This window comes from Xiphias gladius, chromosome 19 (assembly GCF_016859285.1).
Source record: "Xiphias gladius isolate SHS-SW01 ecotype Sanya breed wild chromosome 19, ASM1685928v1, whole genome shotgun sequence".
NCBI classification, from domain to species: domain Eukaryota; kingdom Metazoa; phylum Chordata; class Actinopteri; order Istiophoriformes; family Xiphiidae; genus Xiphias; species Xiphias gladius.
Window position 1 is genome coordinate 637,233 of NC_053418.1, and position 71,369 is coordinate 708,601.

General features: G+C 44.7%; 4 protein-coding genes across 10 annotated transcripts in view; 1 reads left to right on the plus strand and 3 right to left on the minus strand.

Moving 5' to 3' along the window:
- Positions 1–4,008: 4,008 nt before the first annotated feature.
- Positions 4,009–48,478, minus strand: adam9 (ADAM metallopeptidase domain 9). 2 transcript variants are annotated; one of them, XM_040155194.1, is made up of 24 exons: positions 47,941–48,478; positions 33,987–34,087; positions 29,995–30,053; positions 26,487–26,565; positions 23,368–23,444; positions 21,263–21,464; positions 21,106–21,171; positions 20,466–20,537; positions 18,539–18,708; positions 18,351–18,432; positions 18,098–18,231; positions 17,120–17,291; positions 16,485–16,577; positions 15,788–15,892; positions 15,409–15,499; positions 14,029–14,134; positions 13,747–13,930; positions 12,476–12,556; positions 12,277–12,382; positions 11,566–11,713; positions 10,005–10,107; positions 8,340–8,369; positions 6,903–6,961; positions 4,009–5,714 (listed from the first exon to the last, which is right to left on the minus strand). In XM_040155194.1, the coding sequence occupies exons 1-24, from the start codon at positions 48,011–48,013 to the stop codon at positions 5,645–5,647; spliced, it is 2,463 nt and encodes an 820-aa protein (XP_040011128.1). In that variant the 5' UTR covers positions 48,014–48,478; the 3' UTR covers positions 4,009–5,644. The 2 variants fall into 2 exon arrangements, with proteins under 2 accessions (XP_040011128.1, XP_040011129.1); XM_040155195.1 differs by lacking the exon at positions 8,340–8,369.
- Positions 48,479–52,169: 3,691 nt separating this feature from the next.
- On the minus strand, positions 52,170–59,550 carry ercc6l (excision repair cross-complementation group 6-like). 2 transcript variants are annotated; one of them, XM_040156203.1, is made up of 4 exons: positions 59,362–59,550; positions 58,050–58,094; positions 53,518–56,629; positions 52,170–53,457 (listed from the first exon to the last, which is right to left on the minus strand). In XM_040156203.1, the coding sequence occupies exons 1-4, from the start codon at positions 59,415–59,417 to the stop codon at positions 52,717–52,719; spliced, it is 3,954 nt and encodes a 1,317-aa protein (XP_040012137.1). In that variant the 5' UTR covers positions 59,418–59,550; the 3' UTR covers positions 52,170–52,716. The 2 variants fall into 2 exon arrangements, with proteins under 2 accessions (XP_040012137.1, XP_040012138.1); XM_040156204.1 differs by having other exon boundaries at positions 52,170–53,446; positions 53,507–56,629.
- A 3,375-nt stretch (positions 59,551–62,925) lies between these two features.
- Positions 62,926–66,948, minus strand: sdhaf1 (succinate dehydrogenase complex assembly factor 1). 4 transcript variants are annotated; one of them, XM_040155604.1, is made up of 3 exons: positions 64,473–64,694; positions 63,585–63,785; positions 62,926–63,443 (listed from the first exon to the last, which is right to left on the minus strand). In XM_040155604.1, exon 3 carries the CDS (start codon positions 63,406–63,408, stop codon positions 63,160–63,162), a length of 249 nt encoding a protein of 82 aa, XP_040011538.1. In that variant the 5' UTR covers positions 63,409–63,443; positions 63,585–63,785; positions 64,473–64,694; the 3' UTR covers positions 62,926–63,159. The 4 variants fall into 4 exon arrangements, with proteins under 4 accessions (XP_040011538.1, XP_040011540.1, XP_040011536.1 ...); XM_040155606.1 differs by lacking the exons at positions 63,585–63,785; positions 64,473–64,694 and adding an exon at positions 66,824–66,948; XM_040155602.1 differs by lacking the exon at positions 64,473–64,694 and adding an exon at positions 66,824–66,946 and having other exon boundaries at positions 62,926–63,785.
- The window catches only part of nudt18 (nudix (nucleoside diphosphate linked moiety X)-type motif 18), a 10,592-nt gene continuing 4,098 nt past the window's right edge, over positions 64,876–71,369 (plus strand). The window contains exons 1-5 of one of the 2 annotated variants that reach the window (XM_040155600.1): positions 64,876–65,028; positions 68,166–68,221; positions 68,334–68,506; positions 69,332–69,442; positions 70,894–70,996. In XM_040155600.1, the coding sequence (XP_040011534.1) occupies positions 68,336–68,506; positions 69,332–69,442; positions 70,894–70,996 (385 nt within the window). In that variant the 5' untranslated portion in view covers positions 64,876–65,028; positions 68,166–68,221; positions 68,334–68,335. The remainder of the gene's footprint in view (positions 65,029–68,165; positions 68,222–68,333; positions 68,507–69,331; positions 69,443–70,893; positions 70,997–71,369) is intronic. The other variant, XM_040155601.1, reaches the window with a different exon arrangement.

Here is a 71,369-nt window from a genome sequence, read left to right on the forward strand (position 1 = left end):
GACTCTTATAGCGTGAAAATAATGAAGCAAAACAAAGTAATGAAGTGGCTGCGGAACTGCAGCAGCATTTACCCAGAGGCTGTTTGAGCCCTGGGCCCCTTATTCTCGTCCATAAGACGCTGCAAAGTAAAATTATACTGGCATCCATCAGAGGTGGTGGAAGAGGTACTCTGATCCTTTACTTTGGTAAAAGTACCAGTACAACAATGTGCAAATATTCTGTTACAAGTAAAGGTCCTGCAATCACAATCCTCCTCAAGTAAAAGAACACAAGTACTTCCTATAGACCCAGCGTCACAGTAAAAGTACTTCCTGTAGCTACAGTATCAAAGTAAAAGTACTTCCTGTAGTCCCAGTGTCACAGTAAAAGTACCTCATTGTGCAGGGACCTGTCTCCTGTGACTGGTCAGATCATTGATCCTGAGTCACGGAGGCTTCGGCAGCGTTTTACTGCTGGAGCTGCTCCAGGTGGAGCTGCTTTTAGCTACGTCATAGACAGGGAGAGAGTTTAGTCCACTGGTTCCCAACTCGGGGGTCGGGCCCCTCCAGAGGGTCACCAGGTGAACCTGAGGGGTCGTCAGTTCTGATCCACTGATCTGGATTCAGTTTCTGGACTTTTCTTTCATCTTTGATTTTTTTGTGAAATATTGGCTCATTTTATCTGTTTGGACCTTGAAGAGTTACTGAAACGAATCCAATAGTGATGAACATGAAACCATGAGGGAAGTTTAGAGGGAAAATGTCTCTTTGCTGGAACCTGTAACAACTCAGAGACGTCTGGAACGTTACGAGGAGACACAGCTACACGCTGATGTTTTATACAGACTTACGGAACCACTGGTTTAATCTTTAACAATGTGTTGTGTAAACTTTTCTATGTAAAATCTCAATTTGAAAAGTAACTAGTAGCTGTCAGATAAATGTAATGCAGTAAAAAGAAGAATATTTCCCTTATGAGTAAATTACATACAAATTGTACTAAAGTACCGTACTTGAGTAAATGTACTTAGTTACTTCCCACCACTGTACATCAGAGTTGGTTCCACACGCATGAACGCTTGTCTTATTCACTCACGATTTACACACAATGTTTTTTGGCTTTGGTCATTTTATGGTTTTACCACGTGTTCCATGTCTCAGTGTCGTCGCTGTTTGTGACGGACCGAGGCTTTTGCTTTATGTGAGCTCACTGAAGGAACTGGAGCTACAGTGATTGGTCAATTAATCGATTGATGCAGATTCATTTTCTGGCAATCAACCAATCTCAATAATTTAAGGTCATTTTTAAAGCAAAAAAGCCAAAAATTGGCTCCAGGATTTTCTGCTTTTCCTTGTTTTACATCATTGTGAAGTGAGAACTTTTGGGTTTTGTGCTGCTGGTCGGACAAAATAAGAAAATTCCTATGAACTGTAAAGTAGTGTAGTGACTTTGTCGGGGACCAGCGGCAGATGAATCCAAATCTGGTGCTGTAGTGAGTGTTTGTGGCAGCAGGACGGTGTGTGTGTGGGACTGAGTCTAAATAAACCACAGTGTGTGTGATGAAGGAACAGGGATCAGATACATCAGGCTGTAGATACACACACACAGAGTTGTTGTTAGTAGGAGACGCTCAGTGCTGGTTCGAGTCTGCACGTGATTTGTTGATTCTAAGGAAAATGGAGAATAGAACCAGACCTATTCTACCTTTAAACTCAGTAGTGAGCAGCAGCAGAAGCAGTTTACTGCCTGTAATCTGATTCTCTCGCGACCTGCGGCTTCAGCTCTCGTGTTTGGTAACAACTACAGCCTGTTCTCCAGAGTTGTCTCTTTTCTAGGGAATAACATTCAGGAAGAAACACTGATTACTTTTAATTTTTTTGGCATGAAAACAATCAAATGGCACGAAATTAGCCCTGTGAGTGACTTATTTGAATCCTCTGTCGAGTCCTAGTGTTCACACCCATTCCAGTGCAAAAACACTCGAGACAGCAAATTAAAAATATACTAAAGCAGATAAAAACATCAACGCAATGTTCTCCTCACATAATACAGTGCATCCAGGTTCATTAATTGCAGTGTGTGGCTAACAACGCTTATAATGCTAACAGTCAGAGGAAGCCAGTCAGTCGGGAACAGAAACATTTGGTTTCCTGTTGGTGTAAAAATCCCTGGTTTGAATGAGAACAGTCAGCGGAGGAGGGTGTCGAGCGACTCTGATGTTGGCTGCCGTGCATTCACACCACAGGGAAACTAATGATCAGAATCGGTCAGCAGTCCGGAGCCCAGGGTCTGATGATGTATCCTTCAGTTTCTCATTCAGGTGATGTTGGTGTGAAAGACGGCAGGGACAGGAAGTCTGGACGCGGGGTAAAGGATCACCGTCAATGCAGGTGATCCTGTGGTGAACTACGAGTTTAACAGATAATTTCCACCTTCAAAACACCTCAACATTGTTACGCATCTTCAGTCTGGGATGTTGGATAGATTAAGCCATGCACACGCAGCCGCTTCACTTGGGATGGCATCACTCAAACTGTACATCAAAATTCATTTCTGTGTGAATTCTTTAAGGCCTGAAACGCACTCTGAAACATTTTCCTATAACCGGAATGCATAGCAACCAGAAAAGCCTTATATAACCACGACCGTGTCTCACTTTGTCTGATTCTCACATTCTGGTATTAAACTCCAAAGATTTAACTTTCAGAAGAGATCAGGGTCATGGCTGTCATCCTCAGGGTTCAAGACCAGGAACCACTTTGTACTGGGTAGGTCAAAAGGGAAGGTTTGTTACGGGGTTGAATTGAGCCTGAGCAGTTTCCCCAAATTCGAAAACTGCACTTGTGAGAACGAGATGCATTCTGCTGTTTTCAGAGAGTTTCTGTAAAAATCTGTGTCTGCACTAAAACTGCAGTAAAATGTTTAAATACGTAGCACAGCAAACAACAGACTAAAACACCATTGTCTAAAAGCTCTTCCACACTAAAACACGAACGCTGCGTTCTCAGACCTAAGCCCTGGTCGGACCAGAGAGTGGTCCAGTGAGGTTAAGCCATGTTTCTAAGCCTGGTGATGTTCTTACAGGGTTAGTCGGTGAGCTACCACCACGCTGGCCAACCAAAGCTAGTCCACCCGGTTAATTCAAAAGATGTATTTGTACCATCAAATCTTATTCCATAACCGTTCCATAAACTTGTGTTTCTTGTGGAGCAGTCCAGGAAAATCATATAAAACTGGATGGCAACACACAGTTAATAAGCTACGCTGGCTTCCTCCATTCCTCCACTCAAAGGTCAACTCTGTCAGGACAATTTGCGATTGGTCACCAGCGCAAACTTGCATGTTAAAGTTTGGCAAAGTTGAACCTGATGGGAATTATTTCTTTGTCCTGGGACAGATTCGCTAATTGCGGTGATTCCGTTGAAATTAACTGATTTTGCAGCAAAATTTTGATGTTAAATTCAGACATGACCTTAAGTTGTTGACTCTCAGTTTTTGTAAAGATATCTATTCAACTTTTGCCAGCTTAAATTTGGACCTAGGTTTAGTGATTGCCTACATTTCCCAGAATGCTTCTGTTTTTTGCTGGACCCCAACAGCGGGGTCAGTCCTATAAAAGCAAATGTCCATGACAGAATTACAGTGTTGGAGTGTCCCCATTGGTCGTTGCTCTTTCAAAATGAATTGGCACGAACAGTTTCTATTGCGTCATCAGGGGCGTGTACAGACGCTGTTGCCAACTTAGAGCCTTTGTCGCTGGATTTACCGACTTTTCAGACCCTTTCGTGACAAATCCAGCGACTTTCTGGACAAACTCATCTACTTCCTGTAGAACAGAGTGGCCAGTGTTGACCCACGAGCACGAGGTCTGGCTTTCCCTCCTCAGACACACCTCTCTATGGGTCTCATTCAACTGACCTCACGTCAGCTGACACAGACATGAATGGGCTTCTAACTTTCTCTCTGACCGACCATTTTACTGGTAAATACACCTGAAATCTCAGCTCAGCCGTCGTCTTTAACTCGTGTGTCTGGTGATTCTGTCAGACGACGTCACGGTTATAAAATAAGGATCTTAGCAGCAGAGCAGCAGCTTGAAGTGGCTGCTGGTTAACGTGGTATTAATGGGCCACGTTTCAGTCACTATTTCATACTTATTCCGTCGTCTGACAACAGAAACATAAAAACATGTAAATGAGAACAGATTCATTGGGAATTCGGCTGCATTAAATGACTGTAAATGTGAGCAGAGAGAGGAGAGAAGCCAACAGATGACGGACGGTCCAGCCATAGACTAGGTTTTGACCTGGTCTTGTTTAAAAAAAAAACAAACAAAAAACTGTTCATTGGGATATTTGGTGCATTATATAGTACAAAATGCATAAATACAATTACATTAAGGAGTACTGTAAAAAAACAGTCCACAACGGCCACAAGTCCGATGTACTGAAGAAAACCCAGAATGCGTTTTAATGAGCTCCATAGAAACAGTCGGATTCTTGTAGAACCCTGACAGATCGTCTGACCGACGTCAGGACACGACGACACATTCAGCAGATTTAACCAGTTTTCCACAGGAGATCCAGAACATCCCAGAGATCAGACTTAACAGTGTTGAAGTGTTTCAGGTGAGATTTCCTTTGCAATAAAACTAAACAAGGTGAGCGTACATTCCCTGTAGAAACTGGTTAGGGTTAGGGCGCCGGGCGGTGGAGACCGAGCGTACCTGCGCAGCACCAGCAGGGGTGCGTCCATTCCTATGACAGTGCTGAGCCGAGGGGCGGTGCAAACCAGTGCTTTCATTCACAGAGAGAAAGAAAGAAAGAAAGAAAGAAAGAAAGTCACCTCCAGTGACAATAATCTCTGTCTTCAAACCAGCCAATCAGAGTGACGCACTTAACATGTGTTAGCCGGATATGCATTTAGCATCATAACCTTTAAAACATCTTTTCACAGGGTTGTCGGTCTGAAGCGATAAGTTGGAAACATAAAAATATTTTGACCATCTTACGGAATTAATGTTAATTAGCTCGCTTTTCACCAAACAGCAGCTATTTCACCGGTAGACAATCGTCAGTTAAAAAAAAAAAAAAGAGAAGCAGCTTTCGTCAACTTCAATCAAGGATCCACTCTTTAAAACATCATACTAAATACATGCTAAAGGTACGCAAAATAACTAACAGAGGTCGGGGGACTGAATTACAGCAGCTTTTTACAACAGGAATATCAAATGTTGATGGAAATTAATACATTTTTGGCCGTGTCACGACACGATTACCTGGTATTTGGCTTGTTGACGTCACAGGTGACTGTTCTGGAAATGTGATTGGCTGGTTTGGTGACAGACAATGTTTCACTTCACAGAGCTGAGTTTTTAAACTTTAAAGAAAGAAACAGAGTAAAGACAAACTGTAGAGGACAGTATCTGCTTCCTGTCCATTCTGGTAAATTCCCAGTCCGGTCTGACTGGGCCCAGTTTCTTGTCTGGCCCCCAGCAGACTTCAGGGCTGGCCGGTTGCCGTCTCGGCTCCAGAATCATTTCCTGGCTGTTGCTAGGTAACCAGCTCTGAGGGGACAGGGACTGAGGTTGAAGAAGAAGAGGAGGAGGAGGAGAAGAAGAAGAGTGGTGTCATCCAGGTGTGGTAGGCGGGGCCCCCTCAATGGTTAAACAGGTGGAGCTGGGGCGGGTCTTTGAGGCACCAGAGGCTGTGATGCAGCAGAAGGTTTTGGTTTTCTGAGGAGGAAATAAAAATGGAGAAATCAACACCTCTGATGCTAAAACCACAATATCTTGCGCTTTGCATGTGTATGAACCTCCGCTGCTACATCTCCATCTCCATCCTAGGGGAAACGCTGACCATGAAAGTCGGTGTTTGAGCTGTTGGAAGGTGGATGTTATCTCTAATGGAGCCAGGCTTCCGCCCTCTTTACACGTAGCTTCTAGGACAAATTAGCTTAGAGTTGACATCTAGCTTCAACGTCTAAGTCCAGTTAGCTTAGAGTCAGTTTCTAGGTCCAGTTAGCTTAGCTTCAACGTCTAAGTCCAGTTAGCTTAGAGTCAGTTTCTAGGTCCAGTTATCCTAGCTTCAACGTCTAAGTCCAGTTAGCTTAGAGTCAGTTTCTAGGTCCAGTTAGCTTAGCTTCAACGTCTAAGTCCCGTTAGCTTAGAGTCAGTTTCTAGGTCCAGTTAGCTTACCTTAAACTTCTAGGTCTAGTTAGCTTTAAGTTACCTTTGACTTGTAGGTCCAGTTAGCTGACAGTTAGATTCTAGGTCCATTAATTTAGCTTTAACTTTTAGGTCCATTTAGCTCAGAGTTAGCTGCAACATCTAGGTCCAGTTAGCTTACAAATAACACAACTTGATCATAGTCATGACACTAATTTAACTTCCAACTTTTGGAAGTTTTGATGGAGCAAAGCTAATTGCTGGCTAATGGCAATGCTAACATTTACCGAATCATTATCGAGTATCCGTGAAATGCCACAACACAAGCTAACAATGCTAGGTCAGAGGCATTAATGTAGTGTATTACTTTAACGAGCTAGCTTCTGCTTTGACAGAGAGGATGCAGTTTGAGCTCTGAGCTGGACACACAGATGAAACTGATCGATCTGAAACATCTGACTCTGGGAAGAACAGAACAAGGAGGTTTATCAAACTTATCAATACTCTGGCTTTGAGCATGACGGATCATTCGAGGTCCACTTTCTGGCCCCTTACTGGGACTTTTAACTGTGTCTCACAGTCTTTAGCAGTTGATGGAGTTTGCTCAGGCGTCTTCAGGTCACATGCATCATGGATAAGACTGTGAGATTCAGTCGAATTCTCTAGAAAAAAAGATTTTTGTCGAACTGCTCAGCCTGTAGTAGTTTTTCCACAAGGTGACCAGTGAAATACACAGTATAGCGTTATTGTTCTTACAGAGGAGGAGGAGGAGGCCTCAGAGCGTAGGAGGGAGCTGTCCTGCTGGTCTCCACCACCTGATCTCACACACACACACACACACACACACACACACACACACACACACACACACACACACACACACACACACACACACACACACACACACACACACACACACACACAGGAAATGATAATTTTTCTGATTAGTTTAAATTTGTTGTTTCTCATTTTATTATTTCATCTGTGTTAACTGTTCAGTTATATTTTCAGTATTTTTTCCTTTATCTCGTTGTATGATGGACTAAGTGCTGTTTCTAAGCCAGGGCGTAGTTTTGGGGAGAAATAATAATTCTTTATTATACTGTATTTTTATTTTGCTTACTTTGCCTTAGAAAGTAAGAAGTCAAATTAAAACATATTTAGTCTAAAAATGTCTGAATCAGTGTTCTGTGTAATAGTCCATGGTCAACTTCTCAGGTTGTTAAAACCGTCATATTTCCTGAAACGGTAGTGATGACATGACCTCAATATCCTCAGACATGGATGGATTATGATGCCACAGGCCCCCGGGCACAGACATGTAAAAGCCCCCCACCCCTCCCACGTAAGAGCAAGAACCCCAGACAGGAAGAGACTGAAAACACACAGCACGTATTTCCTCTATGTAGATGTTTTGTGCCTCTTTCTGGTAATTTTGTGTCTCTTTGTAGTCGTCTTGCGTCTCTTTGTTGTTGCTTTTTTGTCTCTTATGGACATTGTGTGCATCTTTGTCGTCATTATGCGTCTCCTTCTAGTTTTTTTCATCTCTTTGCAGTTGTTTTGTGTTGCTTATGGACATGTCGGGTCTCACTGTGGTTGTTTTGAGTCTCTTTGTGGTCTTTTTGCATCTCTTCCCTTGGCATTTTGCAGGTGAAGCCCAGGGGCCCCCTGACATTTGGGCTCAGGGCCTGTGCCTGGTAGGCCCGTTCAGCGATCCCTCCATGTCCTCAGCAGTAGCTACAGCCATGATAACAACATCATTTTGCTCTCAGTTGCTTTAAGAAGCTTCAAGTCTACTGAGAGTGAAATCTAACAGATTTTCTTTATATTGTTTTTCTTGCATCGTCGGAGCATTTTGCCTTTACTTTGATGATGGATACCATAGAGGAGACAGGAAATAAGGGGAAGGAGAGAAGGGAGGACGTGGCCGGACTTCATCAATTTTCCTCCAAGAGCAACAGTTACAGCCAGAGAACACAGAGACACTGAATACCAGGTCAAACCAAAGATAGCGAATGCTAATATTAAAACCTACAGAGACAGAAAGAATGTAAATAACTCTTGGTTTGAGCAGCAAAGAATATTCACTAAAAGCGGCAGCAGCAACAGAGCAGAGGGTTCAGAGCACTACAGCAGTAGTATTACAGCAGAAGCAGCAGTATTGCAGTGTAAGTAGTGATCAGAGTATTTTACCTCCTGTGGTGGCAGTAGCTGTGCGTGGTGCTTCCATGGAGAGAGAGCAGAGGATGTTAGGACTCGTTAGTTCAAATTAGTTCTAATGACAGTAACAAACACACAACATCCGGAGTCTACAACATGTTACTCTCTGAACTTCACTAAAGTAGCTAATTGATGGGTCTATCGATTGACTATTGGTTACGACAGACAGGCAGTTTGTCATACGATGACATTATATTAAGCAGCTCTTCAACAGATCAGATCAAATATCCACTGGTTAGTTCACTCATCAGAAAACTAATTAGTATCTTAAATTGATCAAAGAGAGGATTAGACAAGCTTATTGGAAACTAATTATTAGTCCATAGAGGAAATGATTAAATAGGTTTGTGGGGAATCTTGTGCGGAGTAAAGGTGTGGTCGTCATAACAAACAGTGGAAATGAAACCGACCGAGACCTATGACACTGAGCTAAACCTGAGACTTACCGGGAGTGCATCACCTTCATCATTATCATCATCAGCCTCCTGATCAGCAGGGTCACAGGCAGGTTCACCACATTAACATGTTTCTAATGTCTGTTTATTGCAGCATTGTGTCTGTAGTTACTGTCTTCATAATGTCTACTGGTTCATCAGTAGACAACATGTAAACGCTCTGACAAGACAAATCCATCAAACGCTGAAGGAACTACACTACTTAACAGGAGGGTTGCTATGGTGATTAATTAAAAACATCACTAATCTGAGTTCAGACTGTTGGATGAGGCCATAACTTGTAAAAATGTAGCTGCACCTTCATCAGAAAGGTGAGAAGAAAACACTTCCAAAACATTGTTTTTGTTCTAAACCTTTTGCAAGGTGCTTTAAATGGAATCTAAGTCCTGCCATCATACGACAAACAGCTACACACACGCAGCGCTGGTTAACAACGTGTGAGTTTATGTTTCGGTTATTTCTCTATCACTGCCGTCACAGCGATATTCGGACTTGTTCCCTTAAACCTGCACAAATTGTTGTTTCTGTTTTCCGCAGAAACGGGCAGAGAACACATCACTGTTGAACTTGTTCTCAAATAGCTGCTTATTTCCTCATCCAGCAGCTACAGAGCAACATGATTCCATCATCTGGATCTGGTGTCTGTGTCATCTGATGAACCTAAGTCCAGTACTCCCTCTCTTTTATCTCTGGTTTTGGTCTCCACCAGCTCCTGAGGGAAACATCTGGCTCCTTAGCTGCTAAATGCTCCAGCGTGTCCACCAGCTGGTCTCTGACCGGGTCTGTCTGCCGGTTGCTGTCGAGCAGGTAGCGGACGGTGGCTTCTTACAGCTGTTCCTCTGAAAACATCTGCCCGCTGTATGAGAGCGGTGAGAGCGAACCGGAGCGGTAAACAGATGAACGCTGAGCTGAGACTCACTGTGAAGCTCCGTGAAGCCGCGGGGAGCTGATTCAGATTCACTTGATTATTCTCTGTAGGTTCATCACCACCAGAGACTCTTTTCACATTGTCATTTCATACACTGACAGTGTGAAATATCCGCTATAGTCACTTTAATAAATATAAGTTCCACTACTGAGACTGTTGTAAATGATTAGACACAAACTTTAAAACACACACACAGCTTCTATCATCCCTCAGACTCTATGCTACAGTCGGTCGGTCTGGGGGCGTTAAACTCACCCCGTCTCTGACGATGTTGTTGGCGTTGCCCCGGGCAACAGATGGAGGCTGTGCTCTTGGAGGTGGTCCTCTTCTGGGATTGGCTGAAGCTGCACGGTCGCCTCTGAGGACAGAAAGTGAGAAGAAGTTAATAAAAGCATCCTGTATGTGCATTTAAACTGAAAATCATTCCCGTGATTCATGATTCATGTATGATGTCAGTACAAATCCAGTGTTGCTCCAGTTTTAAACTGAATCTCTATAGACTTTTACACAGAGTTGTGTTTTTAGTTCCAGAGTACCATGCTTTGTAACACTGGGGGGGGTTTCTTGGTTTTTGGCAGTTTCATGATATGGACATGATAGTTTGAGCAAGACCAGAAAAGCTCATATTCACGAATTCTGTCCCTCCTTCTGTTTTTTTTTGGTTTGTTTTATTTCATATTTCTGTTTGCGATGAGCACGACTCGAGTGCTGGGGGTTAACCTGAAGCCTGTTTTTCGGCCTCATCTTTCTCTGCCTTTGGGTGAACCGTGCACCATAAAACGTATACGCCAAGTCAGCTATTAGAAGCAGGATCCCTGTGACGCAACATTAGAAGCTTTAAGAAGCATCTTTTCAATGATTTCTAAGCCTATTTCCGGACATTTATCCGAAACGGGCCTTAGAGATAGAACGTTAACTGGAAAGGCTAAGTGTCTGGGTTCAGACTGAGAAGAAGGAGTGTAACTTTGACACACTATGCACTGTTTGGGTGCAGGTGCAGATCGATTTCCTTCCTTCCAGAAAGCCACTGGTCAGTGTTCAGTTAGTTATAGTCATGTTACTGATGGTCTTGCAGCTTTTAGCAAGTTGGCCGCCTTCATGTTTAATTGTTGTTCATTCCCGCGGCCTTGGTTTTCCTCGCACCGCCCTCTTGGAGCAAAGTATCAGCAGTCTTTAGATGTCTTGAAAGCCCCCTGAGCAGCTGCTGGGGCCTTCTTTAACGCAGCACGGAGGAGCTGTCGGTCTGATCCGATTATTAATAGAAACAGCAGCTGCTGCCGACCGTACGCTCAGCTGAAACCTTCGGGATGGGACAGTGCGGCGACCGGAAGTGGTGTCAGCCGTCACCTGCGCTTCGCCTTTGCGGAGTCTGTTATTCAGCAGTTGGGAAAATGAATCTCAATTCTGTCTCTGTTCAGGCTTCACAGACGTTTTTTAGATTTTGCAACCAAGTCATGTTAAGTAGACGAGGTTGGTGTTGTACTGTCTGGAGGAAAAAATGATGAAAATATAAAAAATGATCAAAATATAAGTTAAAAATCTGTTAGTATCTTAATTATGAGGGGAAATTCATCACTGCATCCCCTTAATATAACTAAAATTTACAAATCCTAATTTTGGTCTATAAAGAATGATAATACAGAATTCAGAATTTAGATCTTTATCATGAAGTTTTCATCGATGTATTTGTTTTAACAGACATGGACTTCCACATTAATATGTAGCTGAAAAATATGAAAATCAGCTTCCTGTGGGGATTTGCTGCAATTGTCTGTGTGCGTCGTTTCACTAGCGTCCTGCACATGTTCAGACTCACTGGTATCCCTGCGACCTCTCCCTGCGTCTCAGCCCGAATCGTCGCAGCAGCTCGTTCCTGCGCAGGAAAACAAACGCACCCAGAGCGAGCAGTGGAAGGACGAGGAAGAAGAAGACCAACAGACCGTTTCTGAGAGACGTGTCTTTATCTGCGGGGGACAAACAGAGTTTATATTAACAATCAGTGCTACTCTACGGGACGGGCACTGCAGGAATTATACAGTTGCCCAAAACATGAATAAACTAAAACCAAGTAGTCTCTGTGGTGCTTTTAATGTGAAATGTCTGTGCAGGAAGTGGTGACAGCGGGGGGACGTTCAGTCTCAAAACAGTGTTTCATCATTTTGCTGCTGTTTCAGGTTTGAACAATGTCCATCGATGTCCATCACAAATAAAAGAAACGCTCCCTGTAACTGCAGAACTTCATTCAGAATCTTCCTGTTTTTAACTTTCCTCCAGTATCACAGGGACCCAGTGACACGCTGAGAACAACAAGCTGATCAGAGTGAATTCAGCGAACTTCACTTTTCAAAATGTAAACAAATATAAACCTCAAGAACGAGTCGAGCTGTAGCCCACAGTGGTTCTAGGCTCTGATTGGGCGACTTGATGTCAAACATGGCAGCACTGACAGTGACGCTCACAAATTTTACATGTGAGATAAAGAGCGCTGGTGTCAGGTGCTCCAGGTAAAGTTTAAAGGCGAGTCTACCGTTCCACGTGGGTCCGCTGTCCATGCTGCCGCCGTAACCTTTGACCTCGCAGAAAGGCGGAGCCCAGCCGTCCTCACAGTGACAGTTTCTGTTGCTGTTACACATCTGACGGGGACAGAGACAGAGACAGGTAAAGTGTGTGATAAGCTGATACACCTGACGGGCAGACAGGCAGGTAGACAGGCGGACATGTCTCACCCCGTGTCCGTGACATTTCTTCTCCACGTCACAGTCGTAGTTCAGGATGTCAGCGCTGCGACACTCAAAGTTCATACACACCTGGACACCACAGAAGAAGAAAACGAGTATTAACATCTCCTCCTCCTCTGTCCTCCTTCCTGTTTTGTCTCCTCTCCTCTCTCTGTCTCTCCTCTCCTTGCCTCCTCTCCTTCCCTCCCCCTTTCGTCTCCTCCTTCCCTTGTTTCCTTTCCTCTCCAAGTCTCCTTTCCTCTCCTCCTTGTCTCCTCTCCTCTCCTTCCCTCCCCCTCCTGTCGCCTCCTTCCCTTGTTTCCTTTCCTCTCCTCCTTGTCTCCTCTCTCCTCCTTTCCTTGTTTCCTCTCCTTCCCTCCCCCTCCCGTCTCCTCCTTCCCTTGTTTCCTTTCCTCTCCAAGTCTCCTTTCCTCTCCTCCTTGTCTCCTCCCTCCTCCTTTCTTTGTTTCCTCTCTGCTTCTCCTCTCCTTCCCTCCCCCTCCTCCTCTCGTCTCCTCCTTCCCTTGTTTCCTGTCTTCTCCTCCTTGTCTCCTCTCTCCTCCTTTCCTCGTTTCCTCTCCTTCCCTCCCCCTCCTGTCTCCTCTTTCCCTTGTTTCCTTTCCTCTCCTCCTTGTGTCCTCCCTCCTCCTTTCCTTGTTTCCTCTCCTTCCCTCCCCCTCCCGTCTCCTCCTTCCCTTGTTTCCTTTCCTATCCAAGTCTCCTTTCCTCTCCTCCTTGTTTCCTCCCTCCTCCTTTCCTTGTTTCCTCTCTTTCTTGTCTCCTCTCCTTCCCTCTCCCTCCTCCTCTCGTCTCCTCCTTCCCTTGTCTCCTCCTTCCCTTGTCTCCTCTCTCCTCCTTTCCTTGTTTCCTCTCCTTCCCTCCTCCTCTCGTATCCTCCTTCCCTTGTCTCCTTTCGTCTCCAAGTCTCCTTTTCCTCCCCCTCCTCCTCTCGTCTCCTCCTTCCCTTGTTTCCTGTCTTCTTCTCCTTGTCTCCTCTCTCCTCCTTTCCTTGTTTCCTCTCCTTCCCTCCCCCTCCTGTCTCCTCCTTCCCTTGTCTCTTTTCGTCTCCAAGTCTCCTTTCCTCTCCTCCTTGTCTCCTCTCCTCTCCTTCCCTCCCCCTCCTGTCGCCTCCTTCCCATGTTTCCTTTCCTCTCCTCCTTGTCTCCTGTCTGCTCCGTTCCTTGCCCCCCCCCCCCCGTCGCCTCCTTCCCATGTTTCCTTTCCTCTCCTCCTTGTCTCCTGTCTGCTCCGTTCCTTGCCCCCCACCCCGCCTCCCTCACCTTGTTCTCTCCACACTTGGTTCCTTCGTTCACCATGCCTGGGTCGGGGACGTCTGATCCCAGCTTGAAGTCGACTCCGTAGCATTTGGCTCCGGCGATCGGCGTGCTGATGATCGACGGTTCGATGCCGAAGACCGTCACCGCTTGAACATTAGAGCACTGCAGCTTCCCGCACAGAGCGTTTCTATGGAGACGGACACAAACGTCATGTAGATGTGAAGATGTCTCACTCTGACAGCACTATCAGCACTGTGTGTGTGTGTGTGTGTGTGTGTGTGTTACCTGCTCTCACACTTCTTGTACCCGTAGTTCTGGTAGCCACAGTTGCCGAAGCGATCGCCTTTACTGTTGACGTCTTTAAAACAGATTTCAGGAGCAGACTTCGCCTCTTAGGACGAGGAGGAGGAGGAGGAGGAGCAGGAGACGTGGAGAAAAGAAGTGCGTCTTTAACAGAAGTGATACTGAAATAGAATCTTTGTCACTGCATCAGAAATGCAGTGAACTGAAAGCGAATACGACAAACCAAACAGACATTTCAGTGGCAACAGTTTACTTTAAGTCCCCGTATTCATCCTGTATAATCAGGATTTTCTGACAGACTCAGATGCAGCTGTGACCAGATCCCAGTGTTTATCAATGTCTCTGTCACCGGCTCTAACTCCTCTTGTGGACACACGTCAGCAGAGGCTGCTGTAGGTAGGTAGCGTACTTTGTTAATCCCAAAGGGACATTGTGTTGCAGCGGCCACTTCACGTTAACCACTAAAACAATGAGGCCAGTCAGAATCAATATAATTAAAGGCTAAATTATATACTGGAACTAAATAGACTTAAAAAAGTATAAAAGTAAAAATAAATAGAAATAAAATAAATAAAAAAACATTTAAAAAGACTAAAGTAATGAATGACAATAAAGTAAAACAGCTTTGATACTATAAAATTTGCAAAACAATTACTGAACATTAATAAACACTTATATAAAATGTCCGTATATCTGCTTATAAATAGGAGCAATGCTAAATATAATTGCTTAAGAACTACTCAGTTACCTACTGAACACTCTGTACTGATGTTGACGGGGCACAATGTTTGGCTTCATTTGAAATATTTTGATGCTAAATACAAACAGAATTCCTGAAGACCAAACCAACACTTTTAAGACCTCAACAAAAAATGTTGTTTTTCTACAAAACCATTGTTTTAATTAGGAAAAGAAGTTTCAGTTGTCAAATGTTAAATTTTGTCTGAACACAAGCAGCCGAAGTTCTCGGTGAAATGCAGGCTGAAACTGGAGAAACCGTGATTTCACTCAGAGACTGTGCTTCAAAGAACAAGTCGGCAAGATTAGAAATGTGAGAAGGCATCAGTTTCTTTACAGAACAGAGGCTCGAAACTTATTTCTTCTTCTTCGTATATCTTTTTCTCGTGTCTTGTCTAGTCGACGTGTTTCCTCCGTCTGAATGTACGTTCTGGTAGATGCTGCTTGTAAACCTTTTTCCTGTGTCTACTTCTGCGTATTTTATGTCTCTACCTCTGTCTGTGTTTACGTATTGTCAGAAACAAAAACCCATCACACTCAAACATCCAGCGATTTCAGCTGACATCTTCATCACAGTTAGTGAGTTAGTTGACAGTATGAACAGGTACAGGTACAGGTACGTACTGGATCCAAATATGGCCTGACACTGTCCGTCGTAGTGCTGACACTTCCCGTTGTAACAGTAGGCCTGCTGGTTCCTGCAGGGCTGGCCGTTCTGACACACACACACACACACACACACACACACACACACACACACACACACACGAATAAAAAGTTTACTAAAAGAATGATATAAAGTTAAAGCTGCTGACCAGATGTGGACTGAGCCAGTCGCACAAGTCCACGGTGAGGTTTCTGTTAGAAAAATCAAACATATCTGTACAGTTGGTAAAAAAGGTATCTGTGAGTTGAACTGTAGCGCCCCCCCGAGGCAGCTCAGTCCACCTGCAGACAGACAGACAAGGATGGGAAGGTTCAGGTAAAATACTTCCTGTCTCACCTGGACGAAGACGTCGCTCTGACAGAAGGACGACGAGCCGTTACAGTACTCTGGTAGATCACAGTCATCTGTGCTGGAGCGACACACTGTTCCCCCTGGCAGGTACTAAACACACACACACACACACACACACATTTATATAGTAAAAGTCATACTCCTGAGATGAAATCAAAGCACTCATGTGTTTAAAAGAAAATAAATTGACTTTAAGAGAGTGAATCTAAAAAAAGTAAAAGAAACATGTACAATCGTGGATGAGATAAATATACAAATACGTAAATACAGGCAAGAAACAACATTAGAAAGCAGCAGAGGATAGAAGGGTGTTAAACCTGCTCTTACAGGCAGTCAGAGTTGAGGGCACACCCACACACACACACACACACACACACACGCATACACACACAGGTGTAACACTGTGTGAGTCAAATAATGTTTAAATGACGATTAATGGGGATATTTACTGAGGATGTGTGTGTGGCCCCTTTCTTTGGTGCTAAACAGTCAGAACTGACTGAGGCCACACTGACATTTGTGAGCAGTAAAATGACATGAAAGTGACAACACCATAAAGGGTTTGTGTTAATGCAAAATCACGGCATCACACACTTTCTGGCAGCCGTCGAATCAGGAGAACGACAACGTCAAAAACTGTCGAGCAGCTTTGATACGTCGCAGTGCAGCCGCCTGTGTTTACCTGACACTTGTAGCAGCATTCTCCATACGCACACTGAGCTCCAGACTTCAGTTTACAGGTCTTGTACTCACAGCAGGGGTCGTCCTCGCACTCCTAAACACACACACACACACACACACACACACACACACACACACACACACACACACACACACACAGATTTTTAGATTTCTGGTCTTGTGTGATTTTCCTGCATTTTAACCCTTTAATGGTCTTCAGGGTCTTCTCCACTCTCTGGTTCAGCACATTTTAGGTTGTGATATTTTATATCTGAACTTCTGTCAGCTGGTGTGAGCAGCTGTTAATGCAGTTTGTTTGCAGTTTCTTTTTGTAGTTTTTCAATGATTTATTAATATTTTATTAATTCTTTTCAGATTTTCTTTTCAGATATTATTAACTAATTCTTTTCAGAGATTTTTTCTGACATGTTATTAATATTATTATTATATATAATATATAATATTATTATAGTTTTTTCTTACACTTTCTAAATGATTTCAGACCACAGACGTGAAACATATTTTTAGATCCAGTGTGACCTCGGATGTGCGTTGAGAACAAACGTTTATAAATACACATAGAAATCAGAGGAAAAAGAGGCTGATTTCGGATTTAAAAAATAAATCCCCACAGACCTTCTGGGATCCGCAGTCACATTCCTCTCCCACATCCACCAGTCTGTTCCCACAGTAGGGGGCGCTGTAGGCCTCGTCAGGCCGAGGGACGTTCAGGAGACACGTCCCCCCCGTAAACAAGATCATCTTCTCAAAATCTTCAGCGCTGCAGCTGCTGAAGTTTTTGGATCCTCTGCAGAGAGGAGGATGAGGAGAGGAGGGGAGGGGGAGAAAAAGAAGAAGAGGAGGAGGAGAGGAGAGGTTGGAGAGAAGGACAAAAGGAGGAAGAGGTGTTAAATAGACTGAATGTGTATCTGTATGTCTGTGTGTCTGAGTGTATGTGTGTGTGTTTATACCATGACCACTCTAAATTCTGGATTCTGATTGGTTGGAAGGTGTTGACATGTGACATAGGTGTTTGTCTGCAGCAGGTAAAAGCAGACACGGCTAAAGAGCCTGGAGCAACCAGCACCACCAGCGGCAGCAGCAGCAGCAGCAGAAAAAAAGGATAAACAGCTTCTCAGAGAGAAACACAAAAATGAAATTTTAAATGTTTGAAACGTGTCTCATCTTCGTGTGGATATCAAAGTCCAGCTGACAGCCAACGGCAGGAGGAACGCATCGTTACTCTCTGCTCTTCCAATTAAGCGTGTTTCCATCCGAACGTGGAGCATATTTTGTGGAGCGAGACGAGGTCGTGAAAAGAGCTGCAGTCAAAGCTCAGACGCTGGAAAACCATGTGGAGAACGTGACGGAAACCAAGCCTGAAAAATAATCTTCCGAAATAAAAATGAGACTGTTCTGCGACACTCTGGATTCCAGTCTGAACCAGCTGTTTTCATTTTCGGACGTGAGGCATTGTGTCGATAAGTGGTCGTGGTACAATACCCCGCATCCATGGTCATGGAGCAAGCAAACTTGTGTGTGTGTGTGTGTGTGTGTGTGTGTGTGTGCGTGTGTGTGTGTGTGTGCGTGCGCTCGTGTGCATGCGTGTCCTACGTGGCTCCAGAGTTCATGATGCAGGCGGAGGCGGGGCAGCTGCAGGAGCGTCCGTCGTCGTGGTTCATCCCCAGGTTGTGACCGAGTTCATGAGCCACAATGGAGGCGAACGAGGGAACGTTGTTATTGGTGAACTGAGGCAGAGAGAGAGAGCGAGAGCTGAATTGACCAACTTTTCCAAATGACTTGAACACAGCATCTGTTACTGAAGACACAGACAGATGGGCGAGCCAATGGGAAGAGAGCAACGTACCGCGTTGATCCCGCCTCCGTGACTTCTGGAGCAGACGGTGGAGACGAAGGCCATTCCCGCCGTCTCTCCAAAACCCCTCTTCCTGCAGGAGACAGCAGCATCACCATCATCATCATCATCATATGTGCTCCAGTGTGTTTGACTGTGTGTGTTTCAGCGCGTGTGTGTCACTGCGTGTGTGTACTGACAGGATGAGCTGTGCGGAGTCGTGGCGGCGGCGGGGAACCAGCTCTCTCTCTCTCCACTGGGTGAAGCGACTCAACACTTCTCCGGCTCCTCCTTCGGTGCTGATCTTGTTCTGCAGATTCCAGATCTCCAGACCAACCAGGACCACCCGAACGTTCAGCTGCATGTAGATCTGAATGTGCGCACACACAAACGCTGATTTTAATCCCATTCAGAACGTGACATTCTTCATCCCCTACCACAGTCATCCTCACATAATTTTAGTGTATAATTCAACAATTTACACTAATACTAAAAGCAATACTAATAATTAATACCAATACTACAAACAAATGTCTTCTAAGATTGCAAATACAGTGATGCAGAGATCCCAGCTCAATGCATTCACACAGTCCTCTTTACTGCTATCGCAGTGGAAACGCGGTTGGTTGCCGACACCAACGTGGACCAGACGCTGACTGGACCCGTCGAGATTCTCAGCCTTGTTCCTAACGCAGAGAAATCTGTTTCTGTTGTGTCGACAGGTTCACTGTGTGACAATATGCAGAGAACGCAAAACATCTGGCTCAATATTCAGTATAAAATCACATGTGGAGGGACACACTCACTGAGCACTTTATTAGGAACAGCTGTACAGCTGCTTATTCATGCAGGTATCCAGTCAGACAATCATGAGGCAGCAGTTTAATGCATAACATCCTGTGGCTACAGACTTTGACCGTGACGTGACTGTTGGTCTGAGTGTTTGTGAAACTGCTGATCTCCTCTAGAGGAGCTGACTGAAAGGCTACGGTGACTCAGATAAACACTCTTTACAACTGTGGGGAGCAGAGAAGCTTCTCAGGATGAACAACACGTCCAACCTTGAGGGGGATGGACTACAACAGCAGAAGACCACGTCAGGTTCCAGTCCTGTCAGCCAAGAACAGACACCTGAGCCTGCAGTGGGCACAGGCTGCACCAACACTGGGCAGTTGAAGACTGGAAAAACGTAGCCTGGTCTGATGGATCTGGATTTCTGCTGAGGCAGCAGATGGTCGGGTCAGAATCTGGTGTCAACAGCATGAATCCATGGACCCAACCTGCCTCGTGTCAACAGTCCAGACTGGTGGTGGTGTAATGGTGTGGGGGAGGTTTTCTTGGCTCCACTTTGGGCTTTAACACCTACCAATCATGGCTTGAGTGCCACAGCCTGTCTGAGTGTTGTTGTTGACCATGTGCTTCCTCTTATGTCCACAGTTTACCATCTTCTAATGGCTACTTCCAGCAGGATAATCCACCAGGTCACAAAGTAAAGTCGTTTAAAAACCGGTTTCATGAACGTGACCTTGAGTTCAGTGGACTTCAGTGGCCCCTCCAGTCTCCAGATTTGGATCCAGGTGAACACCTCTGACATGTGGTAGAACAGGAGACTGGCAGCTTGAATGTGAAGCTGAAAATCAGCAGAAATGACGTGATGCAGTCGTGTCGACATGGACCAGAATCTCAGGGGAAAGTTTCCAACATCTCTTGGAATCCAGACCACGAAGACCTGAGCTTGTTCGAGATCAAAAGGAGGAACTACCCAGTGTTAGTGTGGTGTTCCTAATAAAGTGCTCGCCGAGTGTATATACCAGGTTGGACCCTTTCATGTACGAGGGAGTGAAATGTAAGGTGGGAAAATCTATGGGTGTGTGATGGTCTTACACAGGAAAACACCAAGTTCCTTCAATCTGCTTCAACCAGCTCAATAAAACTGTTCATCAGTGACAGAAAAACTCTCTGTAGTCAAGATAAAGCGACACTGAAGGCACCTTGAGGGTTTGACTTCATATTTGTTGCTGAGGATACTTGTACACAATTTACTGAAACATGGAAATGTTGCTGATGTGTGAGCACTGCTATAATAATACTGCACCTTTGTCAGTGTGTATTCGTGTGTGTACTTACGCTGTCTATGAGGTTGGCCAGATGAACCATCTCCTCCCTCACTGCTGTCTCATTTCTGCTCATATAATTATACTGAAGAGAGAGAACAACACAAAGAGAGAAAATCTCTAGACCAAACTATTAATTTGTTGTTATTATTGTGTTATTATTGTTCCTGTAGCCTATGGATGTGTTTAGATGCGCACAAGTATCCTGGAGTACTATAGAAAAAAGGATTCTGTGGCATGTAAACACCTGGTCCAGGTTTCTGATCATCCTCTTTAGCTACAGACCATAGTGGCTGAGATGCTGAGAAATCAAAACACAGTTGCTCACACATGATCAGAAACCTGGATACTGGTAGAGTCAGGTCCAAACCAGGATAAGACTCAAGACCAGGACACTAATGTGCATGTAAACGAACTCACTGAAGGGAGGATGAATAATAGAAACACCTAATGTACAACACAAACTACAGCCTCTAAAATCATCATAAAGGTGAATCAACGTCTCTTGAACACAAACTGAACCTCAGAACCTTCACGAAGGAGGATTTATCACAGCACTGTTGGATCAGACTGACTCAGCTTTAACCAGGTGTACCAAACAAACTGGCAACTGAAGGTCAGTGTGTGTGTGTGTGTGTGTGTGTGTGTCTCACCCTTTCGTTGTCGACCACCAGCAGCAGCTCCACATAGTGAGTCTGAATAAGAACAGCTCGCTTCACCTGGAACAAAAAGTTCCTCGGTGATTTTATGGCCAAATGCATCCAGAAAATAATAAACTATCACAGTGTGTGCGTGCGTGTGTGTACCCACTCTGCTGTGGTGGCCGTGGTGGATTTCCTCTGATTCGTACTGAGCGCGCTCCGTGGCGTTGCCGTGGGCGTGCTCACCGCTTGGCGTTCCACACCCCCGGGGCTGTGATGTCACATCCTGTAGGCGGTAAACCAGGTGTTGTTCGGGGTCGGAGTCTAACGGCTCGATACCGTAACTGTCGTCAGTGAGATGTAACACTCCTCTGAAGAAAGAGAGACAGAAAAGAAAAACCCCATCAGTTTTGTTTTTTTCAGTCCGAGTGAGACATCACGCGGTCGCTCAGGACGCAGTTTGTCCAGTCGCTTTATTTTCTGAGCACTCTGAGGATTTCTCATCCGTGTTGCCTTTAAAGTTGAGGATCGAAAGTTTCCATCTGCTGATGAAGATCATGTGGTATGACCGAAAGCTCCAAAGTCACCGGTGTCACCTTGTGGTGCCTTTGTTACCTCGGCCAAGGAGGTTCTGTTCTCACCCGTGTCTGTCTGTCCATTGGGTGGTTTGTCGGCAGGGTTACACAAAAACTACTCAAGTGATTTGCACCGAACTTGGTGGTGAGATGGGGCTTGGGTCGGAGGAGAACCCGTCACACACACACACACACACACACACACACACACACACACACACACCAAATTCCATTCTTCAGACAATAAAGTTAATTTGGATTTGATGCTATTTCCAGCTGACTGGATTATAAAACAGAGCCACTGCAACTCAAGAAAGGGCTTAAAAATCGCAGCATGTTGAATAATTTTTATCCAGATGTTAGAAGAGCATTTCAGGGTTGAGGAAATATTTCCAGAACAGCTGGAAATTGTTGTTAAAATCCGTTTGGGTTTTAAAGATCGTGACAGGTTTCTCTTTCAGAAAAACAGATGTTGAGCTGTGACTGGCTGTGAGGAAACTGAACTGGGGCGAAGGATGTGTGGAAACATGGATGTTTGTGTCATTTGGGTGAACTGACACTTTAATGTCTGACTTCAGCTAAAACCTTCAGTGGTTCTACACAGAGAGTAAAGAAGAGAGAGGGAGAGTGTGTTGTGTGTGTGTGTGTGTGTGTGTGTGTGTGTGTGTCTCACACACACACACACACACACACACACACACACACACACACACACACACACACACAACCATCTGTGAGGAGAATATAAAAAAATAACTGTCCTTGATAGAGGGGAGAGTGTACAGTGTGTTCAGTGTGTTCAGTGTGTTCAGTGTGATAAAAGTGTGTATAATATGCGTGTTTGTACTTTCCAACCCAAAGATAAAACAGAACAGACTTCTCTTCAAAGACGAGGTTGTGAATGGTTGTTTCTCCATCTCACACAACTCAAAACACAAAATGCTGAACTCACATTCAAAATTCAAAATGATCAGCACACAGAATACTGATCGGTCTTGCTCCAACGGCAGCCCTGGGACATAATTACTAATCCCTTCATGAGCGCTGACTCTCAGTGTGTTGAGGGTCTGTCAGGCTTAGATGTTGTGCAGCATATCAGCTGACTGTAGCTACAAGTTGTTAAAATAAGGTCTGCTGTCTTTAACAGAACCAAACTTTGTGCTTGATAAAGAACAGAAACAGTAAAGGAATCACAATCATCACTGTTGGAAACCTAGATTTACTGTAAATTCAGATTCTAGATTCCATGGTCAGTATTTACAGTTAAACCGATTTTTCAAAAGTCCTTCTCGCTCTGCATCATTTCAAATACCGACCTCTCTGCAAATTCTCTTCTCGCTGCTGTTTGAACAGTCATGAGAATGAATGTCTGTCTGGCAGCAGGATTTGATTATTTTAAATCCCAACACTGGCTAAAATCCACTGATTAACATATAAATATTGTTAATGTACCTATCGACTCATTTGTAATCACCCTCGTGCACAAAGTCAGCTCCGTAAAGAAAAGGTTTTCCTGGTTTGGTTTGGTAGAAGTTGACTGGTCTGCACAGAATCCTGAACCTGAATCCGGATCTCAACTTCATCCAACACTTTGGGGATCAGCAAGTCTATGATGTGTGTGTGTGTGTGTGTGTGTGTGTGTGTGTGTGTGTGTGTGTGTGTGTGTGTGTGTGTGTGTGTCTGTGTCTGTGTCTGTTACCTGAGGCCGTTGCAGATGCTCATAGCGACAGAGGAAGCGTCCATGTCTTGAACGAAGCCCCGATAGTGACAGTGGTTCTGTAAAAACACACAAACAGCAGGGTTAAAAACACTGAACCCAGGTTGTTACACACAGTGGATGCACATGAACAGTGCTTCCACATGACTGCACACTGCAGTGTCTGAGAGACACCAGCAGGGGGCAGACACCGGCAGGTGTGTTTCTATTTAGCAGAAGTGACTCTGACTGTAACTGAAAACTGAGGAAAGAGAATGAAAGGGGGAGAAAAGAGAAGGAAATGTTAAAGACTGAAAGGTTATAGGAGAAAAACGACGCCGTAACTACAGCGCAACTACACCGCTACTACACCGTAACTACACCCACTCCTCATGTTGTGAATGGTCTCTAAAGTAAATCTGATACTTCAAATGAAGAACTCTGTGCTTCCTTTGGATTTGGACGGAACGCAGCAGAAATTAAAAAGTGAGTTTATTAGTTAATACTATTTTAGGTGTATTATTTTTTTTCCTGGCAACTTGCTTGACGACAGTCACCTTGTGTGAGGACAGCTGAGAAGGTAACGGGGGGGGGGGTCTCTCCCACGCATCAACGACCTCTCAGACACACACTGCATCACGACCCTGTTCCCACCCCGCCCACGGTCTGTTCAAGGCTCAAGCTCTTTCACTGGCATTTCCGCAGATGTAGGCCTCAGTTCCATCCCTCCTGTGCACTTGTACGTAGATGGGCTGAGAACAAACTTCTCCTCAGTCTTGACTTCCTCTACCACTTGCTTTTATCTGCTGGAAATCTCACCTAGCTTCCCTTAATTAGTGTGAATCATTTATTTTATCCAAGTCTCACACAGCTAAAGCGGCCCAGTCCACATGGACTCATGGGACGCCACCAACACCCCCTTCAGAAGCAAGAGAAAACTCTTCATGGGGCTGAAAACATGTGTCAAACACATCATATCAGATGAAACAACCAGCGCTGTCAACACAGGCTGTGGGTAGACGGTACATTCATGTGTCTTTTCAGGAAAAGCTTCACTCGAACATCAGGACGGGAAGGAAGATTTCAAAAGGAGAAAATAATGTGGGAATAACTTGAGGACCTGACTGAAAACAGTCTACGGTGACTGTGAGTAATCAGCTGGCTGGAAACACACACACACACACACACACACACACACACACACACACACACACACACACACACACACACACACACACACACACACACACACACACACACACACACACACACACACACACACACACACACACACACACACACACACACACACACGCTCTTCCAGTAAAGCCCCCATAGGAGCTTATAAAACACTTCCTGTGTGTTTGTTTATTAAGTACATTGATATTTCCTGTCTGCTGACCTCCTGCTCCCTCTCTCTCTCTCTGTCTGTCTGTCTCTCTCTCTGTCTCTCTCTCTGTGTTCGCAGTGTTTGATAACCCATATTGATTGATTAATGATCTACAGCTGTGGTGCTAAACCGAGTCTGAGGAGCCACATGTTTTTTCGGGAGTCGCTGGAGACTAAACCAGAATAAAAACCGGACTTAAACTTATCAGGTGGATTCCCCGTTCTGGTGGTCTCGGTCTTTTAGACCCCGCTGTATTTCAGCTAACGTCTCAGTCGTGTGCTGTGAAACAGCTGTTTTACTGAGTTTTTAATGGAGTTTGGTGTCGACGGAGAGAAGTAATAGGAACCATCCGAGGAACATATCTGTAACCGAAATCATCGGGACATCCAAGCAGAGATGCATTTCCTCCGTGTGTCAGAAAAATACACAATAAGCAACATTTCCTAATGTTTAATGTTTCGCTGGAGTGCTACATAAATAAACTTTATTATTTTTACAATTATCTATAAAGTTGAAAGATTCGCAGAGGAAAAACTACAACTTTGAAGTTCCTGTCAGCATCATTTACTATTCATCTCACACACACACACACACACACACACACACACACACACACACACACACACACAGTCTCCCAGCGGGAACTCCCATAATGCCTCTCTTGGTGGGAAAAAATCTTGTTTCAATAAACCAAACAGCTTCAGTGAAGCTACACTGAGCATCTGTTGCAGTGGTTTTGGTTTCAGACGTTCAGGGACATTTTAGTTTCTCAAAAATAAAAAAAGAACAATATGTTCATGCTTTTAGTTGCATTTATATTTTTATTTTTACTAGTGCTTAAACAATTAGTTGGTAAATCATTTTTATATTTGAGTTTTGGGCTACCGGCTTGGCTTTCTGACATTTTATAGACTAAACAATTCATCCGTTATATAAAAGTAATCGTTGGAATAATCACGGCTGGATTACCAACCGGGGAAAGCGGGCAACTGTCCCAGGGTCCCAGACCTTCAGGGGCCCCAAACTTCCCCGCCTTATGGCAACTCTTAAGGGACACACAAGCTCAAATATCAAAACGCATAGTAAGCACAGCACAGTCTGACACAGTGAGTAAACGTGTCAGGTGTGGGATCGTTTCCAAAGGACGACCCCGAGAAGGTGACGTGCAAACTCTGCAGTTAAACATTGGCCTGTCCTCCTGTGCTCTAATACAGTAGCACAGTCTCCACAGTGATACTTATAACCTTCCTTCTCAGCCCTAGAACTCAAACCGATTCCCCCAAAAATAAATGTGAATAATTCAACTAACATCGGAAACGTGCGACGACTAGTCGACTGATGGCTTGACCTAACGACGACTAGTCGACCGGGTTAATCTTTGGTCGGGGGGCCGCCCTACATTAAATTAAACTAGTCGACGTGCTGCCTTTCCAAAACGACTGTCGCTGTGGTCCAGCTTAGTTTGACTCGGGGTCTCTGAGGAAAGAAGGTCAGGGAGGAGCTACACGTTGGGGCGTGTACGACATTTTCTTTAAGAGCGTGCAGGGGAGGTGACAGTCGGCTTTAAAGCCCAGAGTAGTGTCTAGAGGTACAGTGTATGGGGGAGGGGAGAGTCAAACAGCAGAGAAAGACAACGCCTGAGAGTGTGAGGCTGTCACACACACACACACACACACAGTCATCGTTCATCCGAGGCAGACAGCTGATGTGTGCGTGTGTGTGTGGGTGTTACCTGTACAGGCGGTCTGGTTGTGATCAGCGATCCGTTCTGACTGTAGGAGAACACGGTGAAGTCTGCAGGGAGCAGCAGCCTGTCAACAACAACAGCATCGTGCGTTAACCTTCACGTTGTGCTTCACTCTAACTGACTGACTCAGACTCAGACCGTCGGAGTCTGCCGAGACCTTCACACCTGTCAGTGTGTGGCTCGTTCTTTGGTTACGTCAGGTCCTGGTACCCGTTACCGTTCTCCTGCCGGCGGTCGGTCTCAGTCTAAATGAATCCATTAAACCTAGTACGTACAGTACCGTCCACGTGGTCCCGGCGACGAGATCGCTTCTGAAAACCACTGCATCTCTCTAACCCTCTGTCTGTGTTTTGCCTCGAGCACATGAGCGTCCAGGCTGTCTCCTCACCCCCCCCTCACTCAGGCTGTCTGTGCTGGACCATCGGCCGCCCCGGGGCCTCTCTCCCTCTCCTGGCTGTCGGCGCCTCATTCCAGATGTTTTGGATCTGGATCTCTGTTCCCCAGGAGTTCCGGCCTCTTCCTTGTCTCTCTGCCCCTCCTTGTGTTTGTGTCCTTCTCCTGGGCGATCAGGTTTTGCGTCTTGTGCGTTCGTGTGGTCTGTCCTCTCTCCAGGTCTTCATGGTGAAGATGAGCTTGTGTGGCTCAGATCCACCTGGAAGTTGCTCGACGTCCTTCCGGATCATTTTCTTTACTAATGTGTATAATCTATAATGTCGTCGTCCTGATCGTCTCCACTGTAAATCTACTGTTTTTCTATTCTGTAGACCCGTCATCTATTTCCTGTCTTTCCCTCCTCTGTTGCTCTTCCTCAGGTGTCTTCCATTTTTTCCCGTTGAAGGTTTTTCTGTGTCTGGTTCGATGGTCTGAGGACAGAGGCCGTCGTATGTTGTACGGATTGTTAAATCCCTTGAGGCGAATTTGTGGTTTGTGATATAAATTAAATTTGACTCGAATGAGCCTGAAATTAAAGTTGGTAAGAGCGAAGGACTCTGTTGCAATATGATGTCATTTAAGGAAAGAATCTGATGAGTGTAAATGATGCACACATCTGTTATTTAATGATTGCGTCACTGAATCTGACTGAAAAAAATCTATTACATGACTGAGATGCACACATTTGTAGATACGAAACACAAGTAAAACATACATTCACATTGGAAATAGAGAGAACATTCAATTCACAGAAAAGTGGGACAGAGTGTGTAGTCGTGTTACTAAATGTAGAAAGTCTGACAAATTATTTCGGTAAAGAAAGTGTCTGAGTAAGGTCGGTGGAATAAGTAGCCGGACGACCAGACGATACTGAAACACGGGACGTAAGGATGAGCTTGACCATAATGAAGAGTCTCGGATGAAACAAAATACCTCGTTTAGAGACGATATCGATTGATTTTTTTGTTCTACTGCAAACCAGATGATTTTCCCACTGAATTTTTCATGGAGGAAAACACCAAGAATTTTCCCGCCGAGATGAAACGACAAAAATGAGGTTCACAGTTAAAGAGTGAAATGATTATCGTATTATTTTATGTAATTTCGACGTTTGCCTGTCCCGATTTCATTTGTGACTCGTGTTTTAATTTCTCTCTGTGAAGCAGTTATTGATTTTAAACCTGCTCTACAACTAAATTTGACTCGACTAGTTCCGCAGCGTTTAATGGGGACAATTTGACGCAGGGGGAGTCGGGAGGGTGACTGGTGGTGAATGACTGAAAACCTTCATTTTACAACATAGTTTAGAACAGAACTGAACTTCTTTTTTCTTTCTTTCATGTTTTTTTGTTGCGTTGTGCGATTTTATTGTGTCCTCGTACGTTAACTGTTATTAATAATAATAATAATCTTTTTCGTATTTGATATTTTCATAATATTTAAGAAAAACAGTTAAAACAACAGAAGACAGGGATGCGACCGCGACCTCTACTGTAGCCCACATCCGTAGGAGCGGCATCATCGGGCCGTTACCATGGAGATTATCCGAGTGCTGATGCTGAGAGAGTGAGCTTGAGAGAGCAGATACGAAAACCTGAGAGGCTCGTCTTCTTCTGTCAACATGAATCAATTCAAAACCTGCTGACGGACAAACAGACTCTCGCACTCTGATCCCTCAGAAACTGGTCTCGCTTTTTTCCATCGTGAACGTTCGGAAAAGATTTCATTTAGAAAATTAAAGTGTAATTTACAGACAAAAAACAAACAAACAAAAACGGAACAATCAAACAGCAGCTGGTTTTTATTGGATCTCACAGTCTTTGTCAGAATGAGATGCAGCTGAAAGGTCCAGAAAAAGCCAGTTAGTGGACCTTGAGTCAACTCTTTTTGTCATACTACTTTTTTTCAAGGTCGGGATTGAATATTGCAGATATACACCGTATGTACTGAGTGTAACTGCCTGCTCTTCTCTGTCTTTTTATTTCCCTTCCGGGTTGAATGCTGCTACACTGTGGTGTGACAACTGTTGGAGCAACACTCACACGGGGGGGGGCAGGTTTGGGGCAGGGGGAAGCTGCACAGCGTGTAAAAAATAATTTAAAAAAAAAACAGCAGAGCGAACTTTGATATTCAACATTTCGTGACTTTTAGCAACAACAGTAACAATCAAAGGTTTCAGTTTTCACTCAGTGGTTTTTCTTTGTTTCTGTTACTTTCTACATTGTAGATTAATACTGAAGACGTCAAATCTATCAAATAACACATACGGAGTATTGTAGTAAACAAAAGCAAAATCTGTTTCATATTTGAGATTCTTCAATGAAGCCGCCTTTTACCGCCTGTGGACAACAGCTGTCCACACTGTTGGCAGTACCTCACCCCGCTCAGCGTTTGCCGACGGTCTGGAAAGACTTCCCTCCCATGCTGGCCACTCGTTGGCCGCTTGTCCTCCCCTCTGCCGTCCAGTTCAGCCCAAACCGCTGATGGTGCCGTCGATTTAACGGTTTGCGAGGCTGGTAATGACCTCACCCTCTGCAGCACAGGTAACTCTTAATCTACCTCACGAGAGCCAGTTTCATCATAGTGTTTGAAGGTCGTCGGCCGAACAGCGGCTACTTTAGAAATCTAAAATATGAAACTTATTTTGGTTCAACACCTTTCTGTTTACTACCTAATTCGTATGTGTCATTTTCATAGTTTCAAGGTATTAATCTACAATGTAAAGAATATTACAGACATACCGGGTGCATAATAACCTGATCAGCGTGGGAGGACGTCTGTGGGACGGTTTGAGCCTGTGGTTTGTAAAGACGTTCACTGTGGCCTGCTGTTCAGTCAAACGTGTCACAGTAACGGTGACGCTGAAGGAACCTTAAACAGTTTACAGCCCAGCCACACAGTGTGTGTGTGTGTGTGTGTGTGTGTGTGTGTGTGTGTGTGTGTGTGTGTGTGTGTGTGTGTGTGTGTGTGTGTGTGTGTGTGTGTCACACAGAGCTGAAAGACGGATAACACAGAGTACAACAGTGCACTAACACACTGTCAGGAAGATTAACACACTTACTCGTTTCTCTCCAGATGAACGACATGATCATTTCCATCCACACTGATGACATAAGACACCTGAAGAAACAGAGACAAAGAGAAAAATTGTAAAAAATGTCCAAGCTGACGTCTTCAAATGTCTTGTTTTGTCCAGAACCCAAATATACTGAGTTTATGATCACGGACACCAGAAAACATTCATTGTTGAGAAGCTGAAAACAGAGAATTTTTCCAAAAAAAAAAAAAAAATTAAAAACATTTTAATCATGGTTATTTTTCTTATTTAACTAAAATAAATAATAATAAATATTAATTAATTTAGCTACCTAATCACTGAAAAGTGGCATGAGTGTTAAAACTTATGATACAATCAAAATCTAAAAAAAAATAAAAAAAAAAAAAAAAAAAGAAGAAGAAAGAAAGAAAAAAAAATCAAAGAACCCAGCAAACGATGTTGACCAGTCTGGTGTTGAATGACGCTACACACTGGTAGCCCCATAGTGACCCAGTGTGTCTACATGTGTTGTTGTTTTTATCTTAGATTACTGTTTGGTATTTTATTCCATTTCATTTACTTATGTTTATTTATTGTTTTTGCCTCACTGCATGTTTTAATCCTGGTTCAACCATGTACATCAAGTGCATAAATAATCTTTATCATCATCATCATCATCATCTTGCTGTGGCAAAGTGCTTCGCTGGACTTGCGTAGCATAATATAGATGACGACTAAACAATGACTAACACAGGTTCCATCAAAATCCAAGTGATTCTGAGAAGCAGGACTTGATTTCCACATATTGATCTGATCTGATCCCGCCCTGAGACACCGACACCGGATGACTGACAACAGCTGAGGTGATCGGTCGGATGTCTGACAGGTGTGAGATCACGGTTCTGGTGAGGCTTGGTTACATCACGTCCCCGAAAAAGGTGATGTCACGTTTCCAATGCAGGTAATAAATAAATATTGATCAGTTTCTTGTCTGGTACTGTGATAATATAAATACAGCAACAAAAACATCCCAAAATACAAAATAAGTGCAGCAAGGCCAGAAACTCCAAGGTCACCTGAGCCTCTGACTCACTTGGCAGACATTTGCCTCTGTGTGTGTGTGTGTGTGTGAGTGTGTGTGTGTGTTGAAGCTACCAGCAGGTATGCGACTGCTGCAGAGGTGAACACACACACACACAAAGACAGGTGGCGTGTGTGTGGGTGTTTGGGGTGAGTCATGACAGGAAGTCAGCGGTGGACTACATCACCCACAGCAGCTCCTCTGTCCTCTAACGCAGCAGGGGTCAAAGGTCAACGGAGGACAAGGGGAGGGCCTGTGAATGCCACGCACAGAAAACTTTGACCATCTGTTTATTACCGTGCTCGTTGTACGAGATATTTTATCCTCAACAAATATCAAGGATAAACTAACGGATAATGAATAACTGTGTGTTCACCAGCTGCAGCTGTCAACAGCCAATCATATATCAGTGTTTCCCTGATTCAGCTTCATGGTTTGTGGTTCTCTACAGCTTTGATTTGAAAGGTGAAAGAAAGGTCCAAAGGGAACAACATCCACCCACCAGGTGCTGGTAGCTAGCTGACCTTATGCTAAGCTAGGCTAACTGTAGCTTCATGTGTGGGATCAGTGTGAACGTCGACCTCTCAGAGAGAAATGTTTGGAGAGGAGAGCGTCTGTCTTCTACAGAACAAACCTGAAATTCTGCCCTTTCAAGGAAAAACGGAAGGTTGAACTCCTCGATGCAGGATACTGTTATAAACCAAACCTCAGGTAAAAATAAGCAGATTTAACGGGGAGTGTGTGTCATTGGGACGGGGGTGGTACCGGGCGAAGAACACACTTTCAGGGTCTCGAGGATCTTTCTGAGAGGATCACCACACATGACAGCGGCAGGAGTCTCAGCACAGCACACACAAGCTGCACTGAAAACAAATACACTGTAAAACATTTGACGTTCATTCACTTTAGGAACCTGAGTTCTCCCGCTGCCTTTGAAATGTGAGTCAACTGAGCTCAGGTTAAAAAGTTGGTTCAACGTCGTTTCATGACTTTTGAAAATGTAAAACTAACCGAGTTAAGTTCACCTGGGCCTGAGAAAACAAGCTCAATAAACTCCAGACATTAAGTTGAATCCGCTGTTTAGTCTCACGGACAGATTGACTTTCCTTTCCCATTCTCTCAGTTTAAAGAGTCAGTACAAAGACGACACGTGAGGCTGCTCCCGGTCACTGAGTTCAGCTCCGAGACCGAATTCAGGACGAACCTCCGTCCCGGTTCGCGCTCTTTTCGCCATGAAGAGAAGAACCAACCGGGTCTTAGAGCGATGGTGGTACGGTGGGGAGCTTAGCCGCCTTCCGAGCAGTCGACCCGGGTTCGGTTCCTGGCCTTCAGGAAGCGGACGGGGTCCTTGAAGCACGTAAGGGAAAGTGCTGCAGCGTAAAGCGCTTCCAGTGGCGGGTGGATGTTATAGGTGCAGTCCGTGAACTTAATTAAAGACACACAGCAGGTTTCCATCACGTCTGTTCTCTTCAAACTACAAAAAGCTTCATTTAATGAGCTGAGTGAAGTAACAGCAGTTCAGGACGGTTGAGCTCAATCTTCTACTAAATTCCTGCAGGATGTTTTACAGTGCATGTGCTCAGTCAGATATATCGCCTGAATTAAAATGTGGAAAATGTTAAATAGCGCATTATATAAAACTGTGTAATTTTCTGGTCTTGCATCTGTTCCAGGTAGTTGCTGCCCCATTTCTTTTCACTGAAAACTAAGAATGAAGCGTGAAGTGTTCTTGGACTTTTCAGTTGTTATTTGTCGGCTGCAGAGAATAAAAACACAACTGACAGAGCAGGAGAGAAAAACATGGCTGGAGGCTGACACACACACACACACACACACACACTCACACACACCCTAATATTCCTTCTTTCACATGGCGTCACTCGCTGCATGCATTCTCACATTTCACCAGAGTGTGTGACTGTGTGTTCGTGTTGAACATGTTCCAGCATGTAGGGCGGGAACAAAGATGACAGCACACACACACACACACCACACACACACACACACACACACACAACCAGTCAACAGCTTCCAGATTAAATCTTCTCTCTCAAAGCGTCTCTGCTCTGTGTCTCTTAAGGTTGTTCTGCTACATGAACTGGTTTCATACTGACATGTGGAGGGCAGGGGCTTCAGGTCCACCTTAACTTATGGTTACTTCCTGGCAGAGGTGGAGGAGGTACTCAGGTCCTCTACTTAAGTAGAAGTACCTGTACAATGATGTACAAATACTCCCATTACAAGTAAAGGTCAAAAAATCAAAATCCTACTCAAGTACTTCCTGTAGTTCCAGTATCACAGTAAAAGTACTTTATGTAGTTCCAGTATCACAGTAAAAGTACTTTATGTAGTTCAAGTGTCACAGTAAAAGTACCTCATTGTGCAGGGACTGGTCTCCTGTGACTGGTCAGATCATTGATCCTGAGTCACGGAGGCTTCAGCAGCATTACACTGATTTAATCTTTAACTGTGTTGTGTTCTTTGACTTGATTATATTTTTTTATGTAAAGGTTAATCTGAAAAGTAACTAGTAACTAAAGCTGTCAAATAAATGAAGTGGAGTGGAAGTATAAAGTAGGATAAAGAGAAATACTCAAGTTAAGTACAAGTACCTCTAAATTGTACTTTAGAGTAGTACTTGAGTAAATTAAATCAGCACCAGAATCAGTTTTGTTTTATGTTTTTTTTAAGCCAGGGATGAAACAATACAAAGAATGTGAGGGTTTGTGATGTAAAAACTGTTTCGGACAAAGTGGAGAGTCATAATCTGCTGCTGACAAAGCAAAGGCGAGGTGAAGTCACGCTGACGGGAAGCGGACCTGATCAATCAGCCGCTCCTCTGCTGAGTTTGTATTTCCTGAGGTCAGAGGTCGCGCAGCAACCAGGGGATAAAACAAACCAGAGGAACAAACATGCAGAAGTGAAGGCTCATTACCTGACTGGGCGGTCTTCCGTCCACGTCCCGCCTCATCCTGCCCCCTATCGCTCGAGGGACCGTCAGCTGATAGGAGGAGATGTGTTCGGTCTGCTGAGAGTCTGCAGGTGGAAACAGCGGGTCAGTGAACCGAGCTGAGGGAACACAAGGCTGAAGAAAAACTGATATTATATTTTAATGCGTAAGGAGGTGTTTCTATTATTTTGACCAACCCATTCATATCAACGAGAGGAGGCTAAATAACAGAAACACCTGTTTCTGTTGTTGCAACTTAGCTCAACAGCAGCACAACCTGCAGCCTCCACACTCATCACACAGGTGATTCAACACGTCTCTGAAAGCGTTTCAGCACAAACTGAACAGCACAACCGTCATGAAGGAGGAGCGTGCACGCACACACACACACACACACACAGAAAACACAGATAGTTGATGTTACCGTCTCAGACAGGAAAGAAAAATATTTAAGACCTGAACCTTCTATGGCCTTTTTAGAGGCAACTAAAGTCAAAGGTCTACCAGACTTTAAGACCTGTGTTGTAATTTTAAATACACCGTGTGTGTGTGTGTGTGTGTTGTCTTTCGAAGCCCGACACACAAACTGTGAAGCAGATGTGAGCACCAGCCAAAATGTCCTCACAAGGTCAGAAATACACACACACACACACACACACACACACACACACACACACACACACACAGTTTGCCTCCGTCTGTTCACAACAAACACAACCACACACTACATGGGCTGTAGCCCTGAGTGTTAGTGTCACCTGTAACCATGGTAACGGCTGCAGTCTGGGTTGACTACCTCTCCGTCCCGACGTTGTACCCGCAGCCACGGCAGCACTGTCACATAAAAACCTCACAATCCAAACCGGGAGCTTTACTTTCGTTTATTCCTTTTTCTTCTACTTTGTTTCCAGTTCATTTATTGTTGAGTCTAAACTGGCGGAAACTATTGTTGAAGCTTTTTCCTTTCTGCGGTTAAATATCAGTGTGTTCTATTAGTTCTATTAGTCCAACCTACACCAGTCCAGCTGCTGGGGGTAGTTTTAATGTCCATCTGCGTGTGTCTCGATGATAAACCGCCACGGGTTTGTGGTCTTAACGGGCACCTGGACCCTGTGGCAGGTACCTGACCTAGGAACTCATAGATACTGCGATTGTGGGGGCTGAGACGGAGCCATAGAGTCAGTTTGAGTTTTCACTGCAAACTATCAGAGTCGCAGAGTCTGGTATGTAGGCCAGGTCAACACACACACACACACACACACACACACACACACACACACACACACACACACACACACACACACACACACAGGGGTACAGATTCAGTTTGTTCTCTCATTAACTGCTTCAGCAGGTTGTCAACACTCACAAAACTACAATTCGCATTTCAAAGCCTTTTTTTTTCTGCTGCCTGAAGCTGAGTGGAAACGAACAGATCAAGTTTAATACTGAGTATCTGCTGATACTGAGTCTGAACTGATATAAAAAGTCCTGTGCAAAAGTTTTACGCACTAAAAGTAAAGTGACCCCCCCTTTAAACCAGCGCCAGTTCTCCTCGGTGCACCTGGACACAGTTTTCCAGGTTCTTGGCAGGTGGGTTGTCCGGAGCATCTTGGAGAACCTGCCTCGGTTCTTCTGTGGATTCAGTCTGTCTCACTGTCTTCTGTCTCTTCAGCTGATCCCAGACTGACTCCCATGATGTTGAGATCAGGGCTCTGTGGGGGCCTGATCACCTGCTGCAGGACTCCTTGTCCTTCTGGTCTCTGTAGACAGTTCTTTATGACTCTGGCTGTGTGTTTGGACTCGTGTCCTGCTGCAGGATGAGTCAAGTACCGATCAGATGCCTCCTGATGGGACGGATGATGGAGAAGAACCTCTAAAATGTTTCCAAAGGACTGTATTTAGCTAAATGGTGATTCAATGTGAAATAAAAGCTGCAGCAACTAAATTTGACACATTTTATTTTTCATGAGTTACTTGATCCAAATACTGAAGGTCCTGGTTCAGAAATATTAAGTCGATCAGTTTAAATTATTGATCTGATATGAATAAAACTAACTCGGGAATGTGACTCCTGCAGCTGAAGGAATCCTCTAAAGAGAAGAGGTCTCACTCTGTTGGATTTGTCAGAACCACAGAAACATTCTGACTGTGCAGTGGTGTAACAGAGTGGAGCTTCTTCCCTCACAAAGGATCTTTGGTCGAGTTCAAACGCACAAACCAACAACAGGCGAGTTTCATTTTGCTCTGGCATCAAGTTACTGACAGAATTAGTATTAATCAGTGAAGCTGATGTGACCTGCCGCCGGAGATGTTGGCCATTTTAACCGGTGAAAGTGACGGTGACGACCATCCTGAAGCCTGAAGTTGTCTGTGCTAAGACAGATCTAGAGTTGGAGTTCAGCAAATCCATGTTACCTTATTTAAACCCTGGACTCTGAACCCTGATCTAGATTCCTCCGGGAACACAGTCACAACCCCCCGTTCCTCACAATGCTCTGGGGGATGTAAACAGAAACTAAAACGTTGCCACGGATTGAGTGACATTCAGGTACATTGTGCACTATACATGTACTGGATATCTGTTCCCATTCAGTCCAACTGTCCCATGAAAAGCTGCTGAACCAGCTGTGATCAGCTCCTGTTCTCGGTGTAGACGTGGACATACAGACAACTGTCGCTGGATCAGTGTGATACTGAAGGAAACCTAAAAACAGGAAGACTCTCAGGCAGGTTCTGCATCCTCAATTTCATCTGATTTCTAAGTGGATTCTGGACGTTAACTTACGACGGCCATCAGAGACGATGACATCCTCAGGAAGTGTAACTCATACTGAATCTAAAAATATGCGTTTCGTTTCTGTGAGTTCAGCGTTGACTACAAAATTGTGTCTCTCGGGCGCTAAGGAATTCTGCCTTAATTGCCTCCATGAGCTGTGTCACAGCCACTGCTGCTGCTGCAACAGACAAAGATCAACAGCCACATCACCATCCAACCTTTAGACTGTGCGACGACGACGAGGGTGTGAGCTTACAGTATGTCAAACCGTGCGGTACGGGTCTAGCAGAATCCTGGTTGACTGTGTGTGTCCGACTTTACGATGTCCCATCGCGCAATGATGCCTGCTGGGCCGTGGCACTAGGACGGAAATGTAATCAAATTAAAAGGAGAACATTCTCTGACCTTTTGAAAATGCATAAAAACAGTGAACGGGTTTTGGCCACGGAGCTGACACTTCTATACGTCCAACAAAAACCACAAGGGAGGAGGAGGAGGAGAGTCCGATGGAAAGCGGCTAAACTTTGTTCAAAAGTGGTGTTTACCAAGTCCTTCGTCATTTCATGTCATACTCCGATTCTGGTTTGTGTGTCATCGGGGTCAGACCAGCATAACACTGTGGACGAATCTCACGGTGAGATCCAGGACCCACGAGATTTACAACCAACGATTTTTCCCCTTCTCTCACGATTGTCATCTTATGTCTCAGACATCTCAAACTCCTGTGGTCTATGTTGAATCTTCAATTCTGTGATCATCAGAAAATAAAGCACGAGGAGTAACAACGTACGACCTCCGTGACCCCCCCGTTACAGCAAGTCTTTGTGTTCATATTGCTGCCGGCTAAGTTCCATGGAATGAATGAACCGTTTATGATTGTGTGTGTGTGTGTGTGGCTCTTATTCTCAGTTTGTTTGTGTATATCTGATGATCATCTCTCAGTAAAAGCAGACTGTCTGTCTGTCAGTCAGCTTCCAGGTCAGAAATGCTGCCTGCTGATCTCTGAGGTCGCCGGTTTGATTTCTGCCTTAGTGCCACTGAGCAAAGGTGGAATGTGGAATAGTTTAGGTACATAAGAAATGAAATGTAGTAAAATTCTGAGTCAGATTTTACACTTTCACGACATTATTCTAACAGCTGTAGCTTGAAAAACAGACTTCACGTTTAAATCTTATCTAAAGGAATAGTTCAACCTTTTTGGAAATGTATTCATTATTGATACTGAGTTTGAAATGAGTCCTGTCTGGATGAACTGAAATCGTCCCAACAGTGGATTTCCCTAAAACCACAAACATTTACACGACGCTGAATAGAAAGTTCACGTGCCAGTGTTTTCCCCTGTCCATTACCTTTAGGTGGCAGCAGTGATGCACTCATGCCATTTTTTGTTAGAAACAATTTCACACTGGTGGAATCCAGCAGACCACAACCCAAACATGTCTGCCTTCACTTTCAGTGTAAGTGTGTTCAGCCTGTTGTAATGGAGTGTTTTTGCACTGTACTGTTGTTTTGTCACTTTTGCTTTAATTCAGGTTGTGAATATTTCGTCCACGTCAGCCTGAGTCACGTTAAAACATCCATTTTACAAACGGACGCTTACTTTACTCTAGTCTGTGGTTACTTGTGATTTCTACTCCTTCAGGTTTAAGTAACACATCACCCGGAGCTCTGCCTTTTTAGGAGGATGTGTTCCAGGTTTTTCTCTCTGGATTACACTGGTACGAGGACGCACGGTCACAGACGCTGCCGACAGGCAGTTCCTCTGCTGCAGACAATCGACTTGTCATGTGAACCTCTACCCACTGAGTCAAATCCTCTCTGAAACGCCTACTTCCTACTTTTCCCCTCTGCTCAGCTCTCAGTTCTTTAATGCAGAGATCGCATCAGGTCTCCCTGAGGTGTCACTGATCTAAAACGAGACCTGCAGCCAGAGCTGTTACACACTGGGCAAAGTAAGCAAACATGACAGCTCAGCAGTTTAGTGAAAGCTACTCGCTCGGTGTAGACGATGAAAAGGTTTGAATTTATTACTGCTTCTGTGATCAAAACCAACACAAAGGAGATACGAAAAAAATACAAAATCTGATGAAGTGTTAATGTTGAAATAAAGACCTCAATCTGAAAAGAAAATCAAAAGAAATCTCAAAGAAAATGTCAAGAAACCTTCAAAGAAATGTAGTAAAAAGGGTTAAAAATAAATCAATAAATAAAAATTGAAGAAAATATAGAGAAACTTTCCCTCCCCCCAAAAAATCTAGAACAATCTTGAAACTGAAAACTATTCAATTTTTTCACAGAAAATCGACAGACTGCTTAAAGACATTTTAAAGAAAACCTAGAGGAGGACTTCGGGTAAATCTAGCGAAACCTTTATAAAAGCTGGACAAATCACAAGGAAATCTTGTTGAGAAAGTAGAGAACGCTACAAGAAAATCTCCAACATGTCGAAAATTTACACAAATCTTAGAGAAAACTGAGAAAAATATTCGTGAAAATTTCCAGAAACCTCACATGAAAACGTACAGACACAGGAACCCTGAAGCAGACTTCGAGAAAAAGTTCAACAGAAAGTTCAAGAATCTGTTTTCCCCCTGCACCCTCACACCAAACCTGATGAAAACCTCTCAGTGAGCTCAGTGCCACCTCTGGATGTGGATCAGCCAAGTGGGTTAAGAAACCTGACCCCTTTAATGGTGCAGTCAGACCAAAATTCCCTTTCCAGTCGTGTCTATGTGAAACAGGGTGAGGCCCTTATTTAACCTCTGGTCGTCAACTGACCCACTTCCTTCACTTTGCACAAGGTTCGATCTGATTGAACTTTGACCCATGACATCATGAGGCCTCTAAGATTTCTCTGGATGTCTTTCAGGATACAAAGGTTTCTCACCATTCTCTCGAGGATTTATCTTGAATTTATTTTAAGATTTCTCTAAATTTTCTTAAAAATATCTACGGCTTAGCTTTAGGATTTCCTCAGATTTTGTTTAAGCTCTAGGATTCCGATTTTAGACTTCTCTGCATTTGATTTAGAAATGTTCTCCATTTTGTTGAGGATTTCTCTTGATGCTCTTAAAGATTCCTGAAGCTTCTCTTGGACGTTTGTCTGTTTGTTCGAGGAAGAGAAAGTCAACAGACGAAGCTAGATTAAATTACATTAAACTAATCTCCGCTGATGTGCGGGGGATAACTGGGCTGTCAGCAGACCAGCACACAGCAGAATCCGGATCAGACTGGTGGACTTCTTAGGACAGAACAAAACATGTTCTTACAACAACAGCAAACACACAAAGCAAAATCCTCCGAACTGACACACAAAGTCATTTAACAGCTTTGTGGACTGCTGCACTACAGACTTGATAACCAGCCAGTCAGAAGAACCACACTGAACCACACTTGAACCAAAAATCACCACGGTTCAGATCTGGAACAGGGTTAGAGCCACAATTAGCCGCTTCAGCGGGGCTGTTATTTTCCCTACTTGTCAAACTGTAACTCACTCTGCCTGCAGCCTGTATGAACAGAGGGAGGAATAAAACAACAAATAACAAACAGGACAATCATTTTTAATCAGTAAGACCTGATGCAGCAGGTTGTAAAAACCAACTCATCGACCACACCTGGTCATATCCGCTTTGCTTTTCAGTCCAGAGTCCAAGCGTCAATTACTGTCAGAAAAAACCTCAAAAAGCTATTCTGCAAAAAGCTGTGGATATCACTAATTAGAGACCAAACGATTAATCGACCAATAGAGAAAATTAACATCAAATTAAGTGATATGTGTTAGCTGCAGCCATAATCTGATCAAGCAATCACCAGCTGGTTGGTACGTTTCCATCCACCGGGTTTTTGTGAACGTTCTCAATTTGTTCACAGAAAATCTGAACGGAAATGCTGAAAATTCAAATAACAATTTTTAGATTCCACAAAGGTTTTTACACTTGTCTGAGGTGTAACAGCAGCTGTGCGGATAAAACCAAGAGTGAAACAGACTGAGTGATAAACGCTGACGTCCATGAAGCATGAAGAGAGGAAAATCAGCCTCAGCTGTACTTAGCAAATATTAGCATGAAAGCTTGATAAACATTATACCACTACTGTCTTGATCTGCCCTGCTCACTGACTTTATGCCTGGACTCTTGTGTTTCCTGTTTCGTTTTGAAATTACTGTCCTCATGTGTGTGTCTTTGTGTCCCCCCCCCACCTTTTGTGATTGCTCGCCCTGGCCTGGTCGGTTCATCTGTGTTCGCTCACTCTGCGTTTCTCTGTGGATTTACTATCTACGTTGGATGATCTGTTTCGATCCTGGCTGTTTTTCCCCAGTGTTCCTCGTGCGTGTCTTTTCCTGTTGCCAGCTTACCTGGACACCTGCCTGCCATCTTGTCCACTGGTCTGACTGTCAGCCTGTTCTTCCTCTTATTAATGACACTTCACGGCATCAGCCTGGCTGTGTGTCTGTACTGGTCTTGTGGGTCCAAGAAATTTCTTGCAATTTGTGTGATTAAAAGTTACAGTGACCAGCTGTCCTAGGAAATAAAAAAAATAAAATAAAAAATACGATCTATATATTTGTGAGGTGTTTTTAAATATTTACGTCTTCGGCAGCAACCGATGGGCTCGGAGCTGAGAGCCACAGACAGAGGAGGGAGGCCAGGATGTGCTGAGAGACGGACTAACACAAATTCCTGGTTTGAGTCTGAACATGGGACTCGTTGACGCTACGAGAAAGCGAACAACAGAGAACGTCTCTGGATTTTTTCTGTGTGAAGCTGAATGTCTGAAAGCAGATTGAGTGTTGGAGGGGTGAAGGTTCGTTCATGTTCAGTACAGAGGAAAAAAAACAGAGTGAGTCATCATTCACGGAAACAGGCGCTGCTGCTCCAACTTGGCGTGGGTGTGTCTGTCTAATTGTACTTCTATCTTTGTGAGGACCAGTTTGAGCTGTAGACCTTACGGAGTGAGGACAATTAGTCCAGTTCTCACACCTTCAACAGGCTGTTTGAGGGTTCAGACCTAGTTTTAGGGTTGAGGTTAGAACCAGGTTTAGGTTAGGATCAGGGTAAGGGGCTAGGGAATGCATTACGTCAGTTAGTGTCCTCACAACTAATGTAACAGGGTTTTGTGTGTGTGTGTGTCTGAATTTGAAAGCTGCTGCCGGTTCCTGTAAATGTCCTCACCCAGATTCATTCAAACTCTCTGGATGAGTGTTTCTCTCTCTCTCACACAGAGAGACAGAAAGAGAGAGAGAGAGAGAAAGAGAGAGAGAGAAAGAGAAAGATTTGATTTTTAAAAAACATTTATTAAACCCACATCATCGTCACATCATCACCCAAAGACCAGAAGGAAAAATAGCAAAACAAACAAACAAGCAAAAAGAAGCAAAGAACTGTCGCCCAAATAAATTTTCTCTCAGAAATTAACAATCAGCTCTTCCTCCCCCCCGACAGAACATAAAACCCCCCCCAGCCCAAATGTGCCTGAAGTCCTGCATGTTGTCCATCATTATATAATAAGCGTCTTCCACTCTCAGCCGGGCCTTCAACAGTTACCTGCAGAACCGGCACAGGTTCCACGTTGCCAGTGTTCTGGACCCGGTTCCTGTGCGTCAGCCAGATGGCCAGCTTGGCAGAACCAGATAAAAAGTTCACCAGTGTATGTGCCGTCTTCTTTTTAGCACTGTACCTGGGGCCGAAAATGAACAACTCAAAAGAAAATTTCTCCCCGATACCCTGAAACCACCTTTTTAAAAGCTCGAACAGCGTCACCAGCCGAGGACACTGAACAAACAAATGCTCCAGGGTCTCCGCCTGAGAGCAGAAGACACACCTCCCCCAGCTCAGGATCCAGGTGCACTCTGTATCTGTTCAGCTAGCTCGCCTCTGTGCAGACCTCCAGTCCGCTTTTCAACGGGCAGCTTGTACAGGGCCCGCCAGCTGCCTTTCGGGGAAGCGCCTGGACCAAAAAACCCAGTCCACCTCGACTTCCTCATCCCCGCCAAAGAGCGCAGGTTCAGAACCTTCACGCAGATTTGATAGGCTGCTTTTTTCCCTTCCCTTTGTGGCAGGGCAGCACAGACCTCCTTCACCACTCTGTAAATCAGCCTTGTAGAGGTGATGTTGCTCCTCCTTCCCAGGTCGTCCACTGATGTTGCCATCACCTTCATCAGATGTCCTAGTTTGGTGCAGCCGGCCTCCCTCAGACCGGCTCGCAGGCTGGAAGACTGCAACGTCTGGGTTTGTATAAAGTTGTTGAAAAACAAAGGTTCTTCAAACAACCACATGCCCGGAGTTTCATTTGTATAACGTGTGATCTTAAAGATTCTGCCACGCCTGCAGGACAGAGCTGTAAAAAGGTGTCAGTCCAGTTAGGTCCACTGTTTCCGGTTGAAGGAGGAAAAGCTGTTTGTCGAAGCCCAGTCGACCGGCTCTCCTCAGCAGCAGACGAGCTGTGTCGAACCAGCTTGGGCCACAGTTGTACAGCAACCTTTGCGGTCTGGAGTCTAAATGAGGTCATTTTGGACTGGATGTTGATCAGTCCCTGCCCCCCTTCAGCCACAGGCAGATGTAGGGCTGCTGCTCTGACCCAGTGGTAACCAGACCAGAAGAAGTCCAGGATGGCTTTCTGAATTTCCTCTATCAGGGCCCTCGGTGGCGGCAGAGCGATAACTTTGAGCCAGAGAGTCGAAGAGACCAGGTTATTTGCAACCAGAACCCTTCCTCTATATGACAACTGGGGTAGCAGCCATTTCCATTAAGACAACCGAGCGCACACTTTCTCCCTAGCTCCCTCCCAGTTCTTTTTCTGAAAACCCTAGGTGCCCAACAACACTCCCAGCACCTTCAGCCCCTCCTTCCCCCACTGGAGTCCTCCAGGCAGACCGGGCACTGCCTGATCCCGCCACTGTCCCACCAACAGAGCTTCGCTTTTTATCCAGTTCAACCGTGCGGATGAGGCCTTTTCATAAAGAGTCAGGGTGTCCTGCAGATGTTGAACATCCTCTTGACTGGAAACAAAGATGTAAATATCGTCTGCATAAGCAGAAACAGTGGGAGGACGATCGAGGTCCGGCAGTGAGAGACCACTGAGCCGACCTCTCAGCCTGCACAGCAGGGGCTCAATAGCTAAGCTATATAGTTGACCAGAGATAGGACAACCCTTTCTTATCCCTCGCTGTACAGGGACTGGCCAGCTGAGCCCCATCCCCATCTTCACCATACATTGTGCACCTTTCTACAGTAAACCAACCCAAGCCAGAAAACCATCACCAATACCAAAAGCCCTAAGTGCAGAAAACAAGTAAGAGTGATCCACCCTGTCAAAAGCTTTTTCCTCATCTAAAGACAATATCCCACAATTTACATTATAATATTTACAAACATCAATAACATCTCGTATGAGAAAAATGTTGTCCATGATCTGGTACACAATAATTATGGTCTATATTTACAATTATTTCCAGGACGTACTTAAGTCTGTTTGATAGGGCTCTGGAAAGCACCTTATAGTCTGTACAGAGGAGGGCAACTGGCCTCCAGTTCTTAAGTTGGGCCAGGTCTCCTTTCTTGGGTAGCAGGGCGAGCACTGCCCTCTGACAGGAGACTAGGAGAGATCCTGTTCTAAAGCACTCTAGAAGAACACCATGTAAGTTGGGTCCAATGGTATTCCAGAAATGCTTGTAGAAGTCACTGGAGAGACCATTGACCGCCGGTGCCCGCCCCGATGCCATCTGGTTGACGGCGACCGTCAACTCCTCCAGAGTCAGCTCCCGATCAAGATCAGCCTTCTTGTCCGTGTTAAGTTGAGGAAGACCTTCTAGAAGATCTTCGCGACCCTCCATGTTGCAGTGGCCTGCACCAAAGAGGTCCGTGTAGAAATCCATTGCATGCTACCTCATCTCGTCCGGACAAGCGGTCACTCTGCCTCCTGGCAGCCTAAGGCAGGTCATCTGCTTTCGTTGCACTACCGATTTCTCCAGGTTGAAAAAGAAGGAGCTTGGAGCATCCATGTCTTTCAGCTGGAGGAAGCGGGACCTGACGAGGGGTCCCTTTACTCTCTCCTGCAGTAAGGAGCTCAACTCCAAACTATTTTCCTGCAACAGTTGGCCCTTTGCAGGGTCCGGGTCGCCATGCAAGCCCTCTTCATTTCCCTAATGTCTGCTTGAAGTTCTTGCACTGCTAACTCGATTTTAGCAGTGGAATGGCAGGTGTACTGTTGGCCAAAAACACGAATTTGTGCTTTGCCAATCTCCCACCATAGTTTCACCATAGCTTGTCTCTCCCACCATTGATGTTCAGAGACACAATTCTGAGGCTCCGCATAGAGAGGACAGAGAAAAGCATCAGACATAAAAGACAAGCAGGGAACAGTAAAGAGGAAAAACACCTTGTGGTACATGATCATGTCAGCGATCTTCTAGTCCTTTTAGCAGTTTTACTTTTTGCTTCTTTCCTCAAAGTTGTGACGTGTTTTTTGGACGGAAGCGTTTCTTTTCATCCAAAATCAACCAGTTTTTTAATATGCTAACAGATCTGATGAATTTGAAATAATCAGTCACTTTAACAGATTTTCCGAATGTTTCATCCAGGAACTGATTTATTTCCTCTAGAGAGTAGAGGTTTGTGTTCCTGTTAGGAGTCTCACCAATAGATACAGCGTCTGACTCAGACTCGTTCTCCATTTCTCCTCCTGCACCTGATACCTGGCAACTGAACACACTTTGTCCTTCAGTATCATCTCTGACTATAAGACTGGTGGAAGCAGCTTCTTCAGCTTTTTCTACTGACTGTTGTTTTACCTCAGCCCCTGCAGACTGAGAGCTGCTCAGGTTCCCTGCAGTCTCAGAAACCTGTAGCTGGTTATTACTGTCGGACTGTGAACCGGCTGCTGTTTCTGCAGCACCTTGGTCCACCCCCTCAGTCCCGGCTGCTGGCCCACCCACCTCCCCGGCCCGAGCAGACTCGTCCGCCGCCCCATCGGCGCCGACGGACACCGCCACCGTTGCCTCGGCCCCAGCGGACACCGCCACACCCGGCGGACACCGCCACACCCGGCGGACACAAGTGACTGAGACTGTCTTTCTGTCAGTGACTGACAGACGTACGGAGACAAACTCATCTCAAAACGGTGAAAACCAATGAAGGCTGAAAGATCCAGGAATTAAAACAAGATTTGTGAGTAATTTATGTCGTCCACAAAATCCATCTTCCAATCCAAAAACAAACACAAACCACTTTGAACAAATACTAAACCATGTTACAATAAATAACAGTCACTATGCTACACACACATACACACTCTGTGTCCAGTTTATTAGGAACACCTCGCTAAAACTAATGGGTGTAATCCAACAGTCCTGCAATAAATCCTCCTTTATGAAGGTTAGAAAAGGAATTTTTCAAGAAAGATTTCATATTTAAATACGTGAATAAGATCCTTTGGGTAAATGTGATTTCACCATCTCAATATAAGACCTTTGGTAACAAAACAAGCATTGTAATGTGTTATACGGACGGGTGTTTCTCATATTTCTCCACTCTTATTTATACCGGCGAGGGCTGACAAAGTAACGGAGACATCCCTCCGTACAAAGCAACACAGCTAGATCCTCCAGAAGGATCCTACAGCTGAGGGGAAGTTCGGTGTGCGGCGGGCGAGCCCTGGGCCGGGGAGGGAATAATAGATGTCTCATTGTTGGTGGGCGAGGTGTAAGAAGAGGCAAGAGTGCTTTTAAAGACATACGGTCTCTCTCTAAACTAATGAAAAGCATGAACCACAAGCACGCGACAAATTAATACACCACAGAGAGGCGGTGTATTAAGATCCTCATCTGGAGACATTTAGAAATCCTGTTTTCGTTTGTGGCTCGTGAAACTCACATTAGTGACTAATTTCCCTCCATAATCCATCCGATACCTAGCACCGTAGGGCCGCAACTAACGGCCGATTACTCCTTTTGTCTGTAAAACGTCCGGAAACAGTGAAAAACGACTGTTATAATTTCCTGGAGCCCAAGGCGACGTCTTCAGATGTCCGGTTTTTCTTCACCTCACTTTCCTGTGAGGTGAAGAAAAGCATCAAATCCTCACATCTGAGCAAAAGTTTGGCGTTTTTCTGTTTAGAAAATGACTAAAACGATCAGTAATCACAGTAGTTGCCCTTTAACTTTCTGTCTGTCAACTAAGGGCCCTATGAGTCTGTGGTCAGAGGGATTTCGGCTGGAATTTGACCCAGATAAGGGGTCGGGCCGCGTTCTACTTCCTCAGTGAAAGCCGGAGTCTAAACTTTCGTTCCCACTGGCGGAGGTTAAAGCTTTTTGACGCCGAGACGTAATAACGCGCTGCCGGCTGCAGGGTTGTGCAACATGTGCAGATTAAGACCTCGGCGATGAAGTGTCGCGCTTCCGTAATGTCGGTGGACGTCAGTGCGGCCGCAGGTGCCCCGAGCAGCGCTGATACATCTGGAAACGCTGCACGTCTCCGGACAGGCGGACCCGACTCCCGACTCACAGCTGGATCTACACCGGGGCCCCGCGGTTTCCGGCGAGCCTCCGGTGCGGTCCACTGTCTGTAACCTCGTTGTCTCACCGTCGGAAACGCTCAGATGACCGTCATCTCCGAATACGCTGAGGAAATGTACGATTCATATTCGACTTTTCAAACCTCTCCGCCTCCTCCTCGGTGCGGAGACGAACGAATGCGATAAAAACAAAAACTACAAGTCCCACGGTGACTCTACGCCACTCTGACAGCTCGGGAGGAAAAGGTTTAGAAACTCGGGTGAAGGTCCCGGGACCTCACAGAAGGCTTTGCTGTATCCTAGGATGGATGGAGACTGGATGTCTCCAGTATGGAGTACAGCAGTGTGTGATGCAGTGCTCAGTGCAGTGGCAGTACAGCGGCAGTGTACAGTGGCAGTACAGTGGCAGTGTACAGTAGAGGCCTAGTGTAGTACAGGTGTGACAGTACACTATGTGGTAATGTGCTTTATGTACTATTGAGTGTAACACAGTACATGACTACACAGTACAGTGGTGTGTGTGTAGTGATGTGTGAAATCTAGTGTCTGTTCTCTCTCACACACACACACACACACACACACACACACACACACACACACACACACACACACACACACACACACAGCTCTGCCCCCCACCCTCCTCACCTCTGCAGAGTGAGTCTCCGCTCAGCAGCAGCAGACAGCAGCAGACCTCCAGCAGCTCCAGTCTCCCGCCCATCTTCTTCCCCTTCTTCTTCTCCTACTTCTGGGGAAAACAACTGTCACCGGGCGGCAGCTCTCTCACACACTGTCCTCTTCTTGTTGTACTTGTTATTGTATTGGTTGTAGCAGTGGTAGTTGTAGTAGTAGCGGTGGTGGTGGTGGTGTTTGTAGTTGTAGTTGTAGTTGTCTTCCAGCCTTCTCCCCCCGCAGAGCCTCATGCTAAACTCCCAGCGCTGGTTTTCTTCCTCGGACGAGCCATTCCGGTCCGTCCCAGCCGATGATCCGCCGCAGCCGTTAGCGAACAGTCGCAGCGCCAACGTCTCCCGCCGGTGTTTGACTTGTTACGAACCCGTGAGTGTGAAGCACAGACAGTGAGAGTCCCGGTTTGAGCCGTTCCTCGGTAGAGCGGGTCCTGTCCCAGCTCGGCTGGATACTTGTCCCCTCACGGACTGGATCATCTAAATTAGCGTCTGAGCAGCGGAAACGCTGTCTGCTTCGTGCAGACGTCTTCAGAATAAGAGCACCCCTCCTGTAGAATGACACAACACAGCAAAGTGATTTCTAGCAGGAATATCTAGAGCCTGCACTTTTTAAAAAATTACTATTATCTAACATATCGTTCTAACTCATGACTATACCGTGAATCTTAAATATACTGTATATATCTCATGCTTAAATATTTTCATTCTTTTTTAGCGTATGTAGTTTTTATTACACTTACAGTATATATACAGTAGCAAACTGGTCCTACTTTACTGTATCTATACACACACACACACAGACAGGTGGCAAACTGAAGGAAAAACCAGAAACATGAGCAGAGAAGCAGGAGGACGATGCCCCCACCCACAGGGCAGGCGGGGGTCACTGGATGGTCTGATGGGTATGAAAATGATGGGAGTCATATGCTGTGGCCTTCGCAGTCACCAGATCTCAATCCCGCTTTCAGACCCCTGTACATCAGTACAAATGTTTGTTCGGGTCATGAATAATGTGCTGTAATCTAATTATTTTATCCAACTTTTGAATTTCATTCTGTTTGTGTAGACTTGAAAAAATATTTTATTTTACACAGAAACGTTACATTTTCTTGAAAACACTAATCTTCATGACAGTTGTGTGTTATGTATGTTTACACACGACAAACTTACATCCATTTAGGCCAAAAACTGTAAAATAATCTCGTGACAATTAATATTTAATATGAAGTTGGTTCTTGCCACATCGCTGGTTTTACTGTAAACTGAAGGGCTTTTAATTTGAAGTCGAACTAGGTTTCGTTTCCGTTCACGTGCCAAAACTAATCTCCAGCTGGGGGGGCAAAAAAAAAAAAAGCCTCCGCGCTACACGCCGGGCTGTGCCGTGAAGCGAACCCAGCGCCCCCTGCTGCACGCCTTACCGTCCTTATAATCTGGTCGCGAAGGCGGTGACACGGTCCCGTTCGAAGTTCGACCTTCACCGAGACACCACCGGGAGGTCCGGACGACTTTTTCAGACACACCTCTAAAGCGTCCGGCGCTCAGCCAATGAAGGAGAAGAGTTTGCGACGCGACCGCTGATTGGCTGAAATGCGCTTCTCTCAGCGCTCTATCGCAGTGAACTCGATCTCTGGTGTTGGGACAAAACGAGACGTGTCAAGACGTCAACTGGGACTCTGGCAAACTGTGGTGGACATTTGTCTCTACTTTCTGATAAGCAGATAAAAACTGTTTTACCAGGAAAATGGCGTGTGTCAATGTACAGGGCACAAGAAGTACGAGTGACAAAAGACGATAGGAAATATACCCCGCCCCCCCCGAATGTCCCAAAGAATGACTGAACATTTAATCGGCTGAACACGAGCATCACAAACACCTCCTGGAAATAAGTGTTTTTAATATAGCACAAAAATATGATACAGGCTTTAAACAGCAACATTACACAGACAGAAAAACGAGCATCGGAAGTTTCTGAAAATTATCTGCCCTCTAAATGTGATAAAGACTCATTTATTAGAAAATGTTGTGCCACCTTTTAGGTTTTCAAACTGTTTCGTGCAAAGAATCAGGTGAAGTGTGTCAACTTTAATCCTACAGACTTGTCCAATAGATCAGACCGTTGATTCAACACCTCAGGTTAGTAATTACCAGTTGTAGTTTTTGAAGCACAGTATTCAGGGCTGAGCAAAAGGTCAAGGAAAGAGTCTATTTGACTGAGCCATAGTTAAAGAATAGCTCCGGTCATATTTAATTTTTTTCTTGTTCTTATCAAATCCCATGAGCAAACCAAAACCAACACTGAGTGTCTCCTACTAACAAGAACTGTGTGTGTGTGTGTGTATCACAACCTGATGTATCTGATCCCTCTGAGCCTCAGAGCTCCACTAAAAACACATCAGTGAGTCACACTGTTGTTCTGGGTCATGTGTTCCTTCATCACCATGAAAACACACACACACACACACACACACACGCACGCACGCACGCACACACACACACGCACACACACGCACACGCGCACGCACACGCACACACACACACACACACACACACACACACACACACACACACACACACACACACACACACACACACACACACACACACACACACACACACACACACACACACACACACACACACACACACACACACACACACACACACACACACACACACACACACACACACACACACACACACACACACACACACACACACACACACACACACACACACACACACACACACACACACACACACACACACACACACACACACACACACACACACACACACACACACACACACACACACACACACACACACACACACACACACACACACACACACACACACACACACACACACACACACACACACACACACACACACACACACACACACACACACACACACACACACACACACACACACACACACACACACACACACACACACACACACACACACACACACACACACACACACACACACACACACACACACACACACACACACACACACACACACACACACACACACACACACACACACACACACACACACACACACACACACACACACACACACACACACACACACACACACACACACACACACACACACACACACACACACACACACACACACACACACACACACACACACACACACACACACACACACACACACACACACACACACACACACACACACACACACACACACACACACACACACACACACACACACACACACACACACACACACACACACACACACACACACACACACACACACACACACACACACACACACACACACACACACACACACACACACACACACACACACACACACACACACACACACACACACACACACACACACACACACACACACACACACACACACACACACACACACACACACACACACACACACACACACACACACACACACACACACACACACACACACACACACACACACACACACACACACACACACACACACACACACACACACACACACACACACACACACACACACACACACACACACACACACACACACACACACACACACACACACACACACACACACACACACACACACACACACACACACACACACACACACACACACACACACACACACACACACACACACACACACACACACACACACACACACACACACACACACACACACACACACACACACACACACACACACACACACACACACACACACACACACACACACACACACACACACACACACACACACACACACACACACACACACACACACACACACACACACACACACACACACACACACACACACACACACACACACACACACACACACACACACACACACACACACACACACACACACACACACACACACACACACACACACACACACACACACACACACACACACACACACACACACACACACACACACACACACACACACACACACACACACACACACACACACACACACACACACACACACACACACACACACACACACACACACACACACACACACACACACACACACACACACACACACACACACACACACACACACACACACACACACACACACACACACTGACAATGAAAATGTTTGTTTCAGACACACATTCATGTTCCCCTTCGGGGTGAACTGTAATAACTGTAATGACCCTCTGGTTTTTTTTCATCTAGTGCCATTATCAGGTCAACAATTTAATTTGTCAAATACTTTGGTTTAAAACCAAATACCTGCGAAACAAGCTAGAGTTTGTGTTTTTTGCTTATTAGCAAATATTAGCATGCTAACACGCAAAATAAAGATAGTGAACATAGTAAACACTACACTTGCTAAACATCCACATGTTAGCATTTTTGCTTAAAGCAGCACTGAGCCTAAGTACAGGCTTACAGAGGTGCCAGCGTGGCTTTAGACTCCTGTTAAAATTTAAAAATCTATTGATCTGTCAGACGTTTTTAAAGATTTACGTCTTCAGCAGGAACCAATGGGCTCGGAGCTGAGAGCCACAGACGGAGGAGGGAGGTCAGGAAGTGTTGAGAGACGGACTAACACACTGTGGGTTTGGGTCTGAACATGGGATTTGTTGAGCACCCATTGTGGCCCAGATTGTTGGTTGTAACAGTATTTACCAGCTGGCAGATTTCAGGCTGTGGCAGAGGTTCTTTTCTGTCGCAGGACAGTTCTAACTTCTCTGACTCAGCTGCCGGTACAGCTGGATGGTCATGAGCTGAATTTCAGGATCTCCGGGTTTGATGTCGATAGCTCTCAGGAAGAAGCCAAGGGCGTTGTCCAGCTTCCCTTTGCTGTAGCACTCCCTCCCTCTGCTGACCAGGGAGTCGTAGCCCTCGCCCTCGGACTTGACGATGTCTTTCATCCCGTTCGTCTTGACTCCCGCATCAACGGTGCACTGATCCATTCTCTCTGTGGAGGATAGCTCGAGTTCATTGGTCGATTCCTCGAGGTTGCTGCCCATTTCCTCTCCTGACTCACTGACGGCATATGCTGACTCAGAGTGCTCCTCCTCCTCCTCATCTTCTATCTCCTCTTCCTCCCCCTCTGTGTTCAGAGTCTCTCCAGTGGTCTTCTCCAGCTGAAACTCATCATGAGATGAATCAATGATTTCTTCCTCTTCAGCCACATCAGAATGCCTCTCCGAACTGTCATCACCATCACCATCATCATCACCACCGTCATCCTCATCAACCATTTCCTGGTGGTGGTTCTCCATGTCTTCGATGATGGACTGGAGGAGGGACCGACGGGAGGCCACAGAGGTGTTTCCTCCCACACTCCTTCTTGCCCGGAGAGGGGTGGAACCAGGGAGTGCTGATTTAGGTGTGGAGGCTCCAAGAACCTGGAAGGAGTTTTCAAGTTCCCTCTCATCATCTTCTGCACTTGCTTCCTCTTCTTCTGCACTTGCTTCCTCTTCTTCTGCACTTGCTTCCTCTTCTTCTTCTGCACTTGCTTCCTCTTCTCCTGCTTCCTCTTCTTCTTCTGCACTATCATAAATGACTGCTGCTCTTTTCTTTTTGATGCCTACAATGGAATCATTCATTGACTCTTCCATTTCAGAGGCACTGCCGTTGTTGAGGCTCCGCTCGAGAGCCTCTTTATGCTGCATCTCAGAAAGGGATTTATTTACATCAAAGCTCCCCTCGATCTGCAGCTGTGACAGCAGCTTCCTCTCCTCCTCTGCAGTCTCTTGAGGATCCTGAACTTCGTTGTCTGAGAACATGTCGCTGTCCTCCAGCTGTAAATTGAAGTTGCCTTCGAAGGATTCAAGCCCAGCACTGGCTCTGGATGGTGTGTCTGCTTTGAAGCTTGAATTGGGCTCTTGCAAGACCGACAGTCTTTTGTTCTGCAGAGGCGTGACATGATGGTGACCCAAGTCCATCTCAGAGTCGTCGCATTTTGAGTGCGAAGTTCCGTTCAGAAACTGTTCATCATCAGCTGCTGTAACGTACGCGGGGCTGCCCTCACCTGCTGGGGGAACTGCAGCATCAGACGTTGCTGATTGGTCCATAAGTTCTTGCACAGAGGCATCTGCCACATCACCTGCTGCAGCATCAACAGCCTCCGACATCAGTAAAGACTCTTCAATCACCTCCTGAGGAGAGCCCTCTGCTGCTTCCAAGTAACTCCTGTCCTGCTTGATAGACTGGTGTTTCGGGGAATCCAGGTTCTGCTCGGAAAACTGGTCTTGGCCTACTTCTACGACGTGTTGTTCTTCCGTCATATGCTCATCTTCAGTTAGATTAATTACTTCGTTACTCAGATTCTGGGGGCCGTTCTCCTCGCCAGAACCCGAGTGGTCCAACTCCACCACTACCAGTGACCTGTTTGAGTTGCTGTCATATTGTGGATATGAAGGACTTGGTTTTGGGTTTCTTGGTTTTTTCTCATGTGACCGCTCTCTGTTGTTGTTGTCCACTGGTTGTCTGAGCCAGGCTGGTTCTGTGCTTGAAGCCATGCTCTCTGCCAGCTGCATTTGCAACTCTGACTCAGCCTTCATGAGCTCCTGAGCCTTCTGGACCCTCCCTTCGATGTAGTGGTGCTCCTGCTGGTCCTCCAGGGCCTCATCATGGTTGATGTCAAGAGAAAACATGAGGTCGTGGTCAGAGATCCCAAACATCTCCATGGCGTGTAGGTGGGCGATGTGCTCATCCAGTTTACGGTCCGTCCGTCGGTGTCTGGAGTGCAGGGCCTGAAGCTGCAGCTGTGTGGACGAGGACCGGGTGTCCTCCAGGGTGAAGAGCTCCTTCAGCTCCTGTTTGCTGAAGTACCGAAACGGGTTCTTCTTGTCTCCAGTATTCTGTCTGATGAGGGAGTCTTTGAAAACCTGCCGTCTGTAGATTTTCTCCTCCACCGTGCCGCAGGTGATCAGCCTGTAGATTACGACGTTTTCGGTCTGGCCGATGCGGTATGCCCTGTCGACAGCCTGGGCGTCTGTTGCCGGGTTCCAGCTGGGATCGTAGATCACCACTCGGTTTGCTGCCGTCAAGGTGATGCCAACTCCGCCAACCTGGGTGGTCAGGAGGAAGACGGAGTACCGCTCGTCAGTCTGGAACAGAGTAATAAGCCTCTGTCTCTCTGCAATCTGGGTGATCGTGCCATCCAGTCTCAAAACTCTGAAGCCTCTGTTGCCCAGGATGCGTTCGATAATGTCGAGCACCTTCCTGTAATGAGCGAAGACAAGTGTGCGGTGGCCTTCTTGTTTGAGCCTTTCAAGGAGTGCAAACAGAAAAACAAGTTTCCCAGACTCAGATATTAAAGTGTCGCCAGGAACGTTAGCGATGCTGTGAGTGTCAGTCTCCACGTCATCATTCTGCTGGTTTTCAGCTGTACTCTCCTCCAAGCCCAGCTTGGCTATGGCTCCAGCAGAGAGCAGTCTTGGGTGATCGCACAGCTTTTTCAAAATGTTTAATTCAGCTAGAGGTGACCTGGTGGTTAAGAGCAGCTCCTTGATGTGGTCCAGTGAAATGAACTGCCTGTATATGTCCTCCTGGACAGCGCTCAGGTAAGTCCAGACAATCAGGTCATTCTTTCTCGTAAGCGTGGGCATGACTGCTCCAGAGTCTTTTCGATGATTTGGGACTTGGTTGTCCTTGTTTTCTGAGTGTTCCTCTTTACACGGATGTGTGCCGTTCATTTCGTTTTTCTGTACTTCTGATTTCGTCCTGCGGAGGAAGTAGGGTTTTATTATGGCCATGAGGTTCTCAGACATCCGGGAGCCAAGAGCTTTTTCTCCCGGAGTGGCGTCTTTCTCTCTGGCACGAGTGATGGGGTTTTCATACTCTGCTTTGAATGTTTTGGCCGTGCCGAGGAGAGTGCCTTGACAAGCAAAGTCAAAGAGCGCCCACATTTCTCTCAGGTTGTTCTGGACTGGAGTTCCCGTGAGAAGAACTCGGTTCTTTGAGGGTATGGCGTAGGCACTTTTGGCTGTTTTGGTTGTTGTTGTTTTTATCTTGTGTGCCTCATCCAGGATCATGTAATCCCATGTGAACTCTGTGCCATGGTATGACGATAGTTGCTGCCAGTTGTTAATAAGCATAGTGTAAGTGGTGATGATGACGCCACCTCTCCTCTGAACTTTCTCCAAATTTCTGGTCCTTTCTCCTTTGCTGGTACCATGAAACTCCTTGACCCTCATGCCAGGAGTCCATTTGGCAAACTCCTTGGTCCAGTTTGTGATAAGTGAAGTTGGCATGACCAGCAGTGTGTGTTTAACCAGCTCATTATCGTACATCCCGGAGAGGAATGATATCACCTGGATGGTTTTACCTAGACCCATGTCGTCCGCCAAGATCCCACCTTTATATCCATCTCTGTAGAGACCGTACAAGAAGGCCACTCCATTTCTCTGGTAGTCATAAAGCTTGTCATGTAACTCTTTAAAAAGCATTAAACCGCTGTTTCTGACATTGACAAACTCTTCATCTTCAGCCTCTGAGTCATTCTGAGCAATAAGTTCTTCAATTTTCTTTATCCTCTTTTCAAGTTTTTGGCTCTGATGAAGTTTGTGCGCCTGTTTGAAGAACTCCAGTGCTTTGTGCATGTCCCCTTGTCTGGCAACATCTTTACCCTCCTGAATGAACCTGAAAGAAAAAAAAAATAAAGACATCTGCGGGTTAAAAATAAACCAACGCTGCAGCTAACAATTAATATTATTATTGATTAATCTGACAATTATTTTCTTGATTAATCCTTGATTTATTGATTAATGTATCAACCATTATATAGACCAAACAATTAATCAATAAAATAATCTGCAGATTAATTGATAACAAAAATGACAGTTAGCTGCAGCCAACAGGAGAGCTCCTTGAATCCTGAAAAATAACTATTTTTGATCTTGTTTTACAAGATAATAACCTGTGTGCACAAAATATTACTTTATGAATATAGGATTCATTTAAAAAAAAAAAAAACATCTTTCAGGACCTCGGGGACTCCATAGATTTACCACCATTCTACAAAAGGAGTACTTTTACTTTGGATATTCAAAGTACATGCTGCTGGTAATTCTTCTGCACTTTTACTCACGTAGAATTGTGAATCCAGGGCTTGCCCTTGTGACAGAGTATTTATTTCTACTTTTACTTAAATAAAGGATCCGAGCACTTCTTCCACCACTCGACACTTGAGGGTGATGGGAAATATGAGCAGAGGGATCTGAAACCAGGGAATCAGGGTTTGTGGTCTGTGTCCACAGCGCCTCCTTATTCTGATGAGATTTGTCACTACAATTTCAAGACAGTCTACACTAAAGAAGCCTGACATCTGCTGGTCAAAAGGAGTTACTATACAAATTTACTAAAGAAGCTAATATTTCAACACCATAGCAAGTTTATTTTTGTTATACAAAAAAAACAAACAGACCTTGGCCTCCTTGACCATGAACGGTAAATGCTTGACTGGGTTTCTGAGAGAGTTTTTACATGCGAGCATGTGCACAAAAAAGACTTCAGACAGGAAAATATCACTGTGGCAGTGGTACAGAGTGATAGAAGGAGGGAGGGTCTGTCCTTGCAAACAAAAACTGACATAACTAATAATTCAGTTTCCAGAGCCGAACAGTAGTTCATTTGTAAAATGAGTAAGAAAGAAGTGCATCAGTCTGAATACGACATCATCAGCATCATGTATTACTGACATACATAAATAAGCCAGCCTTGGTTCAGACTGGTGGACAGGAGAGGAGAAGCATTCTTACTGACCAACCACATGTAAACAGAGCTTCAACAGTGGCCAAACGAATGTACTGCATGTACAACAGATCATCAGATTCCCTGCCTTAACCTGATTCCTGCCTTCATGTGTAGATTTAACTGTGGTGACTTTTCTGAAGCTTTGGACAATGGTCCACTGGAATGAAAAACATTTATCGTAATTTGGATGAAACAGGCAAAAAAAAGAGTCGGTGGGAATTATTTAACCCTAGCCTGTGACAAAAAGACTACTGCTGACTCCTGGGGTAAAAAAATAACAACAGTGTCTTTAATTTCTGAGAGTTACCTGTGGTATGCTTCCATCTTGTCGTCTGTATCCATGGTCAAAGATCTGTCAAGACAAAGTCAGGGTCAGAAACGTCGACATATGCACAGACATCCAACACACATACAATCGCCACCTGTAATAACCACTACCCTCCTTTTTGTGCTGCGTATGAGTTGAACGTTTAGAGGGGAAATGTCTCTTTGGTGGAAGAGTTGACACCTCAGACATCTGACACATGACAAGGAGACACAACTACACACTGATTTGATATTTGAGGTCTCAAGACTAAAAGTATGGAACTACTGGTTTATAAGCTTATCCTATGTTTCAATAATAAGCTGTCAGAGAAATGTAGTGAAGTAAAGGGTGCAATATTTCAGTCTGAAATGTAACATAAAATGGAAATACTCAAGTATAATGGCCTCAAAAGTATGTTACTCGGTATAGTAACATTTCCTGAGTAAATGTACTTTACAGCTGCAAAAATGAGTCGCTTAATCAGTTGACACAGAATTAATGGGCAACTATTCTAATAATTAGTAATGTCTGTACAACCATTCTCCTCTATGTCAGGAGAGACAGAAGAGAGACAGTTTTCCTATTTAAAGGACAGACTGCTCACCTGGTCTTTTGTTTATCACATTATCACATCTGTTATATATCAGATTCATCATCATTGATCTTTCAAGGGTTTTTTTTTGCTATTATTTATATTATTTTTTTTATACGTTACTTAGTCTATTCATATAATAAAGCATTTAATGGCATCGTTTGTTACCTACCTCATTGTTTTTCTGATCTATCCATCTATCCATCTATCTAATCGAATAATCGTTAAGAGTCATGGGTCTCGTTACTGTCAATTTAATACTTTGGGGCCCTGAACTGTCTCTGACCGCCGAATGCTGTGATGGGCGTTTTCTCACCGTTTTCTTATGTTTTATTGACCAAGTCGTTGATAGTCATTGTGAAAATAAAGCAGCCGATTAAGTGATAATAAAATTAACTGTTAGTTGCAGGCCTAATGTTCTTCGTTACTTTCTGCCACTGGAAAATAATAACAGAAATACAAAGATTGACCTTAAAATCTGTACCAGATGACACGCAGTGTGTCTAGCCCAGTATGATTGATGTGTCAGTCCGGTTTAAAGTGTATTATATATGTTGTGGTTTTTAGCTTCAGTTCTGTGGTTCCTGATTACAAAACATTTCCAAACAACACGTCCACCGTTAGCGGAAATGTGGTTAACCTTTCAGCAGTGGTAACCAGTGACGAGCTAGCACCGATGCTAACTGTCGCGACACAGACATTAACGTTAGTTTTACGTACCTTTCCAGTTTCTCGGAAATCTCCGCAACTCCGCCGTTGTGCTGAGGAACATTCATCCTGACAAGGTTACGGTTTCACCGGCACGAGAAACGACATAAAACCCGGTGAATAAGCGCTTCTTTGCTGAGAGGTTCGTGTTTTGTTGTGTTTAAACCGGCAGCTTTTCCCCCCGCCAATTTTTCCAGTCTATCAGAGAGGGCGCTGTACTGACGCCACGACCACACTGTCCAATTGGAAATGTAGTTGGGTGAGAGAGGCGGGACCAAGAGCAAAGCGCAGCCAATGAGCAGCGTCGGCCCGGGCCGGAACAGGGAAGGCTGAGAAATCAGAGAAATTCCCTGAAAATGAAACCAGCAGCACAGAACGTCCAGGTGTTTCATTAGCACGTGGCTTAGTGAGTCTTACCTGCAGCCAGTCAAGTCATACTTTTCTTTAAACAAGACAAAATGCTGCTTATGTGCTGAGAGGATGGATTTTCCATGGATGGATTTGGTCATCGAGAAGTAGTGATCAACAATGTACAGGATTTCTTTGGTTATTTTTAGTACATTTTCCTCATTGTTCTTTTTGAATTTTTACTAAAAGTCCTCAGATATTTACCTAATATTTGGGATATTTTACTAATATTTTTTCTGGTTTTTACTAATAGTAATTGGACATTTGATATTTTAGGGATAATTTCCAGATAATTTCCAGATATTATACTCATATTTTTTGTGGATATTTTACTAATTATTTGGATTATTTTACAGTTTTTTTGATATGTTACAAATTTCTCTCATATTTTACAGATTGTTCTTAATTTTCAGATATTCTAATGATGATAGACATCCACTGACCAAAACGCACATCACCTAAAACTATGTTGTTACAGTTGAAAATATGGATAAAGATTTCCTTTTGAAATGCACTGTAGACAAAACCCATGAAGGAAGGAGGAACAGGTCCAGCTTTAATGGTTGTGTCTTTTCAAAAATCCTACAACTGGAAAAGGAAACAGCTTTATCCTCGACCTGACAGACTAAAAAACAACTCTGCACCTGAACGACATGTTGACAATTCCCCTACGTACAGTTCACAGTTAATAATCAGTCCATGTTATTATACCTGGTCCGAATGTCTCTGAATAAAGAACAACAGAATGAGGCTGTGTTCACAGAGGCTTTTATTGTGAAAAGCCATCGTGGTACTTCCCCGCTACAAAGTCCGGGTAATGTCCAACTGAGCCGATGTGTGAAGAGACCAGGTCACTGTCTAGAGAAGTCACAGCGAGCGAGTGGGTGTCATGTCCTGCCTTCTCCACGCTCTACCCAGGTACCACCCCTCACCAGACGGAGTATCTCCAGTGGGGGAGAACCCATCTGACTGGGACAATCTGCAGTTCTGTGCTGCATGTGTGAAAAGGCAACTCTGGTCAATGTCCGGGCCTGATTCTCCCGACATTCTATGAGAAAACGGCTAAAGAAATACAGAATGTGCGCACACTGTTGACGTTTTCACATCTTTGATAAATATCAAAACACCCACAGATGAATTCAGAGTAACGGAGCCGTCTCCAGAGCTTTGACCTGAGCGGCAAAGACCAGAACTCTCTTCTCCACTTCGGCGTTGATCTTGGCCTGCGAGGCTTGCGGGTTCTGACGGACAAACTCCGAGATGCTGAGGATACACTCTCTCTGAGGAAACACACACGCAAACAGAATGAGTCTGCTAAAAGGAACTATATGAAAGGGTCTCGAGATGCATTGACACTGACACTCATCAGCACCATAGAGGCCAGCTGTTATTCTGAAGAAACAGAGCACCTTGTAAGCATCCACTTTGTCCTGGCCGGTGATCCTGTTCAGCAGCTCCTTGCCCACTCGAAAGCCCGTTATCGCGGCCAAAATCCTCTGGTCCCCCTCGTTCTGGGAGTTCAGCCAGCGCAGCATCGCCATCTGCAGGAAGGCGGAAGGAAAATTTCACAGGATCATTATGGTGGATAACTATGCCCAACGCCCATTTGTTGAATTCAACTTCTGGACACAGTACAACAATCTTTTTGAGTCTGTTTCAGAGAATTTCTCCACATGAAGCAGAACTTTCACCGCTGCTGAACTTTAGTGTTTCACACACAGTGATTGTGCCACCTAATTACTACTTCTACGTTTGACAGTTTAAGTACATTTCGCTGATAATACTTTTGTTATTTTTCCTAAATAAGTGTCAGTGGGATATTGCTGCTTTTATTTAAGTAACACACATGTTCTCTTAGATCAGTTCAATTTGGTTTATTTCGTTTTCTTACCTGTTGAAGTAACTGAGCGTTTGTCATTTCCTCCCCTGAACCCGACATGACTGAAAAACACACGATTTAACGATAAACACCCGAGACAGTGGACGGATATAACTAAAACGAAACCTTACAACTTCGCCCGAGGCCGCCAATTGCAGCTAAATTCACTATTTTAACGAACTTTACCGAAAAAACTAAACAACAAAGATTCTGTCGAGGGGAGCTCGTAACATCTCACTTCCTGTTTACATCTCTTCTTCTCTGACGTCTGCTCAGAGACTCGGGTCTGCTGCCTCCAGCGGTCAAAGCATCCACGGTCTTAATGTGCCATCTCACTTCATGGTCGTTTCATGATTGTTTTCGTTGTCCAAATCATTTTTATATTTTCTTTTTATATTGTCTTATCAGTGTTGGAGGAAGTATTAAGATTCTTTACTTGAGTAAAAGTACTAATACCACACTGCAAAAATACTCCATTACATCCATGATTCTTACTTCAGTAAAAGTATGTAAGTATAATCTGGATGTTGTACTTCACTATTAAAGTTAAAAATACTAAATGCAGAAAATGGCCCCTACCATATATTAATCATTATATTATTATTATACCAGATGTATTCATTTTTAAAAAACTATTCCATATAGAACTGCAACTAATGACTTTGCTGATTATTTTCCTGATCAACTGATTGTTTGGTTTGTAGAACGTCAGAAAATGGAGAGCTGAAAGTGAAACCTTCACAATGCTTGTTTTGTTCAAACAACAGAGCAAACTTCAACATTATGGAAAAAAATTATAAATAATTTAAAGGAAAAGGAAATAGTCATATTTGAGAAGCTGGAGCCGTGAAATGTTTTTGGTATTTTACATGAAAAATTCTTAGATCATTCATCTAAATAGTTGCCGATTAATTTTCTATCTGTCGTCTAATCTTTTAGGATCTACTTGTATTTACTGTTGGGTAGTTTAATATATGAAAAAGCATCATATTTTATAAATTCTTCATATTTTTCACATGCAAATATAGTAATTGCAAAATAATATTTGTTAAGTATCTACACTGTCAAATAAATGTGCAGTAAAAAAAAATACAGTGTTTCCCAACTGCAATGTATTGGAACATAAGTAGAAAAATAATATGAAAATAAAACACTCAAGTAAAGTACAAGTACCTCATATGTACTTATGTACAGTACTTGAGTAAATGTACTTAGTTACATTCCATCACTGTGATTCACTATCTATTTTACAATTTTTTATTTCTTTGTGATTTTCACTTTACATCCAACATAATAATAAAAAAAAAAAAAACACAACCAGAGACAGTGAAATGTTGCGCTTAAATATTTTCTTTCCAAATGTCCAAAACAAGTATTTTATGTTTCACATTGCATGTTCTCTTCATTCTGAGCAACTGGTCTTGGGCCCAGCATCTCAACATGACATTTTGGTAGTAACAAAGTCTTTAGGAGGTATTTGTTGGCGTTGTTCACGGTCAAAATGACGTGGTGTGGGCCAGAGGTCAGCTCTGGTCTTTGGGTTTGGAGAAGGAGCCCAGCTGTTTGGTGTTGACGTCCTTCAGCTGCTCCAGCTGCCTCTGTCCTCGCCGGTACAGATACTCGATGTACATCACGTCCGTCTTCTTGATGCGAGCGTTCTCCCTGAACTCGTCTCGGATTCGGGGTATGAAGCCCGGTTTGTCCTGACCGGCCCGGAGGAACTGCCGGTACAGAGCCAGGACCTGCTTCTGCAGCTTACTGTGACGCGCCATCGGACAAACTCGACCTCACAAGACAAAAGTTTCTCCTTTAAAAACAGAGAAAAATTAGAAACCAGCTCAGCAGGAGGCTAGAAAAACATCTTGAGACCAGTATCTTCAGCTGCAGTTCCTCTAATGCCCACTAGTTTAAGTCTGACTGTATTGACGTGAATGGGAAAACCTCCAACCTCTCTCTGCAAATACGAAGTCAGTACAGTTTTTAAACAACAGATTCAACTCTCAGCAGATCACCGAGCTTCTCCTAGTATCATATTCATGAGGGGTTTGTGTGCAGGGAGCAGGGGGAGCTCTGATTGGCTAAGAAGAAGTCCGAGATTTCCAGGTGTCGAGCTGATGCAGATCAGACCGAGGGAGGATCCGATGTTTGACTGCAGGAGCACAACAAACAAACACAGGTTTACATGATTTGACAACATCAGTACACCGTTGTTAACTATACCGTGAATTATACAAATAAAAATATGCAGAGGTTAAAAGATTTTTATATTAAACTACACCTTAATGCATCAGTAATAAAAGAGAAAAATATAGGCTGATATATGCACCTAATGAGTACTTTTACTTTGACAGGTATTTTACGATACATTTAGCTGCTAATAAATTTGTAATTCTGCTTCAATAAAATGATGAAAGCTGGACTTTTACGTGAAATGGGGTATTTTCATTGTGTTGTATTGGTATTTTAACTTTATAAAAAGATATCAGTACTGGAAATATCACCCTCTCCATAAACCTTACAGACACTCTCCAGGCGCAGGTGGAGGTGTTGTTGCAGTGGTAGTAGATACGGTGGCGGTTGTGGTGCTAGCAGCAGCAGCAGCAGCAGCACAAAATAAAGGCAGCCCTTTGCTTCAGGTGTTAAGGGAAAGTAGTAGATATAGCTTCAATAAAACCAAAAGGTTTGCTTTTTACAACTGACCCAAAACCCCACAGAATCTCTCAGCCAGCTGCTAATGTTTTAAAAAACTAATTTCGACAGAAAAACACATAATGTCACCTAAACGAAACGAGGGGACAGGAGGAGAGAACAGTAAAAATGAACTAGCTTAACTTACCTAGATTAACAAATGTTTACCGGTACAAACCGACTCCGCTGATTAAAGTCTTTGTGTCGGTAAAACGTTAGATAGTTCATCAATCCTAAAATTCATCTCTAACATAAACTGACTTCAAATAGCGGTGTTAGCTAATGTAAAGAGCCTCTGTGTGACCTTACTAAACGTTACACCACCACTGTGGCGCTAAAAGACTACAAAACACGTGACTTCCGGCAAGTGAATTCACAATAAAATGTCTAGAAAGTATACTTCAACCTGTTCCGGTGTTTGGGGAAAGTATTCAGATCCACTACTTGAGCAAAAGCGTTTAGATTTGTGACACAGAAACCAGTAATTCTTTGACTCCTTCAATCGCTGACTAATCGATTATCCAAATAAAAATCAACCAAAATGTTGCCAGCACCTAGCACTGTTCTGACGCTTTAGTGCCGAAAATCCCGACACGGAAGCGTATGTGCACTTCCCGTCTGGGTTAAAGGTGTCAAATGTCAAAACAGAGCAGCAGCAGTCAGCCGATGAATGGAAACCCAACGTCGCTGTTAACCACACAAAGGTTCGTCAGTTTATTTATCTGATTTTTTCTTCTGAGTGTTTGATAAATATCGTTTCCTGCTGCGACGTTTGAGAAAACTGGGAAAACGGGTTTTCTCGACTCTCTGCTAACGTTAGCTGCTGTCAGAGCCCTCTGACTCCACAAATTTACTTTAGCTTATAAGCCACGAACCTTTGCATGTTCAGCCCTGACACCAGGCCATTAAACACTAAATTTAAGAAATGAAGTTTTTTTTTCATAGCACTTTTTCATTGCCTCATATTACAACGAGTACTGGTATTTGTTAGGGAAAGATTAAGTAAATTTGCCACAGGAAATCCGGTAAAAACAGGAGAAGAAGATGTTCTTTATTTACATACACTCGGCGAGCACTTTATTAGGAACACCACACTAACACTGGCTAGTTCCTCCTTTTGATCTCGAACAAGCTCAGGTCTTCGTGGTCTGGATTCCAAGAGATGTTGGAAACTTTCCTCTGAGATTCTGGTCCATGTCGACACGACTGCATCGCGTCATTTCTGCTGATTTTCAGCTTCACATTCAAGCTGCCAGTCTCCTGTTCTACCACATGTCAGAGGTGTTCACCTGGATCCAGATCTGGAGACTGGAGGGGCCACTGAAGTCCACTGAACTCAAGGTCACGTTCATGAAACCGGTTTTTAAACGACTTTACTTTGTGACCTGGTGGATTATCCTGCTGGAAGTAGCCATTAGAAGATGGTAAACTGTGGCCATGAAGGGCGGCACATGGTCAACAACAACACTCAGACAGGCTGTGGCATTCAGACCGTGATTGGTTGGTATTAAGGCCCAAAGTGGAGCCAAGAAAACCTCCCCCACACCATCACACCACCACCAGTCTGGACTGTTGACACGAGGCAGGTTGGGTCCATGGATTCATGCTGTTGTGACCAGATTCTGACCCGACCATCTGCTGCCTCAGCAGAAATCCAGATCCATCAGACCAGGCTACGTTTTTCCAGTCTTCAACTGCCCAGTGTTGGTGCAGCCTGTGCCCACTGCAGGCTCAGATTTCTGTTCTTGGGTGACAGGACTGGAACCTGACGTGGTCTTCTGCTGTTGTAGTCCATCCCCCTCAAGGTTGGACGTGTTGTTCATCCCGAGAAGCTTCTCTGCTCCCCACAGTTGTAAAAAGTGTTTATCTGAGTCACCGTAGCCTTTCAGTCAGCTCCTCTAGAGGAGATCAGCAGTTTCACAAACACTCAAACCAACAGTCACGTCACAGTCAAAGTCACTGAGATCAGATTTTGTCCCCAGTCTGATGTTTGATGTGAACATCAACTGAAGCTCCTCACCTGTATCCACAGGATGTTGTGCATTAAACTGCTGCCACATGATTGGCTGATTGGATAGTTGATGAATAAGCAGCTGTACAGGTGTTCCTAATAAAGTGCTCGGTGAGAGTACTTTGAATATAACTGATTTCAGATCTGTGAACTGATGTGGTTTATGCGAATTAACAAAGCGTAGGAATAACATGCAGCGTTTGCACTGATTATAAACTGCAGATTATAAACTACATCAAACAAACAACTGAACAATCAGACTGAACAGAAAATATCACTTCAGTTTATGTATACTACTAACAACAGTGACAGATAAAGCACATGGATCTGACTCAACCTATTGTTAACTCACACACACACTAAAAAGAATAATATGAAATTGTATACAGAGAGTAAATTTACTAAACCACGTTATCTAACTGGTAACAAAGGAAACACCAGCATCAATATTTCTCAACCTTCTCAACTGGATAATTTATTTAACTCACAGTGTCATGGATGTACAGGATCTCTCTCTGTCCACAAACATCTCTGAAGCAGAAGAGTCCAGTGTCAAACTGTTGTAAGAAGAAAAAAGATGAATCCTGCCAGCAGGAGGCGCCGCACCCACTTCTGATGTGGTGACCTATCAGCAACACCCAGGCTGTGACAGGGAATGTGGCTGGAGAGCCGGATGGAGCCGTTGTCGGTGTCTTTCCCTGATTGGCCGCGGCCTTAATTGGTCGCTAACACAACTCGACCATTGGCTGGAACAGGCGGAGTGGCAGGAGATGAATCCGCTGATAGAGGCTGTGTTTTCAGGATCATTTCAAGGCCATTCGCTGAGTGAGAAAGAGCCGATTGGGGCACTAAAATCAACTTACACGCGTATTAAGTTACTACTAATTATTAATTAGTAGTAAGTAGTAAAATTAAATTAATTGGTGTCAACTGGCAGAATACTGACAGTTTAGTAAAACAGAAGTAGTAGTTGTGTGATTCTTGGTTACTGGTGTCACCTTGGGACCAACAGTTTCCACAGTGAACAAAAAGGTGAATCAACTCGTCTGTGACACAGTGTTAATGAAAAGAATAGAATTAATCAACTTGACAAAGGTTGGATTTATTGCACAGCTGTTTGCTTGGATTAGATTCAGTTGTACAGATGTTTTATGTTTCTTCCGTCATTCAACATCCCAGCAAATAAACTAAAAATAGCAGGAAGCCGTGGCCATTAAGTTAATGATAATAATGATAATCCACTCATTACCACCATTGAGGTGCCTCTGAGCAAGACCCCTAAACCTCAGCTGCTCCGGTTAAGCTGCTCAGTGACCAGCTGCTCAGACTGTGGTTTTCACTGGGCAGCTCCCAGTGCAGTGTGACACTGTGTGGCTGTTAGCAGGTGTTTCTGGCCAACGAAACCACCCTCACTAAATACAAGTTGAACCAATGTCATCAGTGTCAGGCCAAAGTTGTTGAATGTTAAATGTTGTCTGAACACATTTACGTTTTTTTGGATAAAACTGGCAAAAGATAGTTGAGTGTTCCTGGTACATTTAAGCTTTAAAGGGAATTAAACCGCGGACGTGTTGGTGACCGGTCGCAACCACTCAATCACCGACACGAAATCAGATCGAAGAATCAGTCAACGGGATTATGATTCTGACCAGACATTGGGTGCCGGCTGTCAGTACTGTCCAGCACTGGACCGGTTTTTAATACTTTTGATGCTGTTATTCAGAAATATTCATCAAAATGTCACCTCACCTGCCTCTCAGATCTCATATTGTGGTTTTTAAACATCTGTTACCATGAAAAACTGTAATAATTCTTATTTTTACCCAACAGAGACTGATCTGGTGTCTGCTTTCTGGTGGATTTCAGTATAATAAAACACCTGGCAGGTGAAAAAATGCGCACCCCCTTGCAGAGTAAATAGTAGTCATATGTTTGTGTTTATTTATCTGGTTGTCTTTGCCGCAACGTGTGTTTTCCTGCTTGTGTGTGTCTCTGTAGACATGGAGGTGACGGAGGAGGAGCGGCGGCAGGTGGAGGAGCAGGTGGAGAGGCTGCTGAGCGGTCAGGGGTCAGAGGTCACCGGCTGTGACGTGGGCCTGGAGCAGAGCAAACCGGCGACTCTGAAGAAGAACGTCACCTACATCGTCTGCGCCGTCATCTTCGACGACAAGGTGACGCGTCCCGACACGTTCCTCTGATCCTCCTGTGACGGTTGAAGCTGTGAAAGTTGGGCTGAGGAGAGAAGAGAGGTCGTCAGTTTATCTGCCCGCTGTTTTCTTGATTAACCTGTGAGTCGTTGGGTCTAAATCGGGTTTTGACAAGAAAGAAGAAGTGTTGAATAAAAAAAGACGACATCTTTGGTTCGATTTTAATCCTTTTCTTAAACTCTCCATCTTGAGTCTGACAGTGTTACAGGACGTCTTCAAACTGCTTGTTTTTGTCTGTCCAACAGTCCAAAATCTAAAAATGATCATTTTGCTCTCATGAGATAAAGAAAAGCAGCAAAGGCTCCCGAATGAGGAACTTTTTCTTTATTTCAAACGTGTCCTTAATGTTTTGTAATTTATGACTTAATTTAGCCACAAATTTAAAATGTAAAATGACACTTTCTTCAAATGTTCATTTCTTGTTGGTCGTGTTAACTGGGTTTTTTTTTCTGAATATTGCAGCTCGTGTACAGATAACTGTAGTCTGGGTGAGGCTGTGTGTGTGTGTGTGTGTGTGTGTGTGTGTGTGTGTGTGTGTGTGTGTGTGTGTGTGTGTGTGTGTGTGTGTGTGTGTGTGTGTGTGTGTGTGTGTGTGTGTGTGTGTGTGTGTTTGCAACCTATGGGGACTCGTGTCTCCATGGATAGAGACTGCTTTTTTGAGGGTTCAAGACCTGGTTTTAGGGGTCAGGTTAGAATCAGGTTTAGGTCAGGATAAGAGGTTTGGGAATGCAATATGTAAATGAGTGATAGTGAAACAAGACTGTGTGTGTGTGTGGTTGTGCTCCACAGGAGGAGGTGCTGATGGTGCAGGAGGCGAAGCAGGACTGTTATAAACAGTGGTACCTTCCTGCGGGGAAGGTCGAGGTGGGGGAGAGCCTGGAGGAGGCGCTGAGGAGGGAGGTGAGACACACTCTCACACACACACACATACACATACACACACACACTCTCACACTGTCACACACACACACACACTCTCACACTGTCACACACACACACACTCTCACACTGTCACACACACACACACACACTCTCACACTCTCACACACACACACACACTCTCACACTCTCACACACACACACACACTCTCACACTGTTACACACACTGTCACACACACACACATATTTATTTATATATATAAGCAAGGTGTTAGCATCAGATCCACTAAGTCCTCTAAGCTGCGAGGTGGGGCCTCCATGGACCGAACTTGTTTCTCCAGCACAGACTGGATCAGACTGAGATCTGGGGAATCTGGAGCGGAAACCTTGAACTCTTTGTTCCTCAAGCCGTTCCTGAACAGTTTTTGCAGTGTGACAGGGGGCACTATCCTGCTGAGAGAGGCCACTGCCATCAGATTTGTACCGCTGCAATGAAGAGGTGGATTTGGGTAGGTGATATGTGTCAAAGGACCCAGGGTTCCCCAGCAGAACTTTGGCCAGAACATCACACCGCCTCCGCAGGCCTGACTTCTTCCCACAGTGCATCCTGGTGCCATTTCTTCCCCAGGTAAACGACGCACGTGCCCCGGCCGTCCACAAGATGTAAAAGAAAATGTGATTCATCAGCTCAGGCCACCTTCTTCCAAGGCTCCATGGTCCGGTTCTGACGCTCCAGTGCCCATTGTAGGCGCTTTGGGTGGTGGACGGGGGTCAGCATGGAGACAGCTGGGCTGCCCCACGAGCAGCAACCTGGGATGCAGTGTGTGTCCTGACAGCTTTCCGTCATAGCCAGCATTAAGGTCTTCAGCAGCCTGTGCTACAGTCGCTCTTCTGTGGGATTAAACCACACGGGCCAACCATCACTCCCCACCCGCATCAGTGAGCCGTGGGCACCCGCTTCCCCGGTTTTCCTTCCTTGGAGCCCTTTTGGTAGGTACTGACTTCTGCATACCAGGAACACCCCCCAAGACCTGCGTCCTGGAGGTGCTCTGACCCAGTCGTCTCGCAATAATCTCAGTTCGGCTCTTGTCAGAGTCGCTCAGATCGTTACGCTCGCCATTTTCTCCCGCTTCCAGCACATCAACTTCAGGAACTGACTGTTCACCTGCTGCCTAGCACATCCCACCCCCTGACAGGTGCCGCAGTAACCAGATAACCAGTGGTATTCACTTCAGCTGTCAGTGGTTCTAACGTCGTGGCTGATCGGTGTATATGTGACACAGTCATCCTCCTCTGTCACCGTTCTGCTTTGATACGTTTGGAAAACAACAATCAAAAAAAAAACAAAACGCAACCGAGTTCCAACAACGTGACTGTGTCAACTTATGTTCCCACAACATCTGTGATAGAACTCCACACACACACACACACCTGTCCAGTTTACCTGAGTTGAAGCTCTGTGTGTCTGCAGGTGAAGGAAGAGGCGGGGTTTGACTGTGAGCCAATCACATTGCTGCTGATCCAGGAGCAGGGACCGCAGTGGATCCGCTTCATCTTCCTGGCCAAAGTCACAGGTCAGAGGTCGCTCACACTTACTCACACAATCCAACCCCTAATCTTTACCTAAACCTTCTTCCAACCTTTAATCTTAAAACCACGTCTGAACCCTCAAACAGCCCAGGACTCACTTGGTGGAGTCTGACCCTCAGCAGGTATTTTGTCCCCAAATTAAAGTCCCATTCCACTCAAAACCCAGCATTTCTTCTTGTTGGTTGAAGCCCATTCACTTTTCCGCATTTATTGCTGTATAGCTTCTTTCTGGACGTTCATGTTGATTCGATGTTGACGACTTCACTGTGCAGAACGATGTTGTTTCTCTGAACAAAACCTGCAGGATTTATGACATCACAACTGGTCTGGAGCCAATCCGGGTCCAGACTTTTCAGT

Coding starts and splice junctions, on each gene's coding strand:
- adam9 (XM_040155194.1), bottom strand. CDS start 48,013: ATGGGCGGGAGACTGGAGCTGCTGGAGGTCTGCTGCTGTCTGCTGCTG. Junction 34,088..47,940: donor CGGAGACTCACTCTGCAGAG/GTGAGGAGGGTG, acceptor TTCCACCTGCAG/ACTCTCAGCAGACCGAACAC. Junction 21,465..23,367: donor AGCATCTGCAACGGCCTCAG/GTAACAGACACA, acceptor CTCTTTCTTCAG/AGGAGTGTTACATCTCACTG.
- ercc6l (XM_040156203.1), bottom strand. CDS start 59,417: ATGAATGTTCCTCAGCACAACGGCGGAGTTGCGGAGATTTCCGAGAAA. Junction 56,630..58,049: donor AAGATGGAAGCATACCACAG/GTAACTCTCAGA, acceptor TTTTTCTTTCAG/GTTCATTCAGGAGGGTAAAG. Junction 53,458..53,517: donor ATAGTGCAGAAGAAGAAGAG/GAAGCAGGAGAA, acceptor GCAGAAGAAGAG/GAAGCAAGTGCAGAAGAAGA.
- sdhaf1 (XM_040155606.1), bottom strand. CDS start 63,408: ATGGCGCGTCACAGTAAGCTGCAGAAGCAGGTCCTGGCTCTGTACCGG.